Below are 72089 nucleotides of genomic sequence, written 5' to 3'. Positions count from 1 at the left end.
CATTCACAATCATTAGTAAAATAACACAATTAAACCGACAAAAGTGAATACCTAGCAGTCTTCAGCTACATAAATAAATCAACTGGTTAGAAATAAATCCTAACCTTAATTTATTACGAGTGCGCACTCTAAACTCATAAACGTTTATTAATTTAATATGCATTTTGCGGAATCGCCCGCTATGGAATCACCCATGTACACACTAAATTAATGAAACGCCCGAAAAGGACAGGCGTCCCCATCAACTTCTCGCACAAAGAATCCTCTTTGTGTATGAACCCCGGTCATCTAAGTTTACGGAATCCACCGTAAAACCTCACGGAATCCACCGTGGAATATGCCTCCTGGCATCATAGTTGTGTAAGCCAAAAGAACTCTTATACAAAGAAATAGAAGAACCCTATATATGGGTCTCAACCCAAACTCAACTAACTAAGGTGGCATACTAACTGAGCCACGAACTAGAGTAAATAAGGATAGCTGTCATCTAGCTATTATTCATGGGCGGTGTACCAACCGCATCTGCAGCTAGTAAGTCGATGACATAAATGCACAACGGTCACCCTGGCATATCACGAGTGGAGCTCGATATCTCAACACTCTCCCTTTAGCTCAATCCCAATTCCTGCATACCAAGCAGGTCTCTGAACTTGCGCAGCTTCTCTGCGCCCAATGCCTTCGTAAATATGTCAACTACCTGATCCTCTGTGCTGACATAAACTAGATCAATAAGACCTAGTAAAACCCTCTCCCACACATAGTGATAATGCACCTCAATGTGCTTTGTTCTAGCATGATAGACTAGGTTATTTGCCAAGTGTATACTACTCATGTTGTCATAATAAATGACAACTAGCCCATCTGTAGGCTGATGCATATCATAAAGTAGCTTATGCAACCAAGCTACCTCACATGCAGCCATTGTTGCACGCCTGTACTCAGCCTTTGTGCTCGACAAGGCAACTATAGACTATTTCTTGCTACTCCAAGTGACTGCAGCACTCCCAAAAGAGAACACATATCCACTGGTAGATCGTCTATCAGAAATACTACCAGCCCAATTAGCATCAGTGTATCCATGCAACTGTATCTGAACCCCAGTCTCATAAAATAGTCCATACTACAATGTGGACTTCACATACCTGAGTATGCGTCTAGCCGCATCCAAATGTGGTTTCCTTAGAGCCTGCATAAACTGACTTACCAATCCAACAACATAGCTGAAATCTAGCCTAGTAATAGTCATATAAATCAAACTTTCTACTATGCGTTTGAACATAGTAGGGTCTTCGAGAAGCTCACCTGCATATGCGCTCAACTTCACATTCTACTCCAAAGGAACTAAAATAGGCTTACAACCTGTCATCCCATATTTGGACAACATGTCCAATCCATACTGCCTCTGCAAGAGTCGTATCCCACTTGGTGATCTAATCACCTCAATGCCCAAGAAATAACGCAGCTCTCCCAAATCCTTCATCTCAAACTTCTGCTTCAATAGCATTTTCACATGAAGGATATCTTCATCACTATCACCTGTCATAATCAAATCATCAACATAAATGACAAGTAGCATAATGCATTTCTCTGTTTTTCTCACATAAAGTGAGAAATCTGCCTTGAAAATCTGAAAGCCAATAGTGACAAGACATTGTCCTATCTTGTTGGACCATGCTCTAGGTGCTTGCTTCAAGCCATACAAGGCTTTCTTCAACCTACAAACAAACTTAGGATGAATAGTATGCACATAACCTGGTGGTTGCTCCATATAGACCTCTTCTTGCAAATCACCATACAAGAAGGCATTCTTTACATCCATCTGATGTAAAGACCATCCCTTTGATGTAGCCATAGCAATGACTGCTCTTACGGTTGCTATCCTTGCAACCGGACTGAATGTTTCTTCATAATCAATGCCATATGTTTGTGCATACCCCTTGACTACTAATCTTGCCTTGTATCTGTTCATAGAACCATCTGCATTGTGCTTCACCTTATAAACCCACTTACAACCAATTGCATTCTTATCTTTAGGCAAAGGTACCAATTCCCATGTAGCATTTGCTTCCAAGGCATCCATTTCTTCATCCATGGCTTTCTCCCATTTTTCTTTTCCCATGGCTTGCTCAAAAGAAGTGTGTTCTGCTTCTTGTATCACTTTGACCATATAGGCATAGTGAATGGCTATAAATCCATCATATTTCAGCCTATCCACAGGGTACCTAGCTCTAGTAGACTTGCGCAAAGTAGGTTCACTCCCAAGTACTCTCAAAACATCCCTGGTCTTCCTTACTGCAGGCATAATAATAGAAGGAATACCCAACTTATCATTAATGCTCTGTTCAGAGCCACTAGATTCACCATCCACATAAGAGTGACTTGCATTTACATGAAAGCTGCATACCACTATCTGCATTGCTTTGAGGAGATTCTCCTGATCACAATATGCCCGTCCATGGTGAAGAATGTGAACCACTGCTAGAGGACACTCCATGTCCACTAATATTTTGTGACTGCTGCTGTGAATTTTGTGCAGCATTACCATTTTGTGCATCTACATCATCAATCACATTTACTGGTTTATACCAACTACTCATCTCATCAAAAACAATATCTCTGCTCACTGTAAACTTACGAGTAGAAGGGTTATAGCATCTATATCCTTTTTGCTTGCAGAGAGTAACCAATAAAGATGCACTTCTCAGCTTTTGGATCTAACTTGGATCTCAACTCATCTGGCACATGAACATAGGCAATGCAACCAAAAATTTTCAAATGAGAAATATCTGGTTTCCTACCAGTATACCTCTCCTCCGGATTCATCCCATGTATTGCTGCAGTGGGAGTCCTATTCATTATGTAGACTGTTGTAGCAACTGCTTCAGCCCAGTAAAAATCTGGCAAGTCTTTTTCGTTGAGCATGGCACAAGATACCTCTCCAATATGCTTGTTTTTCCTTTCTGCAATTCCATTTTGTTGTGGAATATGACTGTATGAATATTGTTGCTTTATGCCATGCTCCTACAGGAACCTTGCAAACTCATTTGAGAGGTACTCTCCCCCTCCATCTGACCTTAGGCATTTTATTTGCAGGCTTGTTTCTTTTTCAACCATAGCTTTAAGAGTTTTGAAATGCCCAAACACTTCACTTTTCTTTTTCATAAAATACACCCAAACTTTTCTGCTATAGTCATCAATAAAAGTGACAAAATAATGACAGCCTCCAATAGATGCAGCTTTAGTAGTCCACACATCAGAGTGGATTAATTCCAATGGCTTCTTACTCTCTTGAACATGTCTAGGAAATGGTTTCCTTGCCTGTTTTCCAAATTGTCAGGCTTCACATACCTTATGCATTTCTGCAACCTTGAATTTAGGCAATCCTGCAACAATATTTTGGGCCTGCATTGATTTAAGTCGTTGTACATTAACATGACCAATGCGTTTATGCCAGATATCAATATTTGCAACTACACTGGTCCCATGTCCAAATATTGTTGCACTCAATTCAGGCATGTCTGCATCCAACGTAAACATTTTTCCCTTCTTCTTTCCTTTTTCTATTAAGCGACCTTTATTTTTCATATCCTCAACAAAGCATCCATGAGGATTAAATCTGACCTGCAGTATCATCACTAGTCTCCACAAATCCTAGTTTTTCCATTTTCCATGCATCTTGCATCCATTCTGCATGACCTGTCATGTGGTTTGACGCACCTGAGTTAACATACCACACTTCATTGCTTTCTTCTGCACTTGTCACAGAATTGTTCATGTGCTGCACCATAAACAAATGCTCATTTCTGTCATCACCCTGTCTACTAGAAGATGCATAATTCCCTTGTTGCAATTTTCCATTCATGATGTCATTCTGCTTTTTATAGCAGTCTTTAGCCATATGACCCATTTTACCATAGTAGTAGCATTCAACATTGATGTTTGCATTTTAGCCTCTTTGCCATCCACCACGACCTCTTTGGCTCCCCTTGCCTCTAGAGTTACCACGTCCTCCATAGGACTAGTTTTCTTGAGTTTGCTGCATATTCTGATTTCTACCACGGCCTCCTCTACCTCTACCTCTACCTCTTCCAGCATTTGAGTAGAATACAACTTCTTTTGAAGTTCCTCCTGAAGAAGATGCACCACCATTTCTCTGCTCCTCAGAGATTAGAAGAGCAATCAACTCCTCAAGATCAGGAAATCTTTCACGGACGGAAATGGATGTTCGGAACTGTGCATAATCCTTTCCTAGACCATTCAAGGTCACAGAAACTAAATCATCATCTTCCACTGGCGACCCAATGGAAGCAAGTGCATCTGCAATCTTCTTCACCTTCATGTGGTAGTCATTGATGCTCATACTTTCTCTTTGCACATTGTGCAACTCTTGCTTGAGCTGCATTTTCCTGGCTTGCGTATTTGTGCTATACATTTTTGACAAAGTATCCCATGTCTCCTTTGGCGTACTTGCATCCTGAATATGCACAATCATAGAGTCTGAAATACTGATAGACAGCCAACACATAACTTTTCTGGCTCTCTCATGCCATCCTTTAAATGCCTACATTTGCTGTTGATTAGGAACATCAGGAAGAACTGGTTCTTCTTCATTTTTAGCAACGAATTTCCAATATCCTTTTCCCATAAGGAAATTCGTCATTCTAAACTTCCATGCTTGGAAGTTGTTCTTGTCAAGCTTTTCAGTGACAATCTGTGAAAGAGAATCAGATGCCATTACAGAACACTGCAAAAAATTCTGTCACTGCAAAAAACACAACTTCAGTCTCACAATGGCAAATCTGCACAACTGACGAAAGTGGTATTTGACCACACAGTCACTTCTTAGTGACGATTTTGCATCAACACGCAACAAGGATGATTCTATAACTCCCAATGTCTCTGCGCACAGGCATACAATGCAATTTCTATGGTAACTTTTCACTGACCTGTAGAACAGTGGTGGCACAGCAAAAAACAGGGCCTTTTCCTGAGTGCATGCGGAAAACTTCTGCCTCCAAAACAGACCCCGAAATGGCCTCGAATCAAAAAAACAGGGCAACCGAGGGCTAAAGCATGATCCCGTAGTATATATTGCCCTCTTGCTACACCGCAAAAGGTGCCTCAATCTGAGATAATGCACTCTTGCACTTTCCGGCTGTGCTACCTACAGAGACTTGCTCCCAAACTCAAAAAATGAAAGCAACACTGGTCCTCTTACCAGAACATTGCGAACTTGGTTTGCTTTCTTGAGCTCCTTACCACAAACCAGACTCTAATACCATGTCATGATTGTGGGAGAGAAGGAAGAAGTCTCACTTGTAGCTTTCTCACTTACACAATGGGGGAATACACACAAAGGTGGAGGGCTGAAAATAATTTTCCTCTTCTTAGTTGTGTAAGCCAAAAGAACTCTTATACAGAGAAATAGAAGAACCCTATATATGGGTCTCAAACCAAACTCAACTAACTAAGGTGGCATACTAACTGAGCCACAAACTAGAGTAGATAAGGATAGCTGTCATCTAGCTATTATTCATGGGCAGTGTACCAACCGCATCTGCAGCTAACAAGTTGGTGACACAAATGCACAACGGTCACCCTAGCATATCACGAGTGGAGCTCGATATCTCAACAGTAACTTGTTGAGGTATCTCAGCTTGGCACATGTCCCCTTTCCCCTGCAAAGGAGGGAAACCACCCTACTGTAGGGATTCCAAAGTAGCTATATTTGCACGATCCACCACTTTCTTGCAAATGTTTGCCCACTTCATCATCTTCAACATCTTTGATAATGTCCTCAGCTTGAGACTCCTTAACCCATTCCAAATCATCTTTATCTTCTACCCTTGTCAAGTTTTGATCAATAAAATACATACAGATACCTCAAGAGATCCCCAAAGATGGCTTTTCTTTATGGGGACTTGTATGATGAGATTTACATGGAGCAACCTAAGGACTTTGCAAAACATGGCAGGGAACACCTAGTGTGAAAATTGAGAAGAGCCTTTATGGCCCTAAGTAGGCACCTAGGGAATGGTACCACAAGTTTGATGCCTTTACACATTCACAGAGATATTCCACAGTGATATGCATCCGTGTTTATACACAAAAAAGGCTCGTGATGGCAGTATTATGATCTTGATCCTCTATGTGGATGATATGTTGATTGCTAGGAGTGCTCATGATGAGTTGGATGCCTTGAATTGTTAGCTTAATCAAAGCTTTGAGATGAAGGACATGGGATAGGCCTCACATATTCTTGGGATGCGTATTACGTGCGATCGCTCTAAGGGGCTCCTTTATTTATCACACAAGGATTACATTCAAAAGGTCCTTGAGCAATTTCATCTGTAGGATGTTAAGCCTATTGGTTGTTTGTTACCTTCTCATGTGAAGGTTAGTCAGCCTATTGTCCGCAGGTGTGATGAGTAGAATGCCGAGATGACCAAGATCCCTTATACATCCGCAGTGGGCAATTTGATGTATGCCATGATAGCCACTCATCCTGACATAGCATTTATAATGGGAGTTGTAGCATGCTATATGGCTATACCTGGCAGAAGGCATTGGGATGCTATCAAGGGTATCATGAGATACCTGAAAGGCACAACAGCTATGTGCATATGTTATGGTGGCCAGGATACAAGAGTTGTAGGATACACTAACTCTAATTCTGTGGGACATGCAAATAGTAGAAAGTCCAACTCTGGTTATATCTTCACCTTTGCAGGAGATGCTATGTCTTGGATGTCCATAGTGCAAAAAGGAACGGCCTTATCTACTAAAGAGGCAAAGTATATTGCAGCCCCACTAAGGCTTGCAAGGAGACTCTCTAGTTAGGTAGACCTTGGCATTACTGATGTAGTCCCTACACTGCATTGGGATTCTATAGCTGTTATTTAGTTGGCCAAGAATTTGGTCTTCCATGTAAAGACAAAGCATATTGAGGGATGTTACTACCTTATACGAGAGGTCATTGAGGACAAGTCCATTGAGCTTGTCCATATCTCAACTAACCAAAATCTTGCAGACCTATTCACTAAAAGTCTCTCAGCGGAGCATTTTGCCTTCCTTAGGAAGTTGATGGGCATTGGATGAGGTGGCATCTTTCCTCATCTTGTTATACTTTTGCACACTTGTACGTTGTCACTTTTTCCTTATTCTCTCCTCACTAGAGGTACATTCGCCTTTAAGGGGTTGTTGGGGTAAAGGCACCTATACCTAGCTACCCATGTATTAGTTACACTTACAGTACCCACATACTTGTACACTACAAGTGGTGGGTGCCCATCACTGTCACTTTATTCTTTATTCTTTCAGTGACATTTGAATAAAGGGAAGGCTAGTCACACATTATGACTTTGGAGTTCCCACATCTTGTGTGTCTCTCTCTATGTTGCTCTTGCTCCTTCCACCATAGCTCTTGCTTCCACTTTCATACTTCCACTTCAGGGCTCACTCCCTTCAAATCAATCATCATGTATATTGGCCATTTTCATATCTTGCCACAAAGGGTCATGAATCCTTTATATGTTTAATACTATAGGAAAAAATATTTTTAGTAAGCTTTTGACTCATAAAATCAATTGTCAAGTATACTATCCATTTTCACATCTTTGCCACGAACATTTTGCATCCTTGATCAGTATACATTCTTGCAAATTAGATACACAATGATTGATGGCCTTCTTGACATTAGTTTTTCAATGTAGGAGCTTGTATATTAATGGAGTGGGGTGAAGCCATTACTAGAAATGCTATGATAGACCTTCCAAAAGTAATAACTTTCCACTCCTCCTAGCAACCTAAATCAAAGGAGAGAATGATGCCAATATCTATTCATCACTTGCTTGATTGTTCTCAATCACATGGGTATGAAAGACACATTTTTCTCTCTTTCTTCATGTTCCTATCATAGTTCACTATACACATTTAAATTGAATTATTTCCATGTCTTATGCTAGTCCATATGTAGGCTTGTAAAGAGACATGTAAAAAATGAAAGAGGTAAGAAGGAGACAAAAAATCTATCTTAGAACATGTGTAAGAATTGTAATGAAGAAAGTTGATCCAACTCCAAGTTTTACAAATTTTAAACCCATTGAATGCAAGATGAAAGAGTTATTTGAGGTATAGATAAGTTTGTGTGCACATGTTGACGCCGCACTTGACATCTTTTCAAAATAGTTGCATGAATAAGCCAAAGGTTTGTTTGATGCCATGTGTGAGACAAAGAGCACACAAAATGTTCCTCAACAAGTTTCGATAGGATTGAGGGCTAAAGTAGAGACTATTTTAGGAATGGTTTGTGAGTCAAGTAGTTAATCAATGTGTTGATCGATGACATATGGACTATGTTTTGGGGACATGGAGATGACTAACATATGTGGTTGTCCATTACCATTATTGCATAATATGAAAAAGAAAGTTTTTGTCTGCTATAATAGGAAGTACAATCATTACAAATGAGTGTTGGTAGGTTTCATGCTTTATTGCAATAACTGAATCATCGCCTCAATGATTGCAACTAAAGAAAAAAAATATTTTGGATAAAAAGTTGTCTTCTATATATTGTAATTTGAACCATTTAGACTAATTTATTTTGAAGTGATATCCTTCTCCTTTGATGCAACAAGCTTTGATTTGACAAGAAACACTTTTCTCTTATAGTTCAGAAATAAACTCGCCTAGACTAATGTGATTTTTACCCTTGGTCTTTAATACCCATAATCTTTATATTTTTTAACTTTCTGAAATACTTGCTTAAAACAAGATATAGTTTTTGAAATAATAAAGATTGTGAAACATATATGTAACATTCTAATTTTTTCAATAAGTATCAAAGAAAAATCCCCATCTTCCTTGTATCTCTTCCTAAATACTAATCACTAACACACACACACACACACACACACACACACACACACACACACACACACACACACACACACACACACACAGAGTCCAAGCTCCTAAGCCCTTAGGAAAATCACCATATTACTTGCATCGAAGTCATAATATCAGGCCCTTTGAGCCACATGACTCTAAGGTCCCCTAACCACTTATTACAGAGTGCATTAAACTCTCTATATTGTAAATTTGTCATGCTTATCTCTCCCAAAATACTTTACTAACTCTCACCTCAACATCCATTACCTATATTCTTAAGAAAGTAGTATCTTTGATAATTAAGGTTTGCTAAGTAATTGATCATTGCGAGAGAGAGAGAGAGAGAGAGAGAGAGAGAGAGAGAGAGAGAGAGAGAGAGAGAGGACCTTATGGTTCCTCTCACCTTGCATAACCTTAGGATAATCCCCATTTTCTTACTCCTAAAGCATTTTAGGTTTCCAAATGGCATACTAGTTTCGCTACCTTTTGGGTCCTAATCATCAATCTTTGTGGAAGCTTCTCGCTCAACCCCCAAGACCCACGGACCACTTATTATTTCAAGTGTTTCAAGACAAGTGCAATGGCTACCTCTCACATAGCCATATGCATCTCGCACCTATGGGTGTAGTGAGCTTACCTCCATGCTTGATCGAGTTACCTCCTCCCTCAAGCACTCCAGTAGCTCCATGATCCAAGGTGCAAGCTCAATCCTCAAGCTCCATGCTCCATCGATGCACATGAGACAAGAGAAGAGAAGAGGAGAGAAGAAGAAGAGAGGAAAAAATGGAGAGCTTCTCCACCACGGTCCCTCACTCTCACACACTCACTCTCTCACACTCCCTCTCTCAAGCACAAGCTCAAGCAAGCAAGCAAGCAAGAAGAAGAAGAGGAGGAGGAGGAGAGCTAGCTTTGGCCACACACAAGAATGACCTTCTTCATTCACTTTTTTCCTTTTATACAAAACCCTAACCCTAATCCCCTTTGGGCACCCATCCCTTTTTTACATGCCCGACCATTTTAGCCTAGATTCTCTTTTCCTATTCCCTTCCTATTTGCATTGTGCCTTCACTTATGCCCATCTACATTTACAAATTGCACAGAAGGGAGCTTGGCACTCTTTTATAAGGATTTAGAGTGCACTTTTATCTTTAAAATGTACCTTTCCTCTTTTGCACTTGCCCTGAACTTTTAAGATTATCCTTGCGCTTTTGACCTTTTTTCCTCCTCTTTCTTTAGCAGGGCTGCCTTTTTCCACTTTTCCCTACATCTTTTTAATTTTCTTTTTGCTTTCTTTGCACTACTGGGATCAACATTAACCCCTTCTAGTCAAGTGTCAGTCCCATGGCACTTGCAAGCACTTTTGTTGATGAGGGCTCCGATGGTTGAAGGGTTGCCATGTGGGTCGGTGATGGGGCTTCGTGAAGATTGGATATGGAGAAGAAGCATCACAAATTTGAATGAGAGATTGCAAAAGTCGAGGATAGATTTGAGGGCTAAAGCATACTATCAAATATCATAATTAAAGTAATCCCTAAGCTGAAGGCATTTTGGCAAGCTTAAGGGATATAGAGTATAGTCAAGAGATTGAATTTTCACCTTGTGGTTGAGTGAATTGGTCTGTGTTATAATATTTTCATGTGTCAATTGGGATTTCTTAAGAATTTATTAGGTGTAAAATGAAATATATGTTCAACAAGGCAGGCATGATTCCACACAATTTGAAGTGAAGTATTAAGCTAAACATCCTAGCAATGAAGCAACAAATGTTCAACAAAAGTATTGATTCACAAAATGAGCTTGAAGAAAATAACTACATAAGTTTTTGAAAAAATAACAAAGGTAGCTCTACAATGAGTCCTAGAAACTATATATCTTGAGACTTGTAATCAAACAAAGATAAAACCTTTGCTACTTAGACAACATTGGTTCTAATGGGGCTATAATTACAAAAGAAAAAAAACAAGTTAACCTATTGAGACCCAATCCTAAAACACATGCAACACTAGATTTACCCGTGCAATCTTGGTCATTGACTCTCCAATCATCATGAATACATGCAATAAAGACTTGATAGTAGTAACCATACAATAAACATTAATGATGGCTATGGAGGCATTCTCTTAGTACTCAATGATGATCTAGTAAACATTAGAATTTAGTAGATCCTCAATAAGATTAACCCTTATAATTAATAATGACAATAATTGTCGTACCTATATACTACTACATATCTAATGTAGTCAAAATACTATAAATATTAGTTGTGTGGTATCAACGATTATAAAACTTGTCTAACATAAAACTTGGAAGGGTCCATCAAGGGAATAATTGTGCAACCCAACATGTACTTCTTAATTCTAAAAATCTTGGAACTCACAAATGTACCTTGAACCTCTATAGGTTCTCAATAATAACGTTTGTGATTTAGTGAGAACGCCCTCTGATTGCATGGGGAGAAGAACCTCTTGCATTTCATTAGCTATTATGATTCCATCACTACACTTGTGGTCCATGATCAACAAGTATGTTGATAAATTCTTGATTAATGAAAATGTGAATACAATCATAAATAAGCAAACCAATATGAAGAAATATGTATATTTGAAATTTTTTCTAACACTAAAATGGAAAATCATATAGAGCCATCAATGACCACAAAAATATCAAGCAATTTGTCTATTGAAAGACCTATTAGATATTGAGCAATAAATGAGTGGAATCCTTAATTCTAAAGTTATAGGTTGTACTACTACATAGGCCCTCCCTCCCCCTTGAAACATAGAATCATTGAAAGGTTCATAACCCCATTTGCAATAAAAGCACAAAATATGTTGTTATCAATACAAAAACTAATGCTCGCCCACCAAAATATTAACAATAGCTTTTTATGAAGAGGGCTAGGTAGGACCCTAAATTTTAAACATAGTGCAAACTAAACTAATTTTATTTCAAGTAGTAGGGTGTCTCTATAATCAAGAGTGCATCACATTCAAGCAGTAAGTTTTAACTCTTAGGTTTTCTAATAACCATGACAGGGACTCTTTACATATTTGAAGGGGTAAATAACTAATAAGTTTTTAACAACAAGAATAAATAGAGGTACATTCACCATTTTGCCTTTGGGTGTCCTCATTGAAGTCACACACCCTTCAAATATAGGAAGACTAGCAAATCATGATGGGGTGATATAAAATGATCATGCTCATCAAGCCATCTTGTTTGTCAAAATTATTTCACACTATAAATTGTCAGTGTTGTAAATGTACCAACAATCTACCCATAAGAGTAGCTTTAAAAACCCACTTTGCCTATCTTTTTGGCAATCGTAATGACCTTCTTTGGTGCCTCTAAAGTAGCCTTAATATGATATAAATGTGCAAAGAGGCTTAGGATAGGTTATTTGTATATAGACTGATGATTTTATCTATAGTTTGGTAATTAATAGGTTCTTCAATATACATCTTGCTTTAGAATTGTTTTGATCATCAATAACTCTACACGAATTTGCAATTCCACATCTATAAAACTTTCCGATCTACATCTTGCTCAGTGAATTTAGCTCAATGTCAACTAGAAATGTGATATAAATGTGCAAAGAGGCTTAATATGATATAAATTGTGATCTGACTCAGTGAATCTAGCTCAATGTCAACTAGAAATGTGAGCCACTTTAACTAAAGTTAAGTAAGCATAATTTTTGGGGGCAGCAAGCACCACCTTGGCACTAAACATTGTGAGCAATGCTAACAAACAAAAACCATATTTGTAGCTAAGAAATACTCTAGTATAGACCCAATCACTAACAACAAGAAGCAACATGCTAGCGCTTGATCTTAATCATCCATGGAGCAACCACCTCTCTCTCTCTCTCTCTCTCTCTCTCTCTCTCTCTCTCTCTCTCTCTCTCTCTCTCTCTCTCTCTCTCTCTCTCTCTCTCTCTCTCTCTCTCTCTCTCTCTCTCTCTTTGTGCCATGGATACAAAAATTTGACCTTCAACAAGGCATGCAAGCTCCCAATTCACATCCATATCAGTATTTAACTCATTCCAAATAGATGGAAGATGGATTCCTACTATCATTAGCAAAGGCAGTTGGATCACTATGCAACAAGCAAAATGTGAAAAAAGACGAATATATGAGAGCTCGTTCATCTTTGCTTGGAAGGGTAGAATCCGAGATTTCAAACTTGAAGTAAATTAGAATAGCAGGTACTGGTGCAAAATGTGTTTATGCATAGAGAGATATATTTAGAACCTAGAACTTCAAATCTTCCAATGCATAGACCGAATTGTAAGAATTTGATTCTTAAAGTCTTTCTTTTCTTAAACTTGATTTAAGGTCTTCCATTACAACATTTATTTATCTTGTAGATGTCTACCCCTCTAATCTTGAGAAATTGCAACCAGTCGAGTCTATTGTTGATGTTATTGATGTTATGCATGGTTCGATGGAGAAAAAATGTACAAAGGTAGAAAAAATACAAAGCTTACAGAGAATAGAATATTCTATTATGACCATTCTTATATTGTTCCCGTACATCGTAGCCACCAATGGGAATCAATATCTCCCCTTCTTCTTTGCCAAATTTTTCATGCTTTGAGTGGCCTTTGCCAAGTCCAACTATACTAGTGAGGGCTATAGATATAAAATATTTTATGAGATACAAAGAGAATTAAAATCTAATATCTCAAAGAAAAGTTACTTTCTTTATGCCTATTAATATATTTGTTGATTTCTTTTCTAATGTTGAGATAGGAAGATCAAAGACCATGCCTTCAATGAAGAGACTAACATATGATCATGTCATACAATTTGTTGATGAAGGATGGGATACTAGGACAGAATGGAAAATTATATGTAAGATAGATCGACTCTATAACTTGTAAATATATGGTTACTACTCAAAATTTCATTCTTAGCTTTTATTACAGTAAATGGCATTATGTTGGGCATTATGTTGGTAGTAGTTTGGTTGCTTTAGACCAAAATCTTGGTAGTAGTTTGGTTGCTTTAGACCAAAATCTTGATACTTTTAGCAAAGATCCTATAGTGGATCTTGATGTTTGGTTCAGTGAGTACATTATTGCAATCCTAAATGTTAGATCGTCTTATATGCTACATCAAGTGAGGATGGATTCACAGAATGAAGATATTGAACTACCATGCTCATTTGTGTTCCAACTTAATAACAAACAAGTAAGTTTTTATATCATATTATATCCACTTAGGTATATATATGATTTCACTTCTTGATTAACAAACATTTGTAGCATATTTTTTGTAGATATCAACGAGGAGAGAGAATAACATACAATGCAAAGGTATTAAAGAAAATATATCTTTACAGATTTTATGGCAAATTTTTGTTAACCATCTCCACGACTTATACACACAAGGGCTTATAAGCAATGGGACAAAGCTACTTCTTTTTTTAAGGACTTTTCTTAGGAGAAGGGACATCCTTTCTAGGAGTCTTTCTACCTTTCTTTGATGCTTTAGGTGCCTTAGGTGTTGAAGGCATAGCTTCACTTGCTACAATTGCATGCACCTCCTCTCCTTCATTGTGCAAGTCAAAAGGCATGGAAGGCTTTTTCTCTAGCACTTCAATCAATCTTTCTACCGTTGTGTATCAAAAAGATAATAAAATTTAAATCAATTACAAAAAAATATCAAAATATTTAGAGTACTTGCAAAAAAAAGATCAAAATATCAAGGAGACCCTAGATTATATAACTTACAACTTTGCATTTCCATGGCTTCCTTTCAAAGAATTGATGAGGAAACATTACTTGTCCACATAGTCTCTTCCAATTAGACTCCAATGAGAATTGAAAATAATCATACTTCACTAATTTAGCAAAACAAAATCTCATAAAATATACTAGAATATCAAATTACTTGCTTTTCATTTTATGGAATTAGAAGAAGCTCCAAAGTGTCAAAGTGAATTGGATTGAACCAATGATCAAATGCTCTTGCATCAAGCTGACTTCTCCTATAGTATGAGATAGATGGATCAAGACCCTCAATTTTTTGGGAAGCTCATGCATTACACACCTAGCAAAGAAATGGAGATAGTGAGCATAAACATGAAAAACCTATTGCTAGAAAAATATAGTAAGTAAAAACAAATTTGGTAATATTATATCTCATCCCAACAAGAAGAGTAGTGTCATTTACTTCTCTCATTTTATTCTTAAGGATCTGAATACAATCAAAGTCAAAAAAATATCATATCAAATCTTCTATTAATATCACCAGGTAAAAAACAATATACATTGAAGCCCTCAAAAATAGCCCTTTCAAAAAGGGTAGATGGCTCTTTCTCAAAAGATAGTAGCTGCTCTACTTTCTTTTCGTCTGTCTTCTTCCTTCTACACTCCCTCCATTTATTTACCTACTCTTCTATGGCCTTTTCCTCTTTATCATGTAGTCTTGTGTCTATATCATGGGTGACATCTTCGACCTTAGGCTTGGATCACCTTTCTTCTTTCTATATGTAGGCATGTTTAAAATATTAAAAGTCTTCTCATCAGTAAGGGGTACTGGCTCAAGGACCTTTGAAAATATGTATCTCAACCTCTTAAGAATTTTCATGCCTTTGTCCATAAGTGTAAGCCTATGTCCATGAGTAGCATAGATATAGAAATCTTGAAAAAACTCAATCAAAAAATCTTGTGCAGTCTCATGGATGCAATTGAGAGTTGTCCTTGTCCATCTAAAACCATCAAGACTATGCTTGCCACAAATTTCTTTGACATGCCTTTGAAAGAGTAGTTTTGGAATTGCATTATCTAGAGCCTTCATTGCACTTCTAATCTCCTTCAAGCATCTAACATGTTGTGAAGACTTTCCCCTTCGCTTTGATTTCATTAAAAGTTTAGAAGGCTTGGAGGACTGATGGATCTTTGAAGCAAGGCCTCTAGGATCAACTTTCTACTTTCTTGCAGTAGCCTTAGTTCTGGCCGTCTGAAATCTCAAAAAAAAAAAAAATCTCAAAATTAGGATAACCCCAAGACAAGCAAGCAAAAGGTTGACATAGCCAAGGATCTTATGCATCCACAGCTATTAGCTTGATATATGCTATAGCTCTTACACTTCTTTACATTGCCGATGCAATGAAAGTGGTTAGCATGTATCTGACAAATCTTGGCAAAAAGCATAAAAAGACAATATAGAGTATCATGAGATGCTTGAATGACACTAGTGCTTTTCTTCAAAGTACATGACAACACACACGCATATTTGATGTATGAAATGCAAAATGTAGACCTGTGCATGAGAGAGAGCCGTTGTTTTTGTATTTCATACATTGAGAAATAAGGTTTGGTTTTATTTCAGAGAAAATTTGTAAACGAAAATTGATATAGAACTAGTTAGGATCTGTCAAAGAAAATTACATCACTATAAATAAACAACAACTAGCTAGGATATGTCAAAGAGAAAATTATATTACTATAGAGAAAATATCTTCTTTCTAGCCCAAGACTATAGAAAATATTGTGCATCATGGGACCTTGTGTGTTATGAAATCTTACCTTATGTGCTGGGTATTGGGAAATTTTGAGTTGTGATGAAGCTGCCTCGTGCTGGTGAATCAGAGCAAAAAAGCAGCTTAGTAATTTGAAATCTCGCTTTGTGGTTCAAATTTTCTTTTTAAAATGACCTTTCCTTGAAGTATAATGAGCAATTTACTCCACACGTGTGGCGGGTATACTGTTGTCACCTCGAAACTTGTGCTACGTGTCATTGACCTTTCTCGACATTATGGCACTTTTATGGCATTATGTTTTGGGTAAATTAAAGATTTAAGCCTTCTTTTTTTAATTTAAATATAGTATTTTTTTAATTAGTTCATGGTACTTTTTGAGCAAATTCCAATGTGACCATTTATAAATAAATACACTTGTCAAGCCAAGTTAGGCTAGCTTTTACACAAACTTTCCTTCTACACATTTTTTTCTCTATCCCACAACCACATACCTTGCACATTGTAAGCCAAGAATACATGTGCTCTTGACAAATCTAGTTCATGCTCACAAAGCAATACATTTCTAATGTAACAAACTTATATTGGTCTTTTCTCTTATGCACTAGCGTTGTGATTTATTCTAAATTCCATTGAGAGCAATAGAAATAATTGAATACTTTATTTTAAGGAATCTATCTTTACTTGTGTTCATTTTTTCCATTTTTGAACGGTGAATTTTATCTAATGAAATGTGAAAGGACTCCAAAAATCTCCTGTGATCTCTATAATCACGTTTCATAAGTCATCAACTCATAAATCGTAGATGGGGGGATGAAACGCGAAAGCTAATGCCATAGTTTACTGCTTTGCTAATAAACTCATGTTTCATAAGTCCTAAACTCATAAATTTCCATATTGAGAGTGTATTCCAAGTGATGTAGATTGAAAAACCTAGTGTCACTTTTTGTTGAGTCATTTTGAGTCCAAGCCTTTTATTTTTGAAGGCAATTAGGACTTATACAAATCTAAATTGCTTATTTGGATGGAAGCAAATGTGGATTGGTTCTTTGTGTTTCTAAACTTGTCTTATTGTTTCATGATTTGGTTCTGTGAGTAATCAAGATGACTAAATGGAAGATTTCTCTAGAGGGAATGGAGAAGGAGGATTTGGAGGATACATGTGATGAGAACCTGTTTAATTTTCTCCATGCAACTGAAAATTTATCCACATTCAACTATATCATAGATATGCTCAATGTTCCCTTTTATTTGCAAGAGCTCTTGAAGGATCTTGAAGACAAATTGAAGGATTATAGGGAATGCTATAATTGATATGTGCAGGGCCTAGAGATTGAAGGATTTGTCCATTACATTGATGTAGTGGAAGCTACCAATACAGTTAGAACAACTTCGCAAACAAGGTTTAGCCTCATTGATGAGGAATTCAAGAAGTGGGAAGCAGATTGCCCTTTTCATCAAGATCAACATCAATGTCTTCTTGTCCATAATGATGTTGGATTTCTTGTATATCTTTAGTATATGGATAGTTCTTCTTTAGATATAATACAAAAGAATAAGACCGAGAATATTGCAAATAAAGTTAAAGAGGAAAGGGGAAAATGTTTCAGGAAGATGTTGAGAACCAACTAGTGTAGGGGTTTGATGTTGCTTTGTTTAAAAGTGAGAATATTACAAAAGTGAAAGAAAATGAGATAGAGTTGAGTACATAGATTGAAGAAGGTCCTCTTGATTGTTCCTAATATTTTTCACTAAAGAAGATGCAATGTAACCACCTAAATCCTTTAAATATACATTTACATTCCAAGAAAATCCCATGGATACCATCCTCTTCAAATGCATGCTTCCCTACTTGACTGAGGAAAATTCCTTGAATAGCATTCTCTTGGAATACATGCTTTCCTATTTGACTTAGCTAGCAAGTTTTCACAAGGGAGTCTAGGAGTTTGTTAGAGAATACCCATTTCATCCTCCAACAATGGAGCTCGATTGATATTTAATGTTTGCAATAAATATATTCATTTGCTTTGCATATAGTAGCTCACTAACTTGCAAATGCATTTGTGGATTTAGTATTTTTTTGTAAACATCGTATTAGAGAATTCGAAAATCTCCCAAGTCTCACTTTCAAATAAGGGGTAAAGATTTGGCTATGTGGCTAAATCTTAAACCATGCTTTAAAGTGAGACTTGAAAAGGCAACCTATATAGTAATTATAGTAAACTTAAAAAGCTGTAAGAGTTTTTGACTTCATGCCTGGATATAGCAAATCTAGGGCATGATACTTTGGAGTTATTGGCTTGCTCTCCCATATAGGAGATGCTAAGAATTTGAAGCTCTTTCTAGGCTATAAGAAATAAGGGTTTTTGAAATGTAGAGATCTTATTGAATGGGATGAAACAAAAGATCCCTCTCGAGACCCTACTAAGTTGCCTAAAACTAAAGGCTATTTTACAATAGAGTCAAACTAAAAGATGTCAAGGGTTTCTTGAAACCCATCTCTTTATCTAGTTTGTAACCATTCTAAAAATATTTGCTTTGCACAAGATTTAGATATCCCACTTTTCTTCTTTGGGTGACAGTTTGTATAGTACTTGCCAAAGATGATGTATTACATTATGTGGTTTTGTCTTTGAGCTTGAATTTGTGCCAATTTTGTCTATAGAACCATTTTAAGAGCCCTTTGTCGATTTTAAAAGCCTAAAATAGTTTACTTTCATTAACAAGATTTTATGCATTTCTCCAACAAATGAATACTCTGTTGACAACCCTAGCTTCTACAATAACTCATTGTTATGATTTGATAAAAGATGGTTCTCCAATCTAAGAACATCATTTTTTGCAACCGTGTATAACCTAAAAATCCATTATAACCATCACCAATGAACCTCATCAATGAAGAGCTATTGTAGAAAGCCATAGTGCTATTTTTGCTAGGATCTTTGGGATATAGCCTGCCATCTAACCAAATATCAAGTTTCTTCTTTCCTTCAAACTTGAGTATATGTTTTGTAAACTCTATAATAGTAATGGGTTTTGTTCTCTTCCTTATTGGTTCATACTCACTATCCAACTTAATATGAAGATGATAGAGAGGTCTTTTACTAGAGCTACATAAATCATTGGTTGACTAATCTATAGCTAGGATGTGATTAGAAAATTGGATTGGAAAACTATGTAAATTAGAAACAAGAAGGAAAACGAAGAAAAAACTAGTAAGAAAGGAAAAGAAATAAGAGAGTGAGAATGAAGGAAAGTAATCAAACGTCAAACAAAATTCAAATTAAATATTAGTTTTCACTTAATGAGGATGAATAAGATCTTCATTATGACAACCTTTGTCACCTTTATGTCGGCCTAGATTTCTAAGTTTGATGTGACCACGAGAATATCACAATGACTTATTAACGATTTTTTATATATTTACTTACCAAAATAAAAAAAGTTTTAAAAAATCTAAAAAATAATTCTATTTTCTAAAATATTCTCTCTCTCTATGATCACTTACAAGGCATTTTCGAGACCTCAAAACTCCCGTGATGAATGTGGATCACAAACTTACACCAACATAACTCAAACCAACCAATCAAAAGCACTAAGATTAAAGAAACTAGAAAAAAGAAAAAATGGGTTGTTTATCATGGTGATAAAACCATCGTAGAGGAGTTCAAAAAGCCTAAGCACCAAGTTACTTTAGGCACAACCATGTGACATCACCAATATGAAAGTAACTAGAAAATAGGGTAAACTGGTAGTTTATCAAGGCAACAAACCCATCATAGAGTCCAAAAAGCCAAAAATTTGAGTTGCTTTAGGGAAGCACGACCAAGTGAAATTGCCACAATGAAAGTGACTAGAAAAGTGGGCAAATGGATAGCCTCTCAAGGTGAGAAAGCCAAAGGAGTTCAAAAAGCCTAAGCATCAAGTTGCTTTAATATCATGATGTATTTAGCAACTTCTATAGCTCTCACATTTGGTTTTATTTTTGTATCAGTGGCACCTCCGAATCTCATTTTGTACCAATGGCAACCTAAAGTGGATTGTAACTAAAATCTTGTGTTCTCTTTGTCCTATATCCTTTGAGATGTCTAAAAGGGTTTAATACATCTCTCTCTCTCTCTCTCTCTCTCTCTCTCTCTCTCTCTCCAACACATAGCCCCAATGCGAAGGAGATCAATCTTCACTATATGAGCCGAACAAGTGGAGGATGTGGACGAATATGTCTACTTGGGAGCCACATTTACTATATCCATAAGGAGATCCACCGTGGCATAGATAGCTAGAGATTGACCTATATGAGGAAATGTGGCCTCGGCTATGAGAGAGAAATCATCAAGTACACTTCCACAAGCCCCACACACAAAAGTGAATTTTTTGACCCATTAATTGCACTCGCCACGATGTATGACATACCTATTTGGATCCCTAGCTTGACTACATAGCTATGGATACAGATTGAGAGAGCATAGATCATCATGCTCTCATAAATTATTCATAGCAAGCCAACAATACCACATGAGATCATAGATCATACATGGATCTCAACTCAACCGTCCCTCCCCCCAAAGGTGTTACATTACAAGGACCAAATTATGAGTATAATAAAAGGTTTCATTGAGAGATATCTAGAAATCTACATGCAACACGAGATATGGATTACCATCGGCCAGCTCAAAACCTCTCCTTAATAACTAGAGATCAAGGTTAGAAGAGCAATCTGCATCACTAGATCTGAGTGGATTTGCACATTATGCCAAGAGATGAAGATAGAGTGAGGAGCACTATATCTACAAATCTAAGCCCTTCATTACAATCCAAGCTAGATACCCCATGCTATTCAGAGGAGACAACAAGGGATCTCTAAACCATTGCCACTTAAGCCACCACCTACTTGAGATTTAGAGGCTTCATACATCACTACAACCAAGCACTCGAGAGAGAGGGAGGTGAGTCACTGCTCACCAACTTTTTTCAAGCTATGACCACACATTACACTTACACAAAGAGGGGTATCAATCCAACAAGTAATACCTAGCAAACCTTATGGATGAACCCAAAGATTCAACTAATTTAAATAAAACCAAAATTTTCTGGCGTCATTACGCTCTCCATTGATTACTTTTTTGAGGACATGAAAAAGGGTAGAATGAAATCTTACTATGAATCAAATTGTGCAATGTAGGAATCCCTTTGCAATTTTTTGCAACTATATTCAATCTCTAGATGTATATGTTTTCAAGTTTGATTCAAGTCTTTAATAACATGATAGCTTTTTTGTACCTATGCATTGAGACTAATCGTTCGCATAGTGAAAAATATCATGGGTAAGTGGGAAAGGATAAAACATTACAAGCAATACCCTAATATCAAGAAATATGCAAGCACATCCAATTTCAAAGAAACGTGCAATCTTTTAGATAAGCTTTGTTTGTGCATGCTAAATGGTTGCTAAAAAGATCCACATATGATCATTTCCATGTCACTACAAACAACTCACACATTTGAGCATCCTTGGAAACTCTCAAAATGAATTTTCAATACGTAACCAATTCCTCAAAGAAAGCTTGCATTTCAAGAATGGCATTACTCCTCCATAAGCATAACTTATATCCTTCAACTTCAGTCTTCTAATTTGTATGATCATATTTTGATTTTCTGGGAGTAACCCCCAATCTATACCATGTGGCACAAAGAAGTTGGGTCTTCTCTAAGGTGGAAAAACCAAGAAAATAGGAAGCTACAAAGCATTAGCTGACTGCAGTTAAGTTGATGGGAAATTATATACCTTCCACAACAGCATGTGCTTCGGTCTTGCAGCATATCACCTTCGCCTATTGTTTCCAAGGCATCGGTAGCTCATTTCCAATGCCTGCAACCATGTCATACTGGAAGAATGCATTTCGAAGCCTATACCAAGATATGCAAGAATGCAACATTGTTTAAGCTTTCACAGAGCATTCCATCCCACAGAAAAATTGATTATTGTGCAACTTTTTGTTACTAAACCTGGTGAGTTAATGGAAAACTAAAGATTTTGAGTTTGCTCTCTCCATTCAGTTAAGAGCTTAAAACTTAGCAATACTGCTCATATTTATGGTATTTCCACCTTCATCAAGAATTATTCGTCAGTCCCTAAGGGCATACTCTAAATTTGCACGTATGATTGAGAATATGAAACAGCCTTTTTTTGGCATTAAAGTCTCTTATCCCACTAGGGTTGTGTGGGACTGATTGGGGTCCAAAGATAAAGCTCCAGCCTTGAAGGAGGGCGAACTGTTAAAAACCCAATTATGCTTAGCCCTTAAAGGAGGATAACTCTGTAGTTTTGTAACAATCTGTGGGAGATGTTGAATGACGCTCATGTCAAGAGCTTCAGTTCGTGCCTTTAAAAGATTGTGTAGTATGATTCATGCAACTTCAACACAAAATCTTAGATCTTTTCAAGATTCTTTAATGACTTTTGACTTCTCTGCTACTTATGGTTCTAATTTAGCCCGATCAAAATTTGCAAACCACCTCATCTTGACTATTCATCAGACAAAAAAAGCAGGCTTACTGATTGCATAATGGCATTTCATCACTGACATCTTCACAAATGAACACTAAAGGAAAAGGGAAGCACATGCACACACATTACTCACATCACATATCTTTGTAAAATCACTCTTCACTTCAAAGTTTTTACAATGCATCTCACCAGGCATAAAATGGTGGATGTGTTACTTTATCCTCTATACATACGCATACTTATTTCTCTTCTATAATGAATCTTCATCTGTGTTATAAGGTATAGACAGGCCATGGATCTGCACTTCGAACTTCTTTGCATGTCATCAAGAGTGTAACTGGCACCAAAAAAGTAAATCTCAATTACTTGTCTTCTGATTAACTGTGCACGGCTCCTCTCTAGTTGGTATTCTGATTAATTGTGCAGAGTTATCTGGTTGAGTGATGTGTCTGCACAAGATGCAACACTCGTAAGACATTACTGCCTGGCATAAAATAAGGTCTCTTGTCATAGTTTCATCATTGGTGAACTGAATTGAACAATTGACGCAATCTCTTGATGGTTGGCATTAACAACTATCCAAAAGATGCTGATCAATATGAAGAAAACCCTGATTAGCTAGACTGAAAATTTTGAAAGAAAAAGAAGATACCAAGCTCACTTAGAACTTCATAAGGACTGCTATTTTAAGTGCAAAAGCTGCCATCAGGAAAAGAACCATAGAAGGCAGCTATGGAGGCCTAAATGCTGCTTCTGCATTGTCACAAAAAGCTTCCTGTCACTTTTCATCACCAACTTTTGGGATAGTTGTCTCCAGACTGCTCTTTTTAACCCTGCTCTTGAAAGGTCTTATACTTTCCAAAAGGTATGCCAACCCTGTGACCACGTGCAGGCGGCTAAATGGAGTGCTTGTCTTTGCTAAAGCAACACCATGTGAATCAAGCAGTACAAAACAAGGTACATACTTGATATCATAATGAATGACCTGGAAAAGAACCATGGTGTCTGTGAGACCCAACCATCACCTCACTGGCCACCCCTTCAACCAAGGGTCAAAGCGAACCATGCAAGAGAATGCAGGATGCATGATTAATGTATTGATAGCCATAACACAGACTGAAATCAATTATCACATAATGTAACCATGACAAAATAGACTGGATTCTACAACTTGAAGTTTAAACACTGGTTGTAGTCAATTAGCCAGGTTTATAAGAAAGGAGGTCTCATAAAGTTTCAAACAAGGTCTCAAATTGGTACATAGACCATTCCTTCCAGCTGTAACTAATTTGGGACAATGCAAACCTTTCTTAGCATGACAACTGACATGCTGGGTGATGTACTTTGCAAAGTCTTTTGGACAACCCTTGAGCATATTGCACCCATGCTTGAGATGTCACACAGTAGTACACAGGAGATTACCCTATCATGCACTCCTGTTGAAACTAAGAAACATTAAGAGGAAGAAAAGACTCTGAATTTTGCAAATAGATGTTTCATCTGAAAGCTTGAAAGTTGAGTCTACGGTCTACTTATTAGTTTTTGTTTTCTACTTTGCGCCATTTAACTTTATTATGTTTTTATGTTTCTTCAATTTTATGATTTATCTGTAAGTTGACATCAGTCCATGTAAAATCATGATTATTATTTGTCCTGTAACTTCCTAAGTTCTTGCTGTTTTCTTATCTGCTAGACCTCAACCCAGATTACATGCCTTGCTGGTTAGGCTTCGACTCCTCAAAATCTATGTTCCATTTCCGAGCGAGTTTATCTTCCTATTTTCGAATACCCAAACTCCACAAAGTCCCCTAATACAAGACTTGAGATGGTCTATGCAGGAATCCCTGGAGAAACCCTAAACCACATTAATGAACAGTATACAATTCTTAACATATTTTGAATAAATGATTTATGATCTTCCACAGCAATTACCATTCCTCAAAATCTGGTTTCTGCTTCTGTTCATTTTGGTGGTCCTATTCTCACCTACGACAAGATCAAGAGGTCAGGCAATACAAGACTCGAGAGTGTTGGGTTTTCAATGCCTCCCTAGAGCAACCCCTAAACTACTTTAACGAGGAGAAAGAAATTTCTAACAGCTTCTCTCCCAACTTGAGATTGCATTACACGTAGAATACATAAGCATGTAGTTCTTATCAAAGTTTGATTCTCTTTTCCTGGATGATCAAGCTGGCCCAAGAGTGGAGCTACCATCAAAGGTATCTTATTGGATAAGCAAGACTAAGCTAGAAGAGCTGAAGGCACACATTTGTTACACTTATCATGTTCCTCCATAGCTCCAGTGTGAACACTCCCTTGTCCACACATACTTTTTGCCTTCTAGTTGGAAAAGGGTTTTTTACGTGTATGAACACCCGTTAGTGGGTGTGGTACTTTAGTACCTTAGGGATTGGACTTTCATTATCATTCTCACATTAGTAGATGTGACCTTCCAGCAACTCTCTTCTCTATTTCTGCTCACTTTTAACTGAGTGTATGTGAGAGTGTGCACACTGCTGAATCCTAACCTAACAGTGCTATCAAAGCCATACCTCTTTTCAGCCACCATTCAGTTCTAAGCTGCCTCCGCCTCAGCCACCATCACGTCTCAAACTTGGCCACTGCTCTTTGCAGTCTAGTGCGCAGCCTACTCATGAAGCCTGACACCCTAAGCAGCTTGTTTGCTGCCATCACCTGGCCTGCCCACTGCTGCCCATGGTCATCTGCCTGTCCCTGCACTGTGATGATTGTGACTGCCACGCAGCCTGTTAATGACTGATCTGATTCACCACCTGACTGTCACACAAGATTTGACTGTCGTGCTGCTCGTATTCATCTAGACTTAATGCCGACTGCAGCCCAACAGTCGACATGCTTTTTGAGACAGCCAACCACGTCAAAGTCAGCCTCAACAATGTCACAAGCATTAAATTATTCTCATTAGCCCCTGTTCACCCCAACAAAGTTCATAAATTTTGCACAAAAATCTTCAATCTCTCCCAAATTGACCCAAATTTGGGGCTTTCTCACCAAATCATCAAATTTCATCGAAATTTTGGGAATTTTCCATTCAGAGCTGAAGATTGCCCGATTTCACGTCAAATTTCACAAAACCTTATCAAAAACATTTTGGAGCTTTTCATATTTGAACCTAAATTTCACAAAACCTTATCAAAAAACATTTTGGGGCTTTTATGAAATTTGTCCTAATTCATCAAAATCAAGGCAAATTTCATCGCCTTCATCGACATTCAAGGACATCGGAGCCTTTTCAACTGCAACTTTTTCTTCGACACTATCAATTGTACACAAAAATTGTTAGTTTTTTGAACTTTTCTTTGCTTTTTCATATTGTTGCACATTCATGTACACATTTGGCAGTCGACGATGTAAAAATTCAGTTATACACAGCAAACAATGGCAACCCAAAATGACTGGCTAAATATGTTTGGGGACTCCAACAAATTGGATGGCTCAAATTATCCAATATGGACATACAAGATGAGGCATGTTTTGGTTTTGGACTTATGTATGTATCAAGTGTACAATGAGGCTCATGTAGCCTATTTGTGCAAGCAATTTCAAATAGAGCACATAATGAAGGGTGATTCAATGGATGCCTACATTACACATGTAAAGGATCTAACCGAGCAGCTTACTAACATTGATGAGATTATTTCTAATGCTTCTCTTGCAAATCAGCCTCTTCTATGAGCTCTTCGAGCAATAAGAATGAGGGTGCCAAAAAGAATTGCTGCAATTATTGGTGGAAAAAGAGGCATGTCATTGAGGAATGCAAAAAGAGGATTGCTAGTGAAAAAACAAAGCAATCAAGCAGCACGACTGTTACTGAAACTTCAGCAAGTGTAAAGGATGCAAAAGCACATTTAGCAAGTTTGAACATTGGCCAAATCTTATGCTTTTGCTGTGGGGTGTTTCTATGGTCCTTTATCTTATGCACATGGTTTATCAATGGCTGACAACAGTAATACGTGGTATTTTGACAGTGGCGCCTCCAAGCACATAACATCCTTTCACCACTTTTGACTACATTTTCAGGTATTTTGATAGTGGCGCCTCCAAGCACATAACATCCTTTCACCACTTTTGTGTATCATATGGAAATGTACAAAGGGGGGGATCAGTTACATGTGTTAATAATGCTTCGTATACAATCCAAGGCATTGGAGAAATTCCTATTGTTATAGTAGAAGGGAAATTTTTAATGCTTGAAAAGATTTTGTACGCATTTGGCATAAAGAATTACTTGATTTCAATTTCAACCATTGCATGTGCTGATTTCGTGGTTAAATCCCACATGGATTGATGCAGTGTCTGCGATTGTCGTAATGGGGGACACCATCATTGCCACTGACACATTGTACAATGGCCTATATCAACTTGATATATATGAGAAGAAAGCATCGGAGAAAGCATCGCATGTTGATACCAGTATTATAGATGACACAAAGTTGTGGCATGCTCGGTTTGGTTATATCAACTACGGCAATTTACTTCGTTTGGAAAATAAAAACATGGTGCTTGATCTTCCTCCATTGAGCACCTACTCAAAATGTATCTAAGAGTTGCATTCTTGCCAAAATGCTTCGTGCTTCATCTCCAAAAAAGGAACTATGCGTATTGATGAGAAATTATAGCTTGTGCATAGTGATGTTTGTGGACCCATGCGTGTCAAATCCATCGAATATGATACTTTCCAATTAAGACAAGTCACAAGTTTACACTTAAGGATATAAGAGATCCATGTGATGCTTCTCTCTATTAGCAAGTTGTTGGATATCTATTATATTTACATAATACACAACTGGATATTCAATTTGGGGTCTCTCAATTGACATAATTCATGCACAGCCATTGCACTACTCATTGGTAAGCAATCAGACGTGTCTCTCCTACCTCTAGTGGAAATTATACCCTTTACGAATCTATTTCAATCGATCATTATATATATTGTTTTTTTGCCTTTGCTTCATCGGCCATTGATTTTGCTATAGTGCCCCAAGGAAATCAAGGTATCAGCCTTAGGCCTCTAACTCAAACCCAAGAGCTTGCCAAAACCTCGCAAGGTGACACACAATATTTACTCTCTTTTTTTTCTTTTAGACCCCATGGTTAGGTCTCATTGCAAGGATGACAGGGCCTCGTCCCAATCACACTCGAACCCAGGAACCTACCAAGCCCTTGCAAGGTAACAAGCATCTTCTAGCACACGTCTATTTTCATTTTCTTAATAATGGGACTTGTAATAAATTTCAGCCTATAGGCCACACTCAAAACCTAGCCCCTAACTCACTAGGGACTTTATCAGCATGGAAAATCAAACTCAAAACTCCTATATAGGCTAGCTACCGCATAAAAGAAAAATGGCCACCTATCGACCATCAAAGTGGTGAGAATAACACTTAAGATCAGCCTATGAGCATCATCAAGAAAGAACCTAGTGAATAAGGCATTCCATTTAGCAAGTTACTCAAACCCTAGCCCAAGTCCTCGCCTCAAATCCATGGAAAATGATACATATGTGATCCCTACCCCTCCCTTTCAAAACATAAAGCAACACACAACGATAGACAAGGTGATAGAGATACCCATGTAGAGTAGAAGCGGAAGCAGAGAGAGAGGGCATGCACATTAGTCGAGGTGCTCAATAGTACTGAACATAACAATGTTAAACAGTGAGATAGTGTGAGTGAGTCGACGGATAGGTGTGTACTAGTGTGGCACACAAAGAATAAAACTATGTATTTATACTTCGGGTACGGTACACTTATGTCCGCTAGGGTGAGTTCACGTACGTAAAGTAATATATACACAGGAGATGTGTAAAGGGCCTTTACACCCAACAACCTACCACTTAAAGGTCCTAAGCAACCTTTAACCAACTCCCACAAGTCTAATGCAATGCTCATAGTGAGGCTTTGCAATACTTTTAGTGAGAACATCTGCAGGGTTATCCTGTGATTTGACCTTAGTCAAAGTGACTAGACCATCATCCAAAACCTGTCTGATAAAATGATTCTGAAGATCGATATATTTGGTACGTGCATGAAACGTGGCATTCTTAGCCACGCATACAGCGCTCTAGCTATCACATCCAAGTAGAGGTATTTTGGTGGACAGCCCAAAATCCTTGACCAAATGACCAAGCCAAACTGCTTTTTTTTAAGCTTCAATGGCTGAAATACATTCAGCTTTAGTGGTAGAGAGTGCTACTATTTTTTCCAATCTAGAGCACCAAGAAACCACCCCACCAATCAAGGTAAAGATGTACCTACTAGTAGACTTGCGAGTATCCAAGTCACCTACCATGTCTGCATCACGGTACCCCTGCAAATCTAACATACCCTTGCCATAGCAAATACATTTTCTTTGTGTGCCCTTAAGGTACCATAAGATACATTTCACTGCTTCCCAATGTGCTTTGCCAGGATTTGACATGAGCCTGCTTACAACTCCCACTGCATAAGCAATGTCATGTCTAGTGGCAACCATAGCATACATGGCTGAACCACAAGCTGAAGCATAAGGAACACCCTTCATTTTTTCAGTTCTTCCTCTTACATTGTAGACTGATCCATTGTTTTTCCCACTTGCCTTGCGTCTAATCTCTTCATTTAGAATAGAACCACGCACACCATCAAATGTCAAGTTGGGGTTATTGCTCAATGACACAACCGATGCTTCCCATGAATCGGGCAAGGTCATGAGCAAGAAGATAGCCCTCAATTTAGGATCAAAAGCTGGCAAACCTGCATCCTGCAATTAACTCAAAATACCAATGAAAGCATTCAAATGTTCTGAGGTAAGCTTAGACTCATCAAGCTTCAAGTTGACCAACTTCTGCATGAGATATACCTAATTGACAGGAGTTGTATTCTCATAGGTAGCCTTGAGTTTCTCCCAAACTACATAGGCAGTATCAAGACCCTTTATATCAACCAAGATATCATCTGTGACGACCATTTTAATGTAAGTGATGGCCTTTAAATTCATTTTATCCCAATCCTCATTTAACAACGCAACAAGCTTATGTTCTGCTAAAGCATCACCACAATCCTTTAGAAAGAGTATACCCTGCATACGATCTTTCCAAATATCAAAACCATTGCCATCAAATTTGCGAATCTCAAAGAGATTCTTTGTGTTAGATGTAGATGCACTGCTTGCCATCTTGAGCAATACACAACTGCAATAAGGGGCTGAATGTTTTCAGCCAATAACAAGGTTGTTGAATTGTAACAGCAAGTACACACTCTTGTACTTCCAAGCTGTCCAAGAAGCAGATGTTTAGCTGCAATTTCAATCACAAGGACTGATTGCAGCATATCCATGAATCAAATCTGATACGTTTGCATTAAAGACATCTCCCACTTCAGTAATACATCACCATAATACCCAAATGCAATGACCTAAATGCTGTATTTACCATTGTTTCACTGCATAGTGAGTATTCAGTAATACATATACCAAGAGAAGCTGCCCTTTTTCAACATTTGAAGCATCCAAAGCTCAAAAAATTCCCACTCAGCAGTGAATTTGCTACAAATTTCACTGTCTAGTCTCAAATCGACTCAAAATATATCACCGATATGAAAAGCCCCAAAATTTTTGCCGTGAATATGCTCCAATTGCATCAATACATCTTCCAGAGCATCAAGTACGGATAAATGTTGCAGAAATTTTACAAATTCTACAAAAGCCCCAATTTTCAAGGTCCAAGAGTGCATAAATTTCCAAGAAATTGGCTCAACCAAGCAAAATTTTCACTTGAATCGGAAAATCCCCAAAACTTCCAAGACTCATGCACTCATTGTCTACAATTTATGGTTCAAGGATCATTGAATCATGTGTCTAGCACCAAATTTGGGAAAAGCCCCAAATTTTGAGAAACAAATATGCATAGATTTGTACTCTGTGCTTATATGTGTGAACATCCGGTAGAGAAGAGCAAAGAAAATTAAAAAATTTGAAAATTTTCAGATTTGCAAGGGGCCATTGACTTGCCCGCCACACACGTCTTTTGTCGCCCACCATGTATACCTCCTGTCGCTGCGCGCTGGTCATCGCGAGCGTTGTTGACCTTCTGCGTGCTCCTATCAACCGTTTGACCTATCGTTGGCTGCCTTGTCGAGAGCAGATCCCGACTCATCCGCCTTTGTTTACCTGAGTCGATGCTATTCGCCAAGTCAATTTTCATGGTTGTTTATTGCCTTCACCTGTCACCAGCGCCTATCACCTACCTGTCACCTTGACTTGTCGTGCAGTCCGTCTAGTCCCCTTCGTGTAGTCTATTAGTTGTCAAGTTGACCAGCCTTGACAGACCTACTAGTCTAACACACCTGTAGGAGACGTTATTGCAACTGCCTGTCACGACTAGCTGCTTGGACCATCGTGCTTTGATACTAGTTTGTAGAGTAGAAGCAAAAGCAAAGAGAGAGGGGACATGCGCATTAGTCAAGGTGCTCAATAGTATTGAACAGAACAATGCTAAACAGTGAGATAGTGTGAGAGTGAGTCGACGGATAGGTGTGTACCCGTGTGGTACACACAAAGAATAAAAAGAATTTATTTATACTTAGGGTACGATACACTTACACCCGCTAGGGTGAGTTCACATATGTGAAGTAATATATACACGAGATGCGTAAAGGGTCTTTACACCCAACAACCTAGTTTTGAAGAAGAATCCATATTCAAACCATCAAAACCTTCCTCTAACCTATATAACAAAGCTCACATCATAGCATACATGCTAAAAACACCCTCACCAAAAGAAGGGACTAAATTGGCCCTCTTGGCTTACTGAGAAATATCAAGAAAACACCACACAGCAAAACAATGATGATTTAATCCCTTGATCCCTATAAAACCTATTTTAGAGTGCAAACCCTGGACCAAGGGATGGACTGCTCATGCCCTACACTAGATACATCAAATTGTTGGCTAGACCCCCTGCATAAAGGGCAAGGGGTGTCTGACAAATATGACGTTGAACGATCCGATGCATCCACAAAAGGATTGGAAGGTAATCTATGGTGACTTGACTCATTTCCCACACTAGCCATCAACGACCAAAGTAGGACATCTCAGAGAGCAATCCCTAAAGTAGCCCCAAGCTAATGTCATCAAACAATTGCAAAAACACCTCACGACCATAGTTGAGAAATACATCTTTGACAAAGGCTTAATTGGAGTCCGTAAAGCAATTCCACTAACGCGAAATCAACTGACAAGTCACTATCTCAAACGTCTTTAGCATGTCCGAGGCTACACGATGGTATATCCACAAAACAGGATTACTCACATTGTAGGTCCCATTCAATTGGTTGATCACTAGCTGTGAGTCGCCTTTCACCAATAAACTCTATCTCTTGCAAGTCTTAAACTCTATCTCTTGCAAGTCACCTACACATTATAGGACTTCAGCTTATTAAAGTTTACTTACAGTCTTAAACTCTATCTCTTGCAAGTCTAATAGAAGGGTTGAAGAGCCATTCTTCCCTATATGCACAATTTTACAAGAGCCATCCCAGTTAGGTTCATTATCATTATATCAAAATGAGGCTCCAAGCAGGGGAGATTGACTTGGTTTAAATCCCTACACAAACAACATTACATATGTGTTTACAAAAGCTCTCTCTAGAGAGAATCTTGAGGCCTTTCACAAGGCTTTATGCTTGTTATCATTTGGCAACCCATTTGCCAATTCCTAGTATATCTTCACATCATTCATTCAAGGGGGCTTTGTTACACTTATCATGTTTCTTCATAGACTTGGTGTGAACGTTTCCTTATCCACATGCACTTTTTACCTTCTAGCTGGAGAATAGTGAGAATCTCTCTGCTTAACAATTAAGAGTATGGCAAGGCAGATGTGGCTAAGGCGGATGAAGAGAGACCTAGTGTGGGAGTCTTGAAAAGAGGGGGGAAAGAGAGAGATAGAGAGAGAGGTCCATTCATCCAACAGAAGAGGTTCGTGCCTACGGTAGCCATGGATTAGACAACTATGGGCTAGGAAAAATGGGACAATGTGAATGGCCATTGCTTGATCTCAATGTCTCCAAAGATTCCACATGGAGAAAACCAAAGAGGGAGAATCGTTGTGTCCGATCCACTTGATATGAGCCAAAGATTGCATGTCAATTTTTTAATATATTTCCTTTCACATATAACCACTCACATTCTGGACTCTCCTTTCCTTTGAAAAATTATTCATCTCTTTTCTAAGACTCACTTTGAATCTTTAAGTAAAAGCTGAAGAAAGCCCTTACGCTGCCCCCTTACTCCCCAAAGAAAAAAGAAAAAAAGACTGAATAGATTCGCATTAAATGCATCGTTTACAATCTAGTTCTTCTCAACACCCTCTAACTCTCTCTACTCTAATCAACACATATTCTTGTGCTTTCTCTCAATCTTCTTATTCTCCTAGTTTATATATCCTCTCTCACCTCATGGCCTCTAATGTCGTATCTCCTTTTGATCACCCATTTCTACTGAACCTCGACACATGAAGGATGCACATCAAGCTTCTCCCAAACTCGAACACACACTTGGGCAGCACCCTAAAGCGTCTTATTCCATCATGTCAGATGGAGATTCATCATTAGTGGCAATTCTCCAAAGTCAAACCAAGGACATGCAACGACAATTAGCCGAGATGCGCATTCTCCATTTTCTATTTGTACCTACAGCCATGAAGACATTGCCTCTTCAGTCCCAACCTTGAAAGATCCCCCTAGAATCCAACTTGCATACAAGACATGACACAAGCCAAACTCACCATGAAAGGGACTGGACATCAGACTCATCTCCCAACCATACAGTGAAACGGACTCACCCTCGAGCCTGGAAGCTAGTAGCACTCCGAATCAAGGACACCAACCCATACCATCCTTGTGTACAAATGCACCAAACAACAAGCCAAGAGTCCGAGAGTGGCGATCACACAATGAAGGCGCACATTAGGGCCTTGAGTCTTATAAATAGGACTTGGTTGTCCTAACTATAACCAACCTTCCTCCTTGGATAGGGTGGTAAATAACCTAATTAAGCACTATTTACAGCAATTAACAAATTCACAAAACTGAAATGCATACTTTACCATATAATCTTGGACATTGGACACCCTATTGGCCCCAAAACTGACACCCCTTTCGGTATTCCAACTCCCCTTGCTATCCAAAATGACCAATAAATTTTCAATCTGATTTGCCCCTTAATTCGGACAGTCAATTGGTTTTCACTCGCTTTGATGGAGATGGAAAATGCCCCGAATTCATTGATTTGTTGGTCTCTACACTTGAATTTGACTAAAAACAGCTTCAGCCCTATTGAATCCAAGTCTTGGAGCTTCTGATTTTTGGCACGCTTCTCGTGGCTACTGCTAAACCCCAGTTTCTGCTGTAGATTAGGATTTACAACAAAGAAATCTGAAATTTCTCAGCCTCTGGTAGTCTCAATGATGTAATCTTTGGAGCAAGGTTGTAGAAAGGCTGGGAGATGAGAGAGAATGCTGAGGAGAGAGAAAATTCAAACTTTCTTCGAATTTCAGCTGCTAGAATTCAAGCCCTAGGCACTCAATTTTAAGCACACATCCCGAGGCGGCTATCAACACCCTAATTTCTACTGTAAATTAGCGTTTACAACAGAGATTGATTGGAATCTCTTCCTTTGATGGCTCAAACTACTAGAAATACTGATATAACTTGAGAGATGGCTAGGGGATGAGAGAGAATATTGTAGAGAAAGAAATTCGAGAGTTTTATCACGAGAAATGCTGAAAAACTACTACTGCCCTGCTCAAACAACCATGGAAGCTGTCAACTACAACTTAGGACCACCAGAATGACTATTATCATCCCCTTTATGCTCTCATCTGCACCAAAAGGACCTTGGGTTGCTGGTACCTACTCCTGAAGGCTCCAAATTGTTGTCACTTGCTATAGGGTTGGTCCATGGTGGCTACAAATCACATCAACAGTATCTCCTTGCTCTCTAACAGCCTCCTTCTCTCTCACAATGGCTAAAATAGACTCCACAAGCCCCCAAAAACGTTTTTCCTACTTGCATGGGCAAATTTACCAAGTGATAGCCTTCTAGTCCCATTTTCAGCATTATCCAGCTGATTAAATTAATTTTCAGAATATTAATTCTGAAAATTAATTTAATAATTATCCTAGTGCTCAAAAAATTAATTTCACCAGTCAATAATTAAACTGGCTAGGCCAATTCATCTTCCAAGTATCCCTAAGCAGTTATAGACTCTTAGATCGGCATTAATTAGTTAATTAATGCCTAGTCTCTGATGTCACCACTAACATTAGTGGCCAATAAATTGAACTAGGTCCAAATCTAACACCAATCACCACCTACTACTTATCAGACATAACTTATTACAACTTTATCCTTTGACACCTGCTACATCCTCGAGATCCTTGGCCTATCTACATCACATGTGCTAAACAACCTTACACATTTGATCAATAACTTAATCAAATGATTAATAACTTAATTAAATATTATCGACAAGATTAAAGCATCTTAGAATTTCATATCTCATGACAAATACTTGTACGAAAGTGTCATCATAGGCATCCTAGAACCAAAAGGACGAGCCCTATGGGTCACATGAAGAGAGGAAGGAGAAGGCTTATCCGATCTATGTGATCAGTCAAGAGAGGATTCAAGTTTAGAATGGGACTCAATTCTTCGATCTTTGTGATGATCTCGCCATCTCTCAGAGGGAGTAGCAATAGACTCCTTATCTTTATTATGTTTGGTTATAGAAGTATAACAAACCTTTGGCATATCAATTGTTACCAAGATATGTTGGCTCAATGATTCCAAATTTATTTGCTACTCATACACTTTGAAAGGTGATTTGTATTATTTAAGTGTTTCAAAATATGATTAAATGTTCATCTTTCTATATAAGGGTGGCCAATGGCTAGAATACCCTATAATTATACTTGGGTCATCATTAATGAGATGCCCAAGAGAAATTAAAAGTTTAGTCAGGCAATCAAATTGACCAAAAAGCTCAAATGACTAAGACTTTTACAATTAGATAGTCATATTGACTAGAAACCCATATAATGAGTGGTTTTTTGAAAAAGTGAAACTAGATACTCATGATTATAGAAACAAACCTTGAACCGATGAACCTATATAATGAGCTCTCCAAGAAAAGCTCCGAAATTTCACAAGGAACAATTTTGTTTTAATAGCTATCTCAAATTCTTAACCATTTGAGAGATTTTTAAAGTAAAAGATTTGAAAGTTTTTCTCTGGAAAAGTGACATGTGGCATCAATAAGAAAACATGTGTCATTTTGAAAAGGCAAGTGTCCCCACACTTATTATTTTCAACAAACACTTGTCGTTTGTAACCTCTACTTTCCACTTTTAAGCTCCCAAGCCCCACACCTATATATTGGAGATCTCTCTCTTCATTTGAAATAAGCCCTCATACTGAAATTTCAATAACATACTTTGTACTCTCCTATCTATCTCTCATCCAAGAAGCACTTTCTATTTAGCTTGATCTAGTCCAAGCACCAAAGAAGAGAATCAACTTGCTGCAATGCTAAGAATTAGGGTAATTAGGGTTTCAAAACCCTAATTCTTAGAATTGCAGCAAATCATCCTTTTTGTATATGATTTAGGAACTTGGTGCCCGTGGTTCTGTTTCAATAAATTCTTGTCAAGAGGGAGAGGTTGGTCTCTCTCTCTCTCTCTCTCTCTCTCTCTCTCTCTCTCTCTCTCTCTCTCTCTCTCTCTCTCTCTCTCTCTCATACACATTTTCATGGCGATAATTGATCGAGTTGATTAAATTCAAAGTGTTGTCATTCTCACATTATTCTTCATACTTACATTGGTATCAAAACAAGGACTTCTTCTTTGCAAGAACTTTTCTACATGACGATCTTTGGGCCCAACTTTCTCACCATGTCGAGAGGCAAAGATGAGAATTTTGGTGAATAACTAGGAAGCTCCCAACACTTTGTATCTGTATGCTTCTCTGATTATGAGAAGATACAAAGATACAAGGAGTTGGAAGCCGATCCAGAAATTCAAGCTTTGATGGAGAGAAGGACTGAAGTGAAGGTCTTTGAAGATTTCCTTACTGAGAATGTTGGGTTTTACTCACACCTACGCTCACAAAGGAGTGTCGGTGATCTCCAATAGGACACTAGGACACTTTTTACTCCCCGTATGAGAGGTTTTTTTTTCCATATTTATTCTCTTTATTTTATGTGCTTATGTTACACAATTTCGAGCACTTATTGTGTTTCACACCCGAAGGTTTAAGGGTTGTACTTTGTACTTGCATTCATCACTTCAATCTATTGCATTGGATGTCGTGCTTTCACTCTACCCTGTCTACTCCACTCTTAGCTGAGCTTCGATCCACTCGTGTTCTCACAAATGGTATCAAAGCTAAGTTCAGCTCGGTCTTCTCTCCATGTGCTCTGCAACCAACAATAAGGTCGAGCTTTGCTCTAGCCTCAACCTCCAAAGCCCCTGCCAACTGCCTCGCACTGTAACAGCGACCTGCACTCTGCAACAGTCACCCCATCAGTAACTCCCACTAGCCAGTGACCTACAGCTCCCGCCAACTAGCCGCCAACAAGTGCCCACATCTGAGTTCTGTACCAGCTGCTCCGCCTCGTACTGCCCCTACGCCCAACTGCCACCCTGCCCTTGTGTCATGCACTGCGCCACCCCTCGGTACTCTCTACAACTCCACCAGCTATACCGCCCTATGGCCTAATCTCCAGCGTCATCTACTGCTCCAACTCACCCGCCAGCTCCAATCCACATGGTTCTCTCAGCCCCGCTCGAGCAACGCCAGGACCACCAATTGACGCCGCCCTGCTAACGCCAGCTCCACCCACAACCTATCAGTCTCCAACTATTATAGGGCTTCTCAAGACCTAAATCAACTAACTCTTGAGATAAAGGAAGCATTTACCAATTTTTTAATTCAAACATTTGAGTTAGAGCAACGGAATTTTGCCCGGAATTGGATCTGCAGATATTTCTTGTCAAGTGGTCAAGAAATTTTGGGGCTCTTGGGTTTTGTGAAGATGTTGGTACATGCAGTACAGTTTCAGTCTAAAATAGATTGTTTTTTAGCATTTTGGGACAAGAAATTTTGGGGCTTTTGCTTCTACAATGTTGCTGAGCATTTATTGTACCTAATTACTTGCTGTAATTTCTAGAAATTTTGGGATTTCCAGGTTATTCCAACTTGGAACATTGCTCTTTTGCTATCTAACCAGCATTGTTTATCATGGAAATTCAAGGAGGTAATGTATTTACCTATGTATCCAAGGAGGACAGGTTGAATGGTAACAACTATTCACTCAGGTCCTTCATGATGAAGAATGTGCTAATTGCGAAGAATCTTTGGGAATATGTCAATGGTGAAGAAGTTAGGCCCAGAGTTGTGGCTCCTGCTACTCCTCCTCCAAGAGGGCATGGACAACAGCAACTCAGCCTATTCCAGCTCAGCCACTTCCCCAAAGATTAGTAGCACAAAAGGCATGGGATACACGGGATACACAGGCCTTGTCGCTGATTCCATTGGCAATTCAGCGGTCTATCATTCCTCACATTCGGTCTGCAACTCCTTCACGAGTAGCTTGGCTGACCTTGGAGCAGATACGGCCTTGAACCTCACCATGATTGCCCCACAGCCACTTACTTTCCTTCAGTTGGTCAATTTGCTCTTAGAGATGTCAAAATGCAGCAATGCGGAAGCGTTGGACAAAGACTAAGAGAGAATGAACATAGAGAGAAGAGAGAGAGAGAGAAAAGGAGTGTGTGTAACGCAGAAAATCTGCAGTGTAGTATGCTGTATAGGAATGCAAAAATATACACGGGTGTAGAGAAAATATCTGCATGTGTCTTCGCCTTGAGGACCTCGATCTCCGTCAGCCCTGGTGTTGTCCGTCTCTGCAGTCTATCTCTATCAGATCTCAAGATCAGAATGTGTACACTGTATCCAAGTGCAGGACTGGACTGCTATAAATAGCAAAGAAAATAATCACAAAAATGGGCAGAATCAGGTCTGCTGCATTTAATGCAGCCGACTGCACAGAAAACCTGGCCGACTGCTGCTGAGCCACGTGGTACCTGTCCAACCTATCTGATTGCTGCCGACGTGGCTGCAACTGCTGACATGGCATAGACTGCAATGTCTGTACTACCTGCTGCAATACTGATGTCCAAGGAATGACATCTCTAACACCCCCTCTCAAATCCTGGGCAAGGCAAAAGACTGAGTGATTTGGAATGTTGCCGAAGAGGAGCCTGGGAAAGCGCCTTCGTGAACAAATCTACAAGATTATCCTCTGTCTTGTAGTACTCCACATCAATGGTGCCATCCATAAGCTTCTCCCGAATGAAGTGATACTGGATCTCAATGTTCTTCGTCCGGGCATGGAATACAGAATTCCGTACCAAGGCAATACAACTCTCACTGTCGCACCACAAAAGAGTAGGACAAGTCTGGGGGCAGCCAAGCTCCTCCAACAATCTCCGAAGCCACACAACCTCACATGTGGTGGAAGACGCGGCCCGATACTCCACCTCAGTAGAAGAAAGAGCTACTGTGGGCTGCTTCTTGCTACTCCAAGAGACAGCACCTATACCCAAGGTAAAGCAGTAACCTATAGTAGACCGCCAGTAGTCCACATCACCAACCCCGCTCCAACTTGCAAGAACAAGATCTGAAACATCTGTATCTACTAGATAAGAAATCCCTAAGTCAAAGGTCTCTTGCAAATACCGAAGAATCCTCAAAGCAGCCTGCCAATGCACCTGCTTGGGTTCACTCATGAACCCCGCCAAAAGACCCACAGCAAAACAAAGATCAATACGAGTGTTGAGTAGCCAAATCAAGGATCCAATCAACTGACGGTAGCGAAAAGCATCTGTCAATGGAGAATCTAAAAGTGAAGTGGCCTTCCAGTTCGGATCCATAGGAGTAGAAATGGTCCGACAAGTCTCCATCTTAAAAGTCACCAAGAGCTCCTGAATGTATCTCTACTAGGAGACGAAGATCCCCCTCTGAGACTGATATATCTCGTGACCCAAGAAGAAATGAAGAAGCACCAAATCCATCATCTCGAACGTCTGATGTAAAGCTGTCTTGGTCTCGTGGACCTTTGGTGCATGATCCCCTATCAGAATCAAATCATCAACATACAACACAAACAACACATGGCCAACCTCGGAAGTGTGCACATAAAGCTGGAGCGCCGATATCCCAACTTCGACTGAAGAAACGAGTTAATATTCTCGTTCCATGCACGCGGAGCCTACTTGCGGCCATACAAGGCCTTCTTCAACCTGTAAACTTTCCCATCCAAGAATCCAAAGCCAAGAGGCTACTCTACATAGATCTCCTCCTACAAGTCACCATTGAGAAAGGCCGACTTCGCATCCAACTTATAGACAGGCCATCTCCTATGACCAGCCAAGGCAAGAACAGCTCGAATAGTCGCCATACGAGCAGAGGGGACAAAAGTATCATGAAAGTCAATGCCTGGGCGCTGAGCAAAACCTTTAGCAACAAGGCGAGCCTTGTGCTTGTCCAAAGAACCATCGCTAAGATACTCGGTCTTGACAACCCACTTGACGCCAATCACCTTCTTGTGAGAGGGACGAGGCACAAGAGACCAAGTGCCATTCCTCTCAATAGCCTCTAACTTGGTTTCCATAGTCTTCCGCCAATGGCCAGACTGCAAAGCCTCCTTTACTGAAGTGGGCTCTCGATCCTCCATAACACGGGTCATCAAACAATAGTTAGAGTAAACAAGCTCCATAGAATGTGCCTGGTGCCTCTGTGACCTCCGTGGTCCATCCTGCGGTTCCCACTCCTCAAGGACCCCCTCAATCCTTAAATCTTAGAGTGTGTCATGGGCCCAACGAGAAGAAGGCCGGACCTCTCCCCGTTGCTCTCCATTTGCTGAAGACTCGGGTACATCCACCGGCGAAAGCTCCACTGGGGTGGCCAGTGGAAGGGAAGACTCTGAATCAAAAGAAGAATCTCCATCAAAAGGCTCTAGCTCCAAAGGAACTGTCTCGAGAGCCCAACTCTCCTCTGGATCTCCAAGGACGAGGTGCTCCTCACCCCCCTTTGTGGCCGGAACTTCCACAAACCATACATCTCAGCTCTGTAGACATTGTCAGAAGTGGTGCAGCAATGGAAGCATAAACATGTGCTGAAATAAACTGGTGAACACAAGACGAAAGAAAAGAATGAGAGAACACAATACGGATGAGAACTCAGATGTATGCTCGGGAAATGGAATCCATATACCAAGACATCAGACAGTACAGATACAATGTGAGTCACCCGTTGTGGAGGCACTAGTACCTGCTCCCTCTCCCTAGAAACTATCAGCTGATGAATGAATAGTGGAGGAGGGAGCCACACGATATATAGGACAAATAAATGCCTATATATCTTTGTGTCCAGCCTATTGTACCACAAGTACAAACTCAACCGTGAGCTGACTAATCTGCTAACACCCTCTGTCAGATCATGGGGGATCCGATACAATACAATATGCAATGATAATGTCGCATCATAGTATATACAACAATGTCCATCATAGTAGAACCATGGATACCCAAGTAGTGGGTGCGCAAGCCACCACCAAGGTGCCTCGGAGAGAACCGAACGTCGATGTCAATCGTACCAACTCCTGAAGATAGAGAAGATCATAGCAACTCTCAATGTTTGTCAACATGCCTCTGATGTAGCATACAGGACCATCCTGTCACCAATGCCGCAGTTTAGAAATGACCATGGATTCCCCTTCTTTGGCTAGACTGCCAAAGTATCCCCTCATATGAGCTCCAAACGAAAGCCACCCGCTCTCTGTCAAGTAACTAGCCCGTCATGAACCTGGATGTCAATCCTAGCTCCAAGATTTGTACTTGCCAGACTTTAGTCAATGCGTCAGGGATGTCCCTCTTTGGATCCTCTGCATCTGTATAGAAATATAGATGAGACACGGCTACCCCATCACACCACCCGCTCACACTCCCTCTCTGGCACTGGAGAGTCGTGAGGGATGTCCTCATCACCACCACTAGAAAGCAACTAAGGAAGGGGCCACTAAGCCCTTCCCACGATCCGAAGAAGAGGATCGCTTCCGCGCCGTGGACTTCACGTTGGCCAGAGGATCGGAATCGGAATCTAAGGCAGAGGATGACTTGTCGGAGTAGTCCGCATCTTGCTTCGTCTTTTGCTCCTTTTTCTTCCTCTTGGAAGCTGCTAACTCGTTATAGTCCTTTAAATGACCCTACTTGCCACAATGGTAACATTGGGCCTTCAACTTCTTCATCTTCGAACCCCTCTCTAAAGCTGCAAGAGCCTCACAGGAATCTCCATGGAGGGGATCATCAGTGGATGTGCATGGAGCAGCTATCTATAGGGAATTGAGAAAAGAAGTAGAGAAAAGAAGGGAGTGGAAGAGAGAACACAGCCAAACCACGAGCACAAAGGAACACAGCCAAACCACGAGCACAAAGGAACACAGCCAAACCGCGAGCACAAACTACAAAAAACAAGAGTTCACGTACAGTATAACCCAAAATCTGATCAAAATAAAACAAAAGCTACTGTAAAAAGACAAAAAATCAATCAAAAACTCCCAACAACAGCAAAAACGGCCAGATGATATAAGTACCCAACCAGGAGGAGATGCAAAAGCACCAAAACGCAGGCTGAAATGGATGCGCAGGCTGTACGGATACTGATGTCAATAAAAAACGCACGCAAAACAGGTTGCCTGGTTGGAGCAGCAGCTACCTGATTAGCAAGAGGGAAAACTGTCCGAAAATCAGCAAGAAAACACAGCAGCAACACAAATCCTGAAATCTGATACCATGTCAAAAGTGGTGCAGCAATGGAAGCATAAACATGTGCTGAAATAAACTGTTGAACACAAGACAAAAGAAAAGAATGAGAGAACACAATACAGATAAGAACTCAGATGTATGCTCGGAAAATGGAATCCATATACCAAGACATGAGACGGTGTAGATACAATGTGAGTCACCGGCTGTGGAGGCACTGGCACCTGCTCCCTCTCCCCAGAAACTGTCAAGTGATGAATGAATGGTGGAGGAGGGAGCCAGACAATATATGAGACAAATAAATGCCTAAAAGATCTTTGTGCCCAGCACATTGTACCACAAGTACAGACTCAACCATGAGCTGACTAATCTGCTAACAGACATCTCGCTTGACGGTATCAAATAGACAATAACCTTGGGATTGAGAGCTGTAGCCAACGAAAACCTGTCATCGAGATGCCGCCTCAAACTTGTCACGTTGCATCTTCGGGATGTGCACATAGGCGTCACACCCAAAGATCTTGAAATACGAGACATCAGGCTAAGTCCCAAAGTAAGCCTCAAAAGTTGTCATCCTATCAACAGCCGAAGTGGGAGATTGATTGAGGATGTGAACTGCGGTAGCCACTGCCTCGGCCCACAAAAACTAAGGTATCTATCGGTGCTTCATCATGGTGCGCACCATCTTGATCACACTTCGGTTCTTCCGCTCCAAAATGCCATTCTCTTGAGGAGTTTTGGTGTTAGCAAACTCCTAGTGAATGCCCCTATCCGCACAAAAACAAGCAAACTCATTAGACATAAATTCACCGCCCTTGTCTGAACACAAGATCTTCAATCGCCAGCCAAATCGGTTCTTCTCAAAGAGAAGCCAATCCTTGAAGTGAGAGAAAGCCTCTAACTTCAATGTCAAGAAATAGGCTCATGTCATCCTACTGTAGTCATCTACGATCAACATGAAGTACAAGCTCCCCTTCAAGGACTTGGTCCTCATCAGGCCACAAAGATTCGTAGATACAAGCTCCATAGGTAAAGTAGACTTCCATGAAGCTTTGTTGGGAATCACATCCCGATGCAGTTTTCCACGAATGCAAGAGACACGTGGATGATGGCTCACCACTATGTCCGGCAAACCTCGAACAAACGAACCTCGCGACGCCTTCCCAAGGTACTCATAGTTTAGGTGGCCAAACCGAGCATGCCATAGCTCAGACTGTGTTTGAGAGATAAGAAGAAGAGATGTAGAGCTGTAGAAGACTTCAATTTGCAGATGCCATTCTCCTCATAACCTATAGAGAGAACCTTCCTCAATCCACGATCAAGAACTCGAACAGTATCACTGTCAAACTCCACCAAGAGGCCAAGAGCACAAATCTTATGGACCGAAAGCAAATGATACCCCAAACCTGGCACATGCAACACCTCAGAAGTGTGGGTACCACCACGTCCATCTGGAATCAGCTGCATCTCAACCCGCGCAACAATAGACACAAAAGAGCTGTCTCCAATGAGAATCTGCCCACGCGAAGGTCGCAAATGGGCAACACCAACGGGAGAAGGAGTCATGTGCCGTGAGGCGCCACTATCCACGATCCACTCTCGAGCCTAGGAAGTTGTCATCATAGCATCAAAAGTCTTCCGTGTAGATTCCTCAATGACTGCTAAGTGCAGAAAGGTAGTTGATGAGGGTGCAGCCACTGCTCCAAAATCCTTCGTGTCCTTCTTGTCTTTGTCAGGGCAATCCTTCTTCCAATGATCAGTCCTACCACAAATATGGCAAGTCGATTCCTTCTCCTTGTCTTTCTTGAATTTGTTATCCGCCTTCTTCTAAGAGGCTTGACCAACCAAAGCCTCCGATTTGGAAGCATTCTGTCCCTTCAACTGTTCCTCTTGGTCCAAGACCATAGGAACCAACTCTTCCCACCGAAGAGTCGACTCAATAAGAGCAGAATAAAAAGTACCGAATCGTGGTAGCAACTAGGACAATAAAGTGATCGCCATGTCTTCAAAGGAAATAGGCTTTCCCACATTTTGAACCTGCATCTGAAGCTGCCGAAGCTTGTTGATGTGTTCCGGAAGCGAAGAAGACTTATTCACGGATAGGGTCCGCATTTGCATCTCCAAAGAAACCCTCTTCATCAAGGTCATCCGGTTATACATCTAGTCAAGCTCGAGCCATATCTCTCGAGCCACTGTTAGGTGCTCGATATGAGCTATGACGGCTGTAGTACAAGACAAAAAAAGAAACGAACAAATCCTGGCATTCAGTTTGTTCCGACGAGACTGGGCCTTGGTCAACTCCGCACGAGCATTGGAAGAGAGTTTGGACTCATCTCTCACCGAGGACCTGTTAATCTCCTCCATCACAAGCTCCGCCAAATCATAAGACTCTACAATGGCCAACATCATCACCCGTCAGATGCGGTAATTGTCACCGTCAAGCTTCTAATCCAATGAAAGAGCTAATAGGACAAGCACCTTCCTGTCCATGATCGCCTGGAACTCCAAATCAGTCTATGTAGACATGGTCGCCTGCAATGCCTGCACAAACGCAAAATCAATCCCCCTCTGACTGTGTAAACACAGCCTGTTAGGGTTGTTTCCTCTGCTTCCCGAACCTTCTTCAACCGCCGAAGGCGATGAAAAGGTAAAATCTGCAGTGGAAGGCCTAAAACACAGCCTTCCTCCCCTTCGAACAGCAATAACCTGCAGCAAATTCACCAGTTGGACTCATTTTCCGCACGCTCACACTAGCTTCAGCCTTGTTCCGATGCGTAGCTCTCCCATTCACCCTCGAATGCTGAAAACGCAGCCTTGTGTCGCGCTGAAATTTCCTTTTCAAGTAGGTTCTTCAAGCAGTCAGTCCGATTTCACCGCTCTGATACCATGTCAGAGTCCAACGAAAGAGCCGTAGGACAAAGATTGAGAGAGAGTAAATACAGAGAGAAGAGAGAGAGAGAGAGAAGGAGACAGTGTAACGCAGAAAATCTACAGTGTAGTATGATGTATAGGAATACAGAAATATACATGGGTGCAGAGAAAACATTTGCATGTGTCTCCGCCTTCAGGACCTCGATCTCCGTCAACCTGGGTGTTGTCCGTCTCTGCAGTCTGTCTTTGTCAAATCTCAAGATTAGAATGTGTATCCAAGTGCTGGACTGGATTGCTATAAATAGCAGAGAAAATAACCACAAAAATGGGCAGAATCAAGTCGACTGCATTTAATGCAGCCGATTGCACAAAAAACCTGGCCTACTGTTGTTGTGCCATGCAGCACCTGTCCAACTACTGCTGACGTGGCTGCGATTGCTGACGTGGCATCAACTGCATTGTCTGTACTGCCTGCTGCAATACTGTTGTCCATGGAACGGCATCTCTAACAAGAGAAGGAGAACACAAGAAGAAACTGTGGTATGGATGTTATAGCCTCTAAGCAAGCTTTTATGGCACGACAGAAGGGCAAGGGCAGCCAAGCAAAGAATGCTCTGCAGAGCTCTGGGACTTCAAGCACTTCACACGGCAATAAGAAACAAGGGGGTAGGCAAGCCAAGAAGGGAAAATGTCATTATTGTAAGAAGCCAAGCCACTACATCACTGAGTGTAGAAAGCATATAGCCAAGGAGGAGTCAAGGATGTTTATTTCTTATGCACCTTCCACTGCTACTGAGTCAGTATCCTTTGTTGCATACACGGACTATTGTTTTTATACATGCAGTTATGACTCTTCTTGGGCTGATAGAGCATTTAGCTCTACTGAGGATGCAGGCACATGGTTTTTTGAAAGTGGTGCTTCTAGGCACATCACATCTCGCAAAGGTTTGTTTGCCTCTGTTGTTGCAGCCCCAGTTGGCAAGTCTGTATAGTGTGCCAACAATGCATCATACCCTATTAGAGGTATTGGGGAGATTGTGCTCACAGCCACTGATGGCTCTATTCTCCGCCTACAGGATGCCTTGTTTATGCCATGTATAAAGAAGAATTTGTTGGCACAGTGTGGTTTGCAGGTCACCTTTGATGATGACAGATGCATGGTGAGAAATATGTAACACATGACTTTGGTATTGACTGGCACTCTATGTCATGGGTTATATGAGTTGGATGCTCTTTCGGTTGATCAATCGGCCTATTTAGCGTCCACTCTTACTCCTGCTATGTTATAGGTGGAGTTATGGCATACTCGCATGGGGCATGTAAACTATGGTAGCTTGATGCTTTTACAGTGTACACAGATGCTTGATGGATTACCTCTCTTGGAGAGACCTCCTTGCAAGAAATGTATTTTGGGAAAAATGCATCCGTTTTCATTTCCCCATGATGTTGCTTTTAGAGCCACAGCTAGGTTATAGATAGTGCACTCAGATGTATGTGGCCCTATGCAGACAAAGTCATTGGGTAGCTGTTACTATTTTGTGACTTTTATTGATGACTTTACTCGCTTCTGCTGGGCCTACTCTTTAGTGAAAAAGTCAGAAGTGTATGATGCATTTTTGGCTTCTGTAGCACTTGTTGAGAATCAATCTACCTGCAGGGTGAAGACTCTCCGTTCAGACCGAGGGGGGGAATACATGTCCTCTATGCTGAATTCTTTTTTGAAGCAGAAGGGCATTGTTCATCAATACACTACCACTTATACTCCACAGCAGAATGGGGTTGCAGAGAGGAAGAATCGGTCACTCATGGAGATGGCCAGATGTATACTGAAAGCAAAAAGCTTGCCACAGAGTTTTTGGATGGAAGCAATTATGTGTGCTTGACATGTTTTGAATAGATGCCCCACCAAAGCATTAAAGAATATCACGCCTTTTGAGGCTTGGAACAGCCAAAAACCTTCTATTGGGCACTTTCGTACTTTTGGGTGTCCTGCATATGCACACATTCCGAGGTACTTAGAAAAAAGTTGAATAACAAGGCTGTCAAATGCATTTTTGTGGGGTACAACAGTGAGAGCAAAGGATATAGATTATATGATCCTGTCTCTAAAAAGATATTTGTCAGTAGGGATGTGGTTTTCGATGAAAAATCAAAATTATCCCTTGCTTGTTATGACACATATCAGGCTGCCAGTGATGCATTTGAAGGGATGCTGCCTATTTCATTTGGTGATACAGTTGGAGTTTCAGCAAGCGAACGTGATGTTCAGCCAACTGCTCCATTGGAGAATGCTGAAAATCAGCCCATGGCTGATCTAAATATTCAGCAAGGTGCTGAATCTGAAATTCAGCAAGAGCTTGTACACAGTCACGAGGCTAGACAAATGCCTAGATAGTATTTACAGACTATGAAAGATAGTCATTTGGATGCTCCCATGGCTGGTTGTACTAGGAAGGCAAGCTCATATGCATGATGGTGCACATACCATGGAGTTTATTATGGCAGCACATACAGTTGATGATGAGGAGCCTGAATGTTTTGAGGATGCACAACATAGTGTGCATTGGATAGCAGCAATGCAAGCTGAGTTTGTTTCCATCATAAAGAATCAAACATGGGATTTAGTGTCTTTGCCTATTGGGAAGAAAGCCATTGGAACAAAATGGGTCTATAAGCTGAAAAGGAATGCAGATGGATCCATTGACAAATATAAAGCCAGGCTTGTAGCCAAGGGCTATGCACAGAAGAAAGGCATTGACTATGAGGAGACATTTGCTCCTATCTCCTACACGACCACCATGAGTTCTATGGTTGCTTTGGCTACTCATTATGGATGGATTGTGCATCAGCTAGATATAAAGACTGCATTTTTACATGGGAAACTTCATGAAGAAGTTTATGTACAATAGCCCATTGGTTTTGCAGTTGAGGGATCCGAACACTTGGTTTGTAAGCTCAAAAAGGATTTATATGGCTTGAAACAAGCTCTTGGAGATTGGTATGCAAAGATTGATGCTTTTTCACTCAGCCAAGGATTCATAAACAGCTCATCAGAGTCTACTCTTTACGTATGTAAAGAGGGGGGATCCATGCTGATCATTTGTCTAAATGTCGATGACCTTTTGCTTATAGGGAAACATGCTGATCAGATTTCAGCATTCAAACAAAATTTACAGCAAACTTTTGAGATGTCAGATTTGGGATCTTTGCACTATTACTTGGGCATTCAGTTCATTCATGATGCTAGAGGCATTGGTTTATCACAGTCGAGATACATTGGTAAACTTCTTGAGAGGTTTGGCTTACAAGATTGCAAGCCAGTCTGTACACCAATGGAACCTGGGCTGAAGTTGTCATTGCATGATGACAGTGACTTGTTTGATATCCACACATATGCTCCAACAGTTGGATGCCTTATCTACCTATGCAACACTAGGCCAAACATACAGTTTGCAATTTCAGCCCTGAGCAGATATATGCATCAGCCACGCACGTCACATTGGCAAGCTATCAAACGTGTTTTCCGTTACTTGCAAGGTACTAGGACTCTTGGATTGCTTTATGCCAAGGGGGGACCACTGCACTTACATGCTTAAGTGATTCTGATTGGACTCGTAATTATGATTCTCGTTACTCCACTAATGGCAATTGTTTCTTTGTTGGCTCATCTTGCATATCTTGGCTTAGCAAGAAGCAGTCCATTGTTGCTACATTGTCATGTAAAGTTGAATACAAGGTAGCTTTCACTACCACAGTTGAATGTGTATGGCTTAGATGCTTGCTAGTTGATTTGGATGTATCTATCACGGAGCCTACTCCTTTGTTCACTGACAATCAGAGTGCCATTACAGTGGCACGAAACTCACTGTTACATGCGCGCACGAAACACATTGAGATCCACTATCACTTTGTTAGAGAGAGGCTACATGCCAGAGATATCTGTCTTGTCTATTGTCCTACCACCAGTAATGTGGCAAACATCTTCACCAAAGCTCTTCCTTGCGACAAATATGAAGCATTTTGCAATGCTATAAATTTGATCTCCTTTGGTGGCGGATAATCCATGTATTTTGATCACTCTTCACTCCAGGGGGGTTTGTTGGGTTTTACTCGCGCCTACGCTCACAGAGGAGCGTCGTTGATCTCCAGTAGGACACTGGGACACCTTTTACTCTCCGTACGAGAGGTTTTTTCCCTAGATTTATTCCCTTTATTTTATGTGCCTATATTACACAGTTTCAGGCACTTTTTGTGTTTCACACACTTCGGGTGTGAACACTCTCTTGCAACCCTAAGGTTTTAAGGGTTGTACTTTGTACTTGCATCTTACACTTCTGTCTATTGCATTGGGTGTCGTGCTTTCACTCTACACTGTCTACTCCACTCTAAGCTGAGCTTCGATCCACTCCTGTTCTCACAGAGAAGGCTCTTGAGACAAATGGTATTACAACTACGAAGGCCTATCTTAGCATGAAAGATATCAATGTTATTGATACAACCAAGTCTATAGAAGGTAACGTATCACCTATCATTTGAGGATCCACCCAAGCGGTGACTTCAAAGTCTCATCATACACAAGTTGCCTCCTCTTGTCCCAAGAATCCCTCCATGGAGAAGAGAACAAAGAAAGTCAAAGAACTGGCTATATGGAGATGAGAAAGTTTATCCATGGATTACACCTGACAGTATGACGAGCTATCAAGGTAACAAAGCGTCATACTTTGGAAGTAACCCAAGATGCGGCCTTAGAAGCTGAAGGATTGCATATGTCATGGATACTTAGTAAAGCTTCAGAAGGGAGGGATCTAGCAAACCTTTTGTATATCAATTATTACCAACATATATTGGCTCAATGATTCCAAATTAATTTGATGCTCGTGCACTTTGAAAGGCGATTTGTATTATTTAAGTGTTTCAAAATATCAATATTTCTATGTAAGGGTAGCCAATAGCTAAAAAGCCCTATAATTATACTTAGGTCATCATTGATAAGATGCCCAAGACAAATTAAAAGTTTAGTTGAGCAGCCAAATTAACCAGAAAGTTCAGATGACTAAGACTTTGACACTCAGAGTCACATTGATTAGAAACCCATTAGAAAGTGAAACCAAATACTCATGATAGAAGAAACAAACCATGAACCAATGAACCTATATAATGAGCTCTCTAGAAGCTAAATTTGGCAACTCGTAAAATTTAGGAAATTACTATTTTTGAAAGATGCTCAAATCAAAATTTCATTCACATCAAAGGCTCCGAAATTTCACAAAAAACAATTTTGTCTTCAACAACTATCTCAAATTCTTAACTATTTGAGAGATTTTTAGAGTAAAAAGTTTGGAAGCTTCTTTCTCTAGAAAAGCAACATGTGACATCTGAAAGAGAAAGTGTCATTTTGAAGAGACAAGTGTCCCTACACTTATCAATTTCAACAAACACTTGTCATTTGTAACCTCTACTTTTCACTTTTGAGCATCCAAGCTAGTCCAAACACTAAAGAAGAGAATCAATTTCTTACTCGAAGATTGCAAAAATTAGGATTTCAAAACCTTGATTTTCAGAATTGTAACAAATCAACCTTTTTGTATTTGGTTAAGGCATTTGGTGCCCATGGTTGTGTTTCAATAAATTCCTATCAAGGGGGAGGGGCTGGTTCCCCTCTTAACGTAGTGCCTCTCTCTCTCTCTCTCTCTCTCTCTCTCTCTCTCTCTCTCACACACACATTTTCATGGTGATAATTAATCAAGTTGGTTAAGTTCAAAGTATTGTCATTCTCATGTTCTTCTCCATGCTTACAAGAAGAGTCCAAATGGAGAGAATGATCATGATACCATGTGAGAGTACGCAAAGAAAGAGGAATAGGAACATGGAGAGAAAAGAAGAGAGAAGACAACAAGAGTGAAAGAGAAATCTGCACTGGATTTGGAAAGAATATAATGATGGACTGATCAATCCTTGCATACAACCCAAAGCATCACTAAGGACACTGGAACAGGCTGGAAAATGCTGAATACAAATGGACTGATCAATCACTGCACACAACCCAAAGTGTCACCAAGGGCACCAAAACAGGCTGGAAAACTGTGGGAGCACTAGACACACTGATGGAGACAATAATGGTGATAGAGACGGAGTATGCAGCCAGCAATCCTCGCACAAGAGAAGAACGGTGCAATCTGGCTGAAACCTGCAAAGGCAAAAAGAGATAATCTGCCCCTACCTTTCGGCTTCTATATATAACCCGAAATGAAGAAAACTGGCCGCCTAGCAGCTGGCTGACTGCTGCCAGCTGGGTGACTGCATTAAATGCTGCCAGCTGGATGACTGCATTAAATGCTGATGTGGTAGCTGTTGGGCAAAAGTGCATCAGTCTCGTGCTGATCGCAACTAGACAAAGCTCAGCAAGCTGACATATCCCTAACACGAACAAGAAATGCACATTAAAATGTGTCCGGGGGGAGAAATGCCCACAAAACTAAATGATAAACACAATCAAAGCTCCTCTGTCTCCATCAAACTCTGACAAAGCTCACAACAAGGAAATGATATACTAACAAAAGAAAATGGTAGGCTAACAATTTCTTCTTCCAAATCTCACCCCAATGATGTTCCTATAGGGTGGATCTTCCTCATCCACCTTGATCTAACTCACCCTCGACATCGCCCCTTCTTTCTAGGTTACCTATTTATCACCCTACTCCCTCAACACCATCCACTCCCCGTCCCTTACCTCCCCTCCCCTCCCCTCTTCAACTTCTACTAAGGGTCCCTCAATCTTCAATGTGAGATCTTCTATTCATGAGGAGCTGCAAAGTTTAAACATAGTGCTCCACCCTCAATGTTCTCAGCATTTGATGCAAGAACCTTGATTCACTTTCCTTCTTTTCCCGAGTCACTAGAGGTCAATCGAAATCAGCTCATCTACAACAGCAACATGGGTGTTCACTTTATGTGAACTATGCCCTTATGAACAAGATTTTTGAGGATAGTGTGCCTGCCACTCTTCATGAAACTCTTGCCCACGATACCTAGAATCATGTTGTGTAGGAAGAGCTTAATTTTATCAAGCTAAATGACATATGGGATTTGATTTTGCGTCCCTTGAGGTGGGAGATTATCGGTGTAAAGATGGTCTATAAGACCAAGTACTTGGTGAATGGGACCTTGGACAAGTACAAAGCGAGGCTTGTTGCCAAGGGGATTATTCAAAAGCTTGGCTTGGAGCATGTAGAGTCTTTTTCTTCAACCATTTGAATGTCCACCATTTGGATTATTCTTGCAAGCAATGAAGGTAGAACGCAAAGGCACCTCATAACTCCACGTGAATTGAGGGGCCAAAAGAGAAAAAGGGAAAGCATGCAAGGCACTACATACAAAGCATACATGGCATTAAGGCTTGTGTAGTGAAGCATCTATGAATCTTTATCAAGAGCAATCTCAAATATTTCACAACATTTATGACCTTTCCACTACCACCAATATATTTACCTTCCACTTTACATTTATCAACTCCTTGTCGATATTATGGTTAGTTTAATCCATCATTACTAGCCTGTGATGCCAAGTCCGCATTTCTCAATGGCATTCTATAGGAGGAGAATTACGTGGATTAGCCTCTAGGTTTTATTATGCTAGGCAAGGAGGATCATGTCTATTGCTTGCAAAAGGCTCTCCATAGCCTTAAGCAAGCTCCTAGAGCTTGGTATCAATGGATCGACCAATTCTTTCTTGGGCATGGCTTCATAGAGAGTGTGAAAGGTCCCTTGCATCATGACTTAGGCACCTTTAGGCTACCATGGGCTAAGCCTTACTCTAGCCTTTTTTCTTCCATTGCATACTTATTCACTTCTTTTAATTTATGTCCATTGCATACACTCACTTAGATCCATTTTTAGCTTTAGCTAAGTACCAAAAGCATCTCAATATGAAACGACGAGTGTGCAGATTTTGGTTTCTATTCTAGTATTTTGTTAGGTTTTGTATATCACTCAATGGACTAACATTGTACGCATCCATCAATTCTAACTGAATTGGAAGCATGAGTTTTCAGTCCTTACCTTGCTGAGTATGCCTCCACATCCTTAACAACATGGAGATGGAGATAATGGCTTTCCTTTCAAGATCGCATCCCGAGCATCAATTGTCTTTTCTCATTGCTCTTCTAGCTTATGTATATTTTTCATTTGACATCAATTACTACTCCACTAGCTTTTCATTTTCATGTTAGATCAACCACTACCTTGGTGGTGGTACCTTCACATTCTTCACTCACATAGGAGCCATCTTTCGAGGATGAGCTTTAGCATACATGCAACACTTGATCAACACATCTCAATGACCCAAGTGGCTGATTTTATTTCTAGCTCTACCAACTAAGGAGGGTCAGGTCTCCCTTCTTCATGAACTAGGTTCATGCCCATGGTGGACTTCTACTTTGGTGGTTATGCTTTCGCATTCTTGAATAGCATCAAAGGCATCTCCCTGTGTTGAGATTTTTAGGATGCCAACAGCAATTAGTTAGCACAAGAGCCATCTCCCAAGATCGAGTAAGGCCACACCCCAACTATCCAAGTGACTTATTCTCCTTCCAACTTAACCAGCTAAGCAATGTCAAATCTTCCTTCATTGCACTACTCTAAGCCCCATCTTCATTAGGTTGTTAGCACCACAAGCCAATATCAAATCCTCCTCAACCTTCAACATTGACATCCATGGTTTGGGAGGGGGTTTCTTCTCACATAATACATGTAGGTTTCAGCTTTGTCTTGTCTTTGACATCAGCATCCCTTCCCTCTTCTATCTCCCATTGCATTGCATTCTCTTTTTCATCAATTTCATTATTATAAAAGGGCACTTGGGCAAGTTAAAAAATTCCCCCACAAGGGCACTGTCCGAATAACACCTTGTTGCATGAGCACACCCCTTTATATGTTACTATTTTGCATTTTCCTTGTGCATACATGTTGGGCCCTTGGTAGAGATGAAAACCTATAAGAGTAGGCTCTCTCCAAGATGAAACCCCATGCTTGTGTGTAGCATGTTTCCCTTTTACCTCATTGAGTGGAGCATTCATGGGAATTCCATCTCTCACCTAGGATCCTAAGCAACCACACACTTTACCTCTTTTGTACCTTGACAGTGACACCCTTGCCTCATGACCATACTTAGTGGGAATCCTAACATCATATTTTTTGCCCTAAATATAACACACACACACACATATCATAAGATCTATTCACTTCAATTAAGTAATATTATATTTCTTTCCCTAAAAAATACGCACATCATAAGAACTATTCACTTCAATTAGTCAAAAAAAGAGATCCATCACCTTTGCTATCTTGGTAGGCACTTGGGCAATCCATCACAACACCTTGATCCAATACCATAGTCTCTTTAGGGTGAGAGCTTTTGGGTAAAAAGGGGTGGAGCTAGTCCCTCACTCCACTTGGGCATCTTTCTAGGCCTACGAGGGAGGTATTGAACAACCAAAATTAAAGGGCTGCATTAACACAAAATTATGATGCATAAAGTCTAAATTTAGCTTCACAAAAACAAGCCCCAAAACAATTTTCTTTTTCATTCAACATACACCCAAATGCCAAGAAACACCATAGGCATCTCTTATGGACATCAATGATAATCACGAACTAAGCAAGGATCCTCCTCCTCGGGGACCCACCAAGGAGGAGGGTTCACTCAACTGTTCAATAGACAAGAGCCCCAACCACACAAACACTCCATGTGAGTGTAAGTGTGCCTGCATATGATGCACCTTGTTGGGCTCATGTAGTGTAAGTGTGCCTACCTATGATGTACCTTGTCGGTCTTGAACCCACAACTGCTAGGTTATGCAGCATAAGCTTTACCACTAGGCCATCACTTTAGAGACAAGCCCCAAGAAGATGTATATAATTAAAGCAACCTTTTATTTGGCAACAGGGAAAATGCCCCAAAATCCTCAATATAAGGAAAAATTATGGGCATCCATTCCACTCTGCACGTCATTTAGCACTCCAACATCATCATTACCTTCAACATCAGCCCTCCCTCTACCATTAGTTGCCACTCCTACATCTTGTTGCTATCATCCAAATGGGACCACCTAGCTGCCAAAGGAATCTCTACTGTTGTCACAAGACCCAAATTGTGCCGCCCAACCTTTGGTGCTTTCCTTCAATTTGTATTTGTTGCTTGAGCCCTACATTTTCAACATCAATATGCACCTTCACCATTTAGTTGTTGTTGCGAGCCATCTCCCATCCTTCGAGGCTGCATTTTTTATTTTAGGCTATTGTCAATCATCAACATTCTCATCTACAATAGTCACCTCTTCAAATTCATCTCTAGGAACCTACAATTGGCTCCCAACTACTCCATGTCATCATCTACATGTTAGAAAACCTGCAACCAATTTAGTAGGAGGGAGGGAATGGTGCATGCACTAGGTTGTGACATAAATATACTTGGGCCATAAGTTAATCGAACAATAGATCATTCCATAGGTATTATGAGTCAATCAATGCATAAAACAATATAACCTTAGGTTGTGACTAGTTGGGGATCCTTTGGGTGCTATGTAACACTCATAATGCCCTTTCTACACACGATTAGTCCAAGCATGTTATCAATCTCAAAAAGTCAATAATGAGTACAAGGCTTGGAGTTTGCTCATCACATAAGAGCATTCAACTATACTTGCTAATTGTTTCTCACAAGGGAAGGGACCATCAGCCATTAATGGTGTGTAATGAAAAAACATACTTAGCCCTAAGATTGCCATCTCTCTTGCCCAATGTTTCACATGGTTCCCATAATAAGAGGTTATTAAGCCCCGCATATTGACAATTACCAATTAAATCACGTCGGTTACTAAAACATACTCTCATATAATGAGCTTGAAAGATGTAATTTGGGTGTGCGCTTCGAGTTATTTTGTCTTGTCTATAAAGCATATTGAACACTTCAAGTCATGATTTCCTTGAAAACTTCCATGCAGATAAAATCTGTTCCATACCGCGTAATTATTGCAAGAATGCAACTACATCTGAGAAATTGCAGGACTAGACTTTTGCCTGGATGTAGGCAAGCAAAAATTCAGTTACTAATTCATCTCATACCTCTGGCAGCCATTTTTGATTCTCCACATCTGCCATGACAATGTTCAGCCATTCATTATTGCGTGACTCAACAGCCGAAACAGTACTGACCAAGGAATGGCAGAGCTTGCATCTGGGGGAGTAAAATTCAAGCAATGTGGCAGGCTTCATGCTTGCAAGTGCCTCCGCGAAAGCTCGGTGCTCAGCCTCTGCTTGCTCGAGAGATGAAAGCCTACGGACCGGTGATTTTCGCTGCTCAGACGGACCGTTCCAGGGTAGGGGGGGGAGCTGGTCCAAGAAACGGCGTGCCGGAGATGACACCTGTGGTGCTGTTGGTGATGACTTGCTTTGACCCGTCGGGTCCTGCATAATCTTTGAGGCCAGGCGGGCGCCAATTTTCAGGAGAGTCAGGAATGGCGGGGTCACCTGCTGGCCGCATTCCCATCGTATAGGGTCGTCCTTGTGACATCCTCCTGGCACGATTCGACGAAGAAGCTGAGAGGAGCGGTCTTCGATCTTGCTAGAAGGCCATTTCATGCAAAGCCATTCGGGCATCGGGGACGATCGCTTTGACGGAGCTCGGAACACGCGGTTTTGCCCTTCTTCCCCCGTCATCTCCTTCCCCTACTCCAACTGGCTCTGCTACTCGGAATCAGAATCAGAATGATGATCTGTGAGTGTTCCTCGTTTACGCCTGCTTTTCATAGCTTAACTTTCAGCGTCGATGTTTGCTTTTGCCGCCTCCTTGCAAACAGCGAAGACGCTGGCACGTTAGGCCTTTAAACGAGCCAAATAAAGCTCATCGTGCTGCGATTTGCCCATAATCACACTTTGAACTACAATTTTCGCTATCACATCATAAAATAAGAAACGCGAGAAAATTTTTTAATTTATTAATATCTTATCATTTCAAATATATGATTTTAAATCTCACCGCTTTTGCAGCCTTTAAGAGATGCATTCGTCGAAATTCAACCAATTTATTGAATTGTTTCTACAACCATCTTGCTCGTGCTCGCTCGCTCCCCTCCCCCTCCCTCCATAAACCATTGATGGCTTCTACGCCATGTCCACCACCTCCTAACCAGGAATAGGCTATCTGCACATGGCCCACGATGCACAGTTAGATCCAAGACATTGTGCGGCACAAACATGACACTATGCAGTAGATCTAAGACACTGGCTTGGTCAAGTCAAGCACTCGTGTTGCTCACCATATGTCCCTTTCTGTTGGAGTTAAGTGGAAATGAGATTGAGGTAGCCATCTCCATCAATATCCTTGCTAATTAGCTTAGACATGCCCATTATTGCTCCATAGCTCAAACTTACAAAGACCATTCAGTTGTCAATTGGATTGATCACAATCGTGTGAAGGATAAGACATCCATTTTACCAATTTTCACTACCCCATATTGAACATTTTTTACATGCAGGTAACCTAAAGCTTGACTACGACCTCATTGCTTTTCGGGACATAACTATTGCTTATGCTAGCACAGAATAATCGGTACCTGAAGAAATGGCACACAACAGACTATGGAGTTTCTCCCAAACTTAGAGATTAGCATATGCAATTTACGAAACATTAAGAGCATAAATAGTTGAGAAATAGTGAATTGTTGTAGCAACAGTACCTTGCTCGTGATGACAGAGCAATTGGCTCACTATCTTGTAGGGTTATTTAGCCTAGAATAGTTCAATTAATTTGATCTAGATTTTCCATCCCTTCTATTTCGATCCATTGTTCTCCCTTTTTTGTTCCACATTGATTATCCAAAGAATGCTTATAAACACCAATTCAACTTTGGTACATTTTGGATACACAAATTGGCAAAAAATCTGTGAATATTATCATATGCAAGCGTGCATGAAGCACCTTGATATGATAATTTCTTGAAATGTAATACAAGATAATCTAGTTTAGCATGTGTATAATAAAATAAAGATGGAGATGAGATGGCCATAAGGGCATGTATGAAGCACCTAAATAATCTCATCCAACAAGTTGTACAACAAAATGAAGATGGAGAGAAATGGAATTGAGAAGCATAGAGAGAAGAAGCTAAAGATGAAGAAGAGAGAGGGAAGAAGCTTGGAAAACTAGGTTTTGATAATCATGAATAACATGAGATTTGGTGTTTCACTTTTACATTTGATCGCACTATGGGAAAAATTAGTAGTCTTTCTTTGCACAGTGAGAGCATCATCCGAAATGGAACCATTTCCATGCATATAACATCGGTGGGGTTCAAACCATAATGGTCATCGACATTCTTGAGTAGATTTGATGGATCTATCAATGTCTATACTTGAAATTTGATCAAGCACATGTATTTGCTATTCAAGGATTCTACTTCCTCTGTGTGTGTGTGTGCATGCACATGCCTACAACAATAATAATTGAATATAATAACTTGAATAATTGAACGAGATGCTAATATGTTGTGTTTCAATTATAAAGTGTGGTTGAGTAAATTTTTTACATTTAGCAGACAAAAGTTGAATAAAGACAATGATTCATTCGTGGTTATAGCTATAAAAGGGACCACGCACTAATGACTTATATTTACGATTGAAATGGTGCATGCAATTGACAAACAAGTTTGGTTATTATGATGCAAGTCATGAGTATGACCAAGATGTCCCTTTGTAGAGGAACTTTTTAAGAGAGTTCATGGGCTTATCCATGATTATGATCACTTTCAAGGCCATGTCCTATATACCAACAATCCACACTTTCTTGCTTATGGTTGCTATAATTCTTGGTTGGATCTCCCATTGATGAGACAGATATTCATAGCATTGCTTGCATGTATAGAATGAATGAAATTGTGGCTCGTGACTTTCATATTAGGCTCTCATTCCTTGTCTTATGTGCTATGCTTAAAGGTTCAATTCGTTTTTTGTGCCTTGTGGATAAACAAACCATTTGGCACCTATCTGAATTCATGGATTAAGCATCATATCATTTCATGAATATTCTCTTACTATAAAGTCCACTATTGTAATAGTCAAAAATGAGAGGTTTGTATTGTCACATGGTTATCAAATGGTTGTTATTGTAAGACCTCTAAAGCAAATATTTCGAAAGGTATCTTAGAGGGACAATATAAAACGGTGAGTTTAAATGATAATGTTATGCATGCATGCATGTCCATAATTCTATAAGATGAAGATATATGTGTGAATGATGTACATGTATACATATGTGCATATACATGCATGCATGTCCATATGTTCTATAAGTGGAAGATATATATGTGAATGATGTATGCAGCCGTGCATGACACAAAGTAGTCATGTATAGTTTTGTGTGTATGCATGTATTTATGTCACATGTTATTATGTAGTAAATAATGGGCAAAAGAACTCACAAAATATGTCCAAGTGAATGTGTGAACGTTTTAAATACACATGAAAGGGGTTTTGTATATCAATAGGCTTTGTAAGGAGGTGGCAATTTGTAGAAACTAATTCTCATCTAGACTATAAAACCCAAAAGGCCTATGTAGTAAACACTAAAGATGACAAGTGCATAAGATTGAATGTTCTTTCTCTTCTTCTTCTTTTTGAAAGGGAAAAAGTAGTTGACATAAGGAGAGTTATGCAACCCTATACAAAAGACTAGAGCTTCCCCAGGGCAAGTCAAGAAAGGAAAATCCTCATTCTATTGTTATCTTCTCTTTGAGGTGCATACCCAAACAAGCCAACGGGGGGGGATCTCTACCCCAAACATCAACCAAGAGAGTGGGAATTTGCCACATCTGCATTAATCTTGTGAGCAGATAGAGTACACGACAACTAAACAATCAAGGTCCATCATACTAAGACCCTCCTTTGTAACCCTATTGAAGGATCAATCAAATGTTAGAGTGGGAAAATGCTCAAATTCACACGAACACCCCCATGTGAGCATAAATGTGCAATCAGTGATCCAACCATCAAAACCTCAACCCATAACCTGATGATGGGTCATCACCTTTGGGACACAATGTCACTATTTTAAGACTCATTTGGCTTCTTTTTGTTAGCTTTTTTGCTTGTTATATAAATGACTCTTAAACCACTCAATCTACCTTCTCATGGTAATGCATATATTGGGAAACGAATTAGTTTTTGTACTCATTTGGAGTATCTTTGATCAATTACAAGGGGAAACTAAAGGATATAGAATTCCTATGAGGAAGGTTAGCTTTCAATATTGACAAGGTGAGAATAATAATGCTGCAATTTTATCACTTCAAAGTGGAAATTCTAATTATTTGAGGAGCAAATTGAACTTCTATATAAAAAAAGAAGGAAGCATTAACAATTTTAAAATTTTCAACTTTTTTGAGAAACTAGCTACTGTAAATGAAAAAGTAGCAACTAGATTAAAACCATTGTTAAAATTCCTCTTTTATGTCTACCTATGACGTAAGATCTTTTTTAACCTTATTTACTACTCAGTAATACATGCATGACATATGTACATGTATATATATAAAAACCCTTGCATGTATATATGCATAGCTATATACATCATACACATATACATTTTGAAGTTGTAGATTTATGCACGTGCATATGTTATACATATACATGACATTTATAAAAGTTGTACGCACATGTTGCACAAGGATATCTAATATCTTGAGTAAATTGCTAAATGAAACACTAATAGTGTACCCATTGAATTGATTTTGAAAGGACTTGGATAAATATGTGTTGTTTAAAATCCATGGCAAAGGCGTCAATATTGGCTAAGAAATATTTTAAAAAGATAGAGTTAAACTCAATTTTGAAATTCCATCCCATTCATCGCTTATTATGTTGTTTATGTAAAATTTTTAAATTGTGCGATCAATGCTATATAATTTACTTAGATGCATTGGATATGTGGACCTAGGCTCTATTCTTATCTTGGTGGGCCATTGTGATTACGTCACCTCATTTTTACACATGAAAATATATTATGAATTAATCAAAAAAAGAATTTTCTCAAGTACATAAAGCCTAAAGGGGTTAGACCAATAGCTGCTCAAGACATGTGAGGCTCTCTTTGTCCTTTGCCCCTTTTGATGTTGCTGTTTTTCATAAACTCAGGACCCTAAATTTGATACTACCCCATGATAATTCAATTATGCTCTTTTGGAAATAGAGCGAGTTTCTAACTTCCCAAAATGTCCTTAAGGTCAAGATTTAGATTGAGCTACATAGGAAATACCTCAAGGGTTCCTAGGTCCCTTTAGACCAAATATACAAAATTCTAAGACTCTCCATGTCAACCCTTGCCCTAGTGAAACTACATATTTGATCCTAGATTCTCGTAGCCACGCAACCATCCTAGAAGATGTGCTTAATGGTTTCTAATTCTCCACAGCTACATCTACCATCTGAGATTTTCCTTATGCTAAAGTTGTTGGCTAACCAAAGTGTGCCTTGGAATACTTGCCCTGTAAAATGTTTGTTTGCTAATGAGAGCTTTAGACCCTAAAGCAATCTGAATCCCTTCTTAAGTTCTTCTACATAGAGATCTCTCGTCCCCCATATGTCCTTGATTCACCGAACATCTATCCTCCCACAAGGCAACAAGTTCCTAACCATGACAATACTGACTTCATGAGTTAGTTTCTTTTTTTGAATCCATAGGGAGTCCAAGATGGTGTTAGAGTTTGATATTCCTTGGAGCTCTTTGAGCTTGAAGACAATGAAATCCCATGTCATACTACTTGCCTTTTTTAATTGATAAGTAAAGGGGGTGCAATCACTTGGGAGAATTTGACCTCTCCAGTCAATCCAGTGAGACACCTCAGTGGCCCCATCGAGAGTAGTGGCCTCACTTTCTTACCTACCTGATCTACAAGCACTAGGGAGAAACCCCATAGCCAAAATACATTCTCACTAGGGTTGGGTACACACCTTGCAACTTCAATCTTATTGTAGCTTATTAGTTTCTCCCATGACTCTATGAGGGTTCCTATTATCCCATGTCCTTGATTTTATTTAAAAAACACATGTAGCTAATCATTGATTTTTATTTATCTTTTTATAGTTTTTTTGAGGTTATAGTATTCTTAAAATTCAAATTGAATTAAAAATCAATAAATAAAAAGCATTATCATTCCTTGCATGCTTCAGTGGCAGTTGCACAGCATTGTAAGGGAAGTGAATTTGCCGTGTGCCTCACTTTGCTTGCACACACAAACACACACACACATGCTCTCTCTCTCCTTTTTCTGTCTCCCTCTCACCCCTTTTTTACGTCTCTAATTTCCTTGCTATTTCACTCTAACATTGTTGACCTCTCTCTCTCTCTCTCTCTCCCTATTTTAGTTAATTTTCTTATTTTCTCTCCCCCTAATTTAAAAAAATCTTATTCTCTCTCTCCATTTAAAGTTTTTTACATTATTTTCTTCCCCCCTCTAAAGTCTCTCCTCTCTTTGCAAATGAGACTATCCCTCTCTTGTTATATATATATATATATATATATACTTTTTTCTCCCTCCTCTCCTCTTATTCTTCTCCTCTTTATCTCTATATGTGCTCTCTCTCTCTCTCTCTCTCTCTCTCTCTCTCTCTCTCTCTCTCTCTCTCTCTCTCTCTCTCTCTCTCTCTCTCTCTCTCTCTCTCTCTCTCTCTCAAAAAGAAAAAAAGACCCTCCCCTCCATCTCTAATTATTTTCCCTCTCCCCCTCTCTAAACCTTTCTCCATGGAGAATTGGAATTTATAATTAGGAAGATGAAGAAGGGGAAATCCCTAGGTCCTAATGATATCCCGACTGAGGTGTATAGAACTATTTGGGAGGCATGTGGGAAAGATGTATATTCCTTTGCATATGCATGCATGAGGAAGGGAGAGATTCCCTTAGAAGCAAATGAGGGGGGGATTAAGCAATTTCCTAAATCCCTTGTAAGTGACAAACCTAGGTAGTGGAGGCCTTTGTCCATCTTATGTCGTTTATGAGATAATAGCTAAAGCCCTAGCTATAAGGGTAGTTTTTGTTGGGTAGAGCACTTCATAAGGCCCAATATGGATTTGTAAGTGGCAGGAGAATCCAAGATGCCATCCTGAACTCGATTGTCTCAACTAAGCATGCCTTGGAGATTGGAGGAAACTTCATTTTGATCAACATGGATTTAGATAAAACATATGACATGGTGTGGTGGGACTTCCTATTTAATGTTATGGAAAATTTGGGTTTTGGTAGTCATTTTTATAAGATGGTTAGGATGTTGTTTTCCAATGCAATAACCAAAGTAGGGGTAAATGGATTCATGTCAAAAGCACTCACTCTATAGAGATCAATTAGACAAGGCTGCCCTCCTTTGCCACTCTCTTGTTTGCTATTATGGTTGACTCACTATTGAGGGCATTAGAATTCATGGTTCAATGTGGAGCCAGTCATGGTCTCCCATTGGTTGATGGGTCCCAAAATAGTGTCTAGTTGTTTGCTAATGACAATTTGAATATGATCAAATTGGAAAAGGAGAATGTGGATGGACTATTACAAGTGTATGATAAATATGCCCAGCTACTCTAGGGAGCTATGGTGAACAAATCCAAAACAAAAATACTATACTTGGGGTTGCAAAAAATACCCAGATGGATCCAACAATATGGCTTCAAATTGATTAAAGTGGGGAAAGTGTTGAGGTACCTAGGTGCCCTTATGGAGATTGTACCACACCCAACCAAAAAATGAAATGGATTGAAGGAAAGGTGGAGAGGAAAATCGATAATATTGCCAAACACCCTCTCTCCTTTGGAGGGAGACTCATCATGGTAGACAAAATTTTTTCATGGCCTATTATGTTCTCAACAGTGGTGACTCCCTTTGTTAAGAGCCAATGGGGAAAAATAGAAAAGAAGATCAAGAGGTTTATCTAGTCCTATGGAGAAAGAGAGAGGTGGCATGCCATAGAATGGGATATCATCACTACCCACTCCATAATAGAGGACTTGGGGTAGAGAAAGTCAAAAGCAAGCCAGGATAATCGATTATGGATTGCTACACCGACTTCAACAAGATGAGCCCTGGAATATCATCACTAAACATGTGATAAACTCAGCCAACCTACTAGGGGGGAGATGGGATGAATTGGATTGGGATGACAATATTGCATTCATTAACATGAAGATTTGCATTAGAGGATATGATTTTATTAAAGTAATGGTGAAGGGTTGGAGAGAGGTCATCAAGGGCTTAAAGTGGACAAAAGACGGGTTTACTCCAATCCTTGTGGACTTATCTTTGCATACGAGTACGATGAAACACTAATGGAAAGAGACCCCAAGACGGCAAGCAAAGTGGTTATAAGGAAGGGAGTCCTTAGACTAGTAGATGTATGGCACATGGGAGACAAATAACTCTTGACCAAAGATGAGGTTAGAGGTAGACATGGATTGACTGAGAGGGACGCTAATTGGGTGTAGCAGAATCTAGAAAACAAAAAGGAGGATTGGTCCCCAAAAACCCCATAGGAGCATTGAAGACAGTGATGCACATATCTCTATTTTTACATGACAAAACAAAGTGGAGGGAAGGCAACACTTAGTAAACAACTCAATCTATTGCTTTGGAAGGTGGTGGTTTGGAAACTGCCAACCAAAGATATAGTGGGAAAAGTGGGGAAAGGGAGTGCAAACTACCCTTTTTGTGTGACTAGCAAAGAGACAGTTATGCACCTTTTTTGTTGTAGGGAAGCAAAGATGGTTGGCAACGTGGTCAAAAGGATTGGTTCAAGTTGAGTGGTTTCAAGGAACAATGCTTTTTGGTGATGCGACAAACATGGTTGAGGAGATTTTGAAGTTATGGAATTGAGTAGGAGCTCTTGTCTTTAAGCATCTTTGGGAAAATATAAATAGAGTAGTGATGAAAAAGAAAAAGAAAATCCCAGTTAATGAGATTTTTAGCTTGTGCAAACAAGATTGTTTGGCTGTGTTTAGGGTTTTGAAGAAGAAGGCGCATGTGTTTAAATTAGCCAGCAAGCATTTAACTACATGTGGCTAAAGTTTAGCATAGTGCCCATTACATAATTATGTATATATTTTCTCGATTTAATATATTTACATGCATTATATTTTTTAAAATTGTATTTTTTAAATTAAACATAGAATATGATCATAGAAAGGGGAAATGTGAGTTTCAAGAAAGTGAGAGAAAGAGATGAATTTCTTTTTTAATTAGACATATGAAATGATATTATGTTTTACTCATTCCTACATAGGCTTAAAACATCCACAAATGCAATACACTCTAAAAAAGGAGTTAAATTTTTAAAAATTGAATATATGGGATGAGATATTTTAATGGTTGAACATGTTCATGCAATGTATATATACTCTAAAACCACATGCAAATATAGATAGACTATAAAAACACATGAACAATCCATGCACACATACACATGTACATGTGCACATGTATGTGCGAACATATACACACATGTAAGCATATATACACGTGTGTGTGTGTGTGTGTGTGTGTGATTATCCACATGTAAATATGAGTGAGAAAAAATGGAGAGAGAGGGAGAGCAAGGCAGAGGAGAGAGGAAGGATACACACATCCACACATGCAATGCATATATATATATATATATATATATATATATATATATATATATATATATATCCACATACATACATATACACACATATGAGGCGAAGAAAGATGAGAGGAGGAAAAAGAAAAGAGATAAAAAAAATGATGAGAGGGGGAGAGAGAATGTGTGTTTATGAGACTATATAAATAGACATACACATTGAACACATGTGCACATATGTGTATACATACATAGCATAGGAAAAACAAGAAGGGATAAAATGAAAAAAAAAAAGTATGTGTGTATCGCATCACACACACACACACACACACACACACACACACACATGAGAAAAAAGAGAGAAGAAAAAGAAGAAGAGAGATAGGAGAGGGAAAAAGAAAGGAGAGACAAGAGAAAACAAAGAGAGGAGAGTAAAATAATGACAAGAAAGTAAGCATACTTATGAGACTACACAATGGACATGCATCTCTAAAACACATATACACTCACATACATTTTAACATTATATGAGTGAGAGAAAATTTGAGAGAGAGAGAAATAGTAGAGGAGAATGGATATGCACTTGTGAAATACACACTTACAAATGTACATGCACCCATGTATGTAGACACATATATCCACACACATGTGCATATACATATTACATGCATGCATACACAACATGTACATATATGAGATAAAGAAAGATGAGAGATAGGATAAAGAAAAATGAAGGAGAGAAAATGAAAATGATGAGAACGATAGAGAGGACACACATTTACGAAAAAAAAAAACACACACACACACACACACATATGTATATGCACATGCACATAGAAGAAGAATAAGAATAAGAAGTACTAGTAGCAATTCTCAACATAGTTTATGCCAAATTTATATAATGTTGTAATTGAGGATAAAATGCATGTCATTATATCCTCAATGTGAATAAAAATTGCCAATAAATGTGTTTGTCTTTGAGAAACATTGAGATATGGTCATAGGGGTTATTTGGATATATAGTTTAGGATTGATCTTGTTAATGTTGGTCTTCCACTCCCTATATATCAATGAGTGCTACATTCCCATATATTGCATTTTCATGCATTCAACATCGTGTTAGTCTAAGTTGCCAAAGCTTTTGAAGTTTAGATTTGTTCTATCAACCTCTAAACCATGAACCCTCTTGCCACATGAAATGTGTTTTTGAACCTCAGTTTGAAGCATTGGGAGAACATTAGTATGAAGCGCTAGAGAAACTTGGTACAAAGTGCCTAATCATGATTAAGAAGGGGTTTAGACAATGTAACATTTGCCAAAATACCATAAGAGTGTAAGCCCTATGTTTCATGCTCTAACAATGCCAAAAGAGGGATAGTTAAAGAATCAAGGCATAGTTTAGCTATAGAAGATAAAGCATGAAAGAAGGGTGTAATCTATGCATAATGGTCCTCTAAGAGCTGAGTGAATTAAGACTCACTAAAGGCACTTGTTGGGGGTAAAGGTGCCTTTGCCTAGCCGCCCATATATTACTACACTGATAGTACCCACCACTGCACATTGCAGGTGACAGGCGCCCGTCCCAGTCACTTATTCTTTATTCTTTTAGTGATAGTTTGAATAAAGGAAGGCCCTACCACACATGTGGTTGTTGGAGTTCCCATTTGTGTCTCTCTCTCTCTCTTCTTGCTCTTTTTCTTCGCCATAGCTCACTTCCAAGCAAGCTTCGATTCTTCTCACCTTTCAACTGGTATCAGAGCGAGGATTCCCAACTTCCCGAGCTTGGTTTGTGGCATTCTTAGCTTCCATTCAAATACCTATAGCATTGGGTCTCCTTCTCGACAGCCATAGCCGACCTTCTCGAGCTCCCGTCACTACCCAGCTTTTCGAGCACCTTCCCGGCTTATTGAGGCACCCTCAGGGCATTGCTACAGAGGTATTGAAGTATTCTTTTAGTGTTTTTCTTCAGTTCTTAGGTTGATGTCAAACAGGGCAGCCATAACTCAAACCCTTGGAGCTTGGATCTTGCTTCCTCTTGCATTTGGGCACTTGAGGCTTGTTGTGGGCCTCCATGGGCACCCCCCCAGAGCCTCCAACCACTACAATTGAGGCCACGTGGATGCATAGGAGCAAGAGAAGGGATCATCAAATTTATGCCATTTTTTTGGCTGTTCTGGACAGCACACTACAGTAGCTCACCTACTCCTCATTGATGGCTGTGTCGTGCTTCTTCGGGCTTGGCAATGCACTTGGCAATGGTCTCTAACTTCGGTTGAAGCCTCCTTGATCATTGGCATCAGCTTTGGGTCTGATCTTTACATTCCCAAGACTGTTTATAGTAGTCTCACAGTCATGTTATGTAGAAGTAACATTGGCATCTAATGCTATGCTTGTTTAGGCATTTCTACTTAACCAGTTTGGTACCTATTGATGCCTGATTATTTGGGGGATGCAAGGATGCAAGGCACATGTTATGCCATCATTTTGGAATGATTTTCTTGTTGAAAATACTTAGTTTTGAACAATAAATCATTGTTGTACCACGGTGTGCTGAAACCTATTATCTCATGTTTGGTTATGCCTATTGGTTTCAGGCTGTCTTTGGGATATGCAATGAAGTATTGATCTTCGGGGTACGACAACGAGCTTGTCTTTGGTTCTAGAATGCTTTTGAGCTTGTATTGAGCTTTGACTTGGTTGTTCTTCAATGGCATTTGGCTTCAGTTGGCATGCTTTGGACGAGTGTATGCCTATTGTCATTGCTTGATATTTAGGCCTCTTGCATATATGCTTTGGTCAAATATGGATGCCACTTGGTTTGTCCATGCTTGACAATCACTTGAAGCTTCATCTTCAGATGTATTTGAGCATTTTGGATCTATTGGGCATTACATTTGGTTGTCAGTTACATGCTCTTTGAATGCTTTCAGGCTTATGCTTTACGGGTCTAAGATAGCTTGGGATTTATGCTTCGGATGTACCCTACTAGGATTTGGCATGTCTGATGCTATGTATTTGATGTATTAGAGCGTCGCTTGCTCTCTTTGCATTTGACTTCACTTCCAGTGGGAGACTCTTGGTATATTCGGATGTACATAGAGTCTTATTTACAGATGAGCTTGAGCTTGTGGGACAATTACATGCATTTACTCTCTTGAGAGCTTTATGTCTGTAGTTTGTCTGTAGTGGGCTGATTTGATACGACTATTGAGGTAGGCACCTATCTCTGTCATATGTTTGTCAATTTTGTATGCATCTTGGATGGTTATGTATTGAGCTTCTTGCTCTATCAGTTGTGCTTGTGCTTGGTCTCTTCTCTTACCTCGAGACCCATTACATGCATGACTTCTGGACCTATGAGATGTCTCTTGTCTGATAGGTTATTGGTTTGACAGTTCTTGGTACCTTCTTTCCCCTGGAAACTCACTGTTGGATGTATCTTGTTACTTGGCAGTTGCAGTGACATGTGTATCAGTGATTGCTTCATTTTGGGACATTTTTACATATTGCTGTCATTTATTACAATAAGCTGAAATCTGTAGATTTTGAGCACTTCTATGAGGGTAATGCTTACTATTTGATGTTATCTTGGTCATATTTGGTGGACACATGCTTCTCTTGGTGAAATCCACCCTTTCAGCCAGTTTTAGCAATGGTTTTAGTGCATTTTTTGCTAATTACAACAACATGCAATTTTACTTTTTTTCTTTGATTTGGGATAGTATGGCTAGTAATCTGAAAGACACAGCTCTCTTTAACATTGCCAAGTTGGATGGTACCAACTATGGGTATTGGAAATCCCAAATATGGCAGGTTTTGGTGCAGAAGTTGCAAATTAAACCCTTGCATTTCAAGGGTGTCAAACCTAAGGATATGGATGATGATGTTTGGATGGAAGTTGATGAGCTATGCAAGTCTACCATTATTTTGTCACTCTCGGAAGAGGTCCATCATAATGTTGTCGAAGATGAGAATCAGAGTGCATGGGATTTATGGGAGAAGATTTAGGAGCTTTATGCGCAGCAGAGTCCTGCATCACAGATGTATTGGCTAAAGCAGTTAATGGACCTTCGCATGAAGGAGAGGACCTCCCTTTCATCTCATTTCAGTTAGTTTCATGCTATCATGAAGAGTTTGTTGTCACAAGGTATTGAGTTCAAAGATAGCTTGCACCCGTTGTTTCTGCTTTGCACCTTGCCTGAATCATGGGATGTATTCCGTAGTGCCATATGCACGAACAAGCTTGATGGGCTGAAAATCAAAGATGTTGAGAGTGCTTTATTGACTGAGGAAATCAACAGGAGAAACAATGATGCTTTCCACTCTTTGCATGCATTGACCGTTAGAGGTGGCAGACATGGCAGGCATGATAATGATCATAAGGGCAGGGACTCTCATAAGTCCAGGTCCAAGTCACGTGGTCGCAGTAAGTCCCATGGACAGAAGTTTGAACTTACTTGTCATTATTGTGGGAAAGCAGGATATATTAGGCCGCAGTGCCATAAAATGTGCGATGATAAGCGTAAGGAAAAGGGAAAATAAAAAGTACATGAAAAGTCTTTTGAGTGCAGTATTGTACCCGTAGAGTCCAATGTGAAGATAGAAGAGGTTAATGTCATGCAGGCCACTGATTTAGATGATGATTACATACTTGCAGCTTCTTCATATGAAACCTTACAGGCTTCTGAGATACATTCTATGTATGCACAATGCTGGCCTTTGGATTCGGGTGCGTCCTTTCATGTGACACCCTATCGAGATTGGTTTCATACCTATCGTACCATGTCTGGTTCTGTGCGCCTTGGTGATGACAGGTCTCTTGACATTGTGGGCATTGGCGATGTTAGGCTGCAGTTTCCTTCTGGCAGTTCTTTTGTTTTGCATGATGTACGCCATGTACTTGCATTGACTCACAGCCTTATGTCAACTAGACAGCTTGATGATGCAGGGTATTTTATGTCTTTTGGAGACTCTGCATGGAAGATTACTTGTGGGCAGGCTTGTACTTGCAAGAGGTGCCAAGTCTGGCAGCCTCTATCCCTTACTTATATCAGGAGCTACATTGGATCATGCTTTGTCTGTGGGTTCTATTCCCAATGTATCCCTTTGGCATGCTCATTTGGGGCATATGTCTCTTAAAGGAATGAAAACGCTCCGTGCTTTGCAGTATCTTCCGCCTTTTGACTCTTCGCATTTTGATTCTTGTGATCATTGTTTGTATGGTAGGCAGACTAGAAATACATATAAAAAGTCTCGTAAGAAATGCATGGGTGAGCCCTTGGCTCTTGTGTACTCAGATGTATGTGGGCCTATGCCCTATCAGTCACTTGGTGGGGCAAAGTAATTGGTTACTTCCATAGATGATTACCCACGTAAGGTTTGGGCTTATCCCATAAAAAGAAAATCCAATGTCTTAGACACATTTTAGTGTTGGCTTGCATTGGCAGAGAACCATCTGGAAAAAGGCTCAAATGCCTAAGGTCAAATAATGGGGGGGAGTATGTATCACGTGCTTTTGGGCAGTTTTGTGATGAGTGGGGTATTAAGCGTTAGTTGACCGCCCCTTACACCCCACCCAGAATGGTATGGCTGAACGCATGAATATGACCATTCAAGAAAGGGTCTATAGCATGCTTAGCCAGGATGGATTACCACATCACTTTTGGGCTGAGGCAGTTACTACTGCACTGCATCTCATTAACAAGTTGCCTAGCAGTGGCATAGACTTTTAGGTTGCAAAGGAGGTATGGGCAGGCAAGCCCCCCTCTTATGATCATTTGCGTGTCTTTGGATGTGAGGCATTCTACCA

At 39.8% G+C, this 72089-nt stretch overlaps 1 protein-coding gene across 3 annotated transcripts; it reads right to left on the bottom strand.

Annotated features, from left to right (window-relative positions):
• Nucleotides 1-23024: 23024 nt before the first annotated feature.
• Nucleotides 23025-57559, bottom strand: LOC148037854 (Thioredoxin superfamily protein). 3 transcript variants are annotated; one of them, XR_015690723.1, is made up of 3 exons: nucleotides 56775-57559; nucleotides 23538-23870; nucleotides 23025-23334 (listed from the first exon to the last, which is right to left on the bottom strand). XR_015690723.1 is itself a non-coding variant. In XM_087676817.1 (2 exons), exons 1-2 carry the CDS (start codon nucleotides 57366-57368, stop codon nucleotides 23664-23666), a joined length of 801 nt encoding a protein of 266 aa, XP_087532943.1. In that variant the 5' UTR covers nucleotides 57369-57559; the 3' UTR covers nucleotides 23025-23663. The 3 variants fall into 3 exon arrangements, 2 of the variants coding, with proteins under 2 accessions (XP_087532943.1, XP_087532944.1); XM_087676817.1 differs by having other exon boundaries at nucleotides 23025-23870; XM_087676818.1 differs by lacking the exon at nucleotides 23538-23870 and having other exon boundaries at nucleotides 56775-57557.
• Between the last annotated feature and the right edge of the window lie 14530 nt (nucleotides 57560-72089).

Source organism: Lygodium microphyllum, chromosome 4 (assembly GCF_053477565.2).
Source record: "Lygodium microphyllum isolate KBCC chromosome 4, Lygodium_microphyllum_v1.1.10, whole genome shotgun sequence".
Classification (NCBI taxonomy): domain Eukaryota; kingdom Viridiplantae; phylum Streptophyta; class Polypodiopsida; order Schizaeales; family Lygodiaceae; genus Lygodium; species Lygodium microphyllum.
Note: the sequence above shows the minus strand (reverse complement) of the source record. Positions and strands in the feature narration are given on the sequence as shown.

Bases quoted from the DNA above. Each gene is read 5' to 3' on its own strand.
- LOC148037854 (XM_087676817.1), bottom strand. From the start codon at position 57,368: ATGACGGGGGAAGAAGGGCAAAACCGCGTGTTCCGAGCTCCGTCAAAG. The intron at 23,871-56,774 runs GTATGAGATGAA...GTTCTTTTCCAG, and splicing joins ATCAAAAATGGCTGCCAGAG to GTCATTCATTATGATATCAA.